Source organism: Hydra vulgaris, chromosome 14 (assembly GCF_038396675.1).
Source record: "Hydra vulgaris chromosome 14, alternate assembly HydraT2T_AEP".
Taxonomy (NCBI): domain Eukaryota; kingdom Metazoa; phylum Cnidaria; class Hydrozoa; order Anthoathecata; family Hydridae; genus Hydra; species Hydra vulgaris.
The window spans coordinates 655483-720000 of NC_088933.1; the positions used below are offsets into that span (position 1 = coordinate 655483).

The following is a 64518-nucleotide window of genomic DNA, read 5'->3' on the forward strand; positions in this document are numbered from 1 at the left end:
TATATATATATATATATATATATATATATATATATATATATATATATATGTGTGAGTGTGTATATATATATGTATATATATATATATATATATATTAAATTAGTAAAAACTTAAATTAGTAATTAAATTAGTAAAAACTTTAAATTAGTAAAAACACTTATCCAATTTTTGATTACTTCGACACTGTGTTTCACCATCAGTAGGTTCATCAGGTAGAATGTCTAAACATAAAAAAAATTTCAAATTATGGAAAAATTATTTCACAGGAAGTGGAAAATTGTTATAATTAATTATGTAATAACTGTAGTATTTTGCAACCAGGAAGTTGCATCAACTACATTGGATAATTAAAAAAAAATGAAAAGAATTCTTTAGAATTAGGATAAATTTGGACTAGTCATTTGTTTTTATAATTTTATAAAAGGAACTTATTTTCATGTATGCATTTAGAAATTAATTCTGATTTTTTATTCAGTAAATTTTCTTGATCTAAATGAGTAATAGTTTTAAATTTTTCTTGTAAACAAAGTATACATTTTTTGGAATTGTTATTATAGGTAGGCGCAGTTTTTTAGGATAGACCAGTTTAATTTAAAATAGTTATTTAAAATAATTATATATATATATATATATATATATATATATATATATATATATATTTCTATTTATATATATATTTATTTATATATATATATATATATATATATATATATATATATTATATATACTTATTTATATTTTATAAATATATATATATAATATATTGTATAATATATATTTATTTATATAAATGTAAAGCGTATATATATTTGTTTATATATATATATATATATATATTATATATATATATATATATATATATATATATATATATATATATATATATATATATATATATATATATATATATTTATATATATATGTATGTATGTATGTATATATACATATATATATATATATATATATATATATATATATATATATATATATATATATATATATATATATATATATATATATATATATATATATATATATATACGTAATTGAAAATACTCTTGATTATCTTAAAATTATTGCAATAAAATTTTCTATAAATATAATTATTTACATATATATCAATATGTAAATAATTGTACTTTTATATGAGTGTATTTATAAAGTATTTTATTGATATATTCTAAAATAATCAAGAACTTTTTTTAATATAACATTAAATCACAAAAACATGATAAAAACTTGGTAAAATTTGTATATTATTATATAAATAGTATTCAAACAATTTTAAAATTAGCGTTTAGTTAAGTATTTAATGACTATTTAGATATCTGCTTGAAGTTAGTGCACCATTTAATCATTATTAAACATTTTCATGCAAAGTACCAAATTTGATTTCTTAACTTTGTAAGCTATTAATACCAAAGTTATTTAATGATTTTGTAAATGTCATTTTAAAACTTAACAGATTGAATTACACATTAGAAGAAGTGCTCTTAAGAACTCAGGATGGTCAAATCACATTTAGAAGAGGCAATAAAGGAAAGCAAAAAATATTGAACCAAAAGACCAAATAGCTGTGAAAAGAAATCGCGCTAATTAATGTTTCAGTGCACCGGTATACAATACTCTACTTCCATTTTTGTGCTTATTTGAAACTAGTAGTTATACTCTAACTACTACTATTTTAATAATAATGATAAGAACTGTATGTATTAGACTTTTTTTCCTATGATTTTTAAATTAAATTTTAACAGTAGAGAGTGCCTCACATATAATGGAACTGGGTTCTTACACAAAATGAAATCATGAGTAAAATGGAATTATAATTAAAATAATTTTTTTAAGGTACAAAATACAACAAAAATGTATATTTTAGGTTTTTACGCAACATGTAAATAAGTTTATCTACATTATCTAAGAGTGTATAATATATCAAGAACTTAAGGGTAACACATTGTACATGGGAGTCTGGGGTAAATTTGTGCAGTGGCATCAATCATGATGTCCCCATCATGAAGCAGCATTGAATGCAAGAGAATCTACAAAATTGTGCTATAAGGCTTTTTATAAAGTTACCTTCTTGTATTGAGACTACATTTTATGCTCTATTACTTTTTAAAAGATATATTTTTTATATGCTCTATTAATTTTATTTAAAAGATATATTTTTTGAGGTCAAAATCATTAAACTTTATCATTATCACTTAATATTGTTTTCATTACAGCATCTAAGCTGATTTAAACCTCTATTGATTTGAATTTAAATTATTCTTAAAGAACTTTAAAAAATTTACTGTCTAAAGATTTGATGGTTTAAATTTGCTTTTTTTTTTTTTAAATATTATTGGTATTGAAATAAAATTAAGGAAGAATTAAATATATAGAATTAAATATTATTAACATCGAAAAATAATGTTAATTAAAACTAATAAATATAATATATATATTTTTAGCAACCATTCTATAGCGGAATTCCAGTGGACCTGCAAAGTCATTTTGAGCAGAAGACTGTAGTTTTGTTTAATAGTTAGTGGACCGTTAGTGGAAGCCAAAATAGTGTCAGGCTGATGACTAATAACATATCAAAAAGTCATTAGCTTGTTATTTAATGCGGATGCCACTTATGGTCCATTACGTAACCCACAAACAAAACTCCAACGAACTTCTATAAAATGCTTATATAGGTTCACTGCTAATCTGATAAAACAATTTTGCTGGGTTATTTTACAACTGATTCTAAGTTTTATTTCACTAATAATTAAGATGGCTGCTTCATATATAACAAATAGAAGAAGAGTTTGAAAGCAAGCTGATAGAAATATAAAACAAATTTATTTTTGAAAGTTTTTTTGTTTTTTTGTTTTTTTTTTTGTTTTCGATTACATTTAAACAACATATCGTTATAAAATAAAAAGTTTACAAGATAAGAATAATAAGAAAATGACAATAAAAAATTTAAAAAATTAGATCGATAAAAAAAATAAAAGAACGCGGGGACTCGTAGAAGACCGTTAGGTCTTGTCGTCGAGAACCGCTAACATAAACGTGAAAACTTCTTATATTCGTAGGAGATATTCAAGATAATTACAAATTTTTCTTTAAATAAAAATTCATGAACATTATTGATGAAATCTGATGTATATACTATATATCCAAATATGTTATCGGTGATCACGAATATGTTATTGGTAACTGATAAATTATAAAAAAAACTCTTTATTGTTTAAAAACATTGTTAAAAAGAGTTCACAAGATAAATAAGAAAAAATTTATTAACAGTTAAAAAAATAATCAAAAACCAACTGTGAAATTATAAGAAAATAAAGAAAAACTAATTTACGTTTTATGAAAAAAATATTTTTTTCAAAATAAAATTTAGTTCGTATTTGAAAAAAATAATAAAAATAATTTTTCAAATAGGAGCTTAGATTTTAATTGTAACTTTTGTTATAAAGAGAAAAAAAAAACGTTTGTATGATTTTTAACGCGTTAATAAAATAACTTTAATTACAATGCGGTACTTGAAAAGACGCTAATGACGCAATATAATTTCTAACAATAAAATAAATATAATTGCTGAGTTTGAGTTACTTAGAAATGCGTTACGCGTTTTCGTTACGCAGCGATAACTCGTTACAAGGCCTGACATATACACAGACATACATACATACAAATTAGTAAATTTAAATATAATATAAATTAGTACATTTTTTTAATACTATTTTGTTCCATAAAAATGGTTCGCGAAAAGCAATGCAAAACTTAATATGACTTGTTTGAAAATATGGCTACTTAATTAAACTATCATAGCGTAGAAGATAAATATTTTTATCTTTTGATAAATACAGATTATGAAAAGAAACCGGGGAAAAATTGATTTTACATAATAACATAAAACATAGTACATTAGAAATATTAAGTTGATATATATTTATTGCATTCATTTTTCTTTATAGGGGTTTTGCATGGGTAAAACTTTCACAAAAATTTATTAAACGTGCTATGTGCTTCTGATAAAGATAAAGAGGATCAAGTTTGCTTTCGTAGGTACTGTGAATAAAAGAGATATAATTGAGTTAGAATTTTCTTATTCAAAAAGCTTCTTACCTTATATAAAATTCCAATACTTTTTGAAGTTTTGCTGCATAAATTTTCAATGTGAATTTTCCAAGTAACCTTACTTGGAAAAGTAAGGTTACGATCATCAACATAAACATTTAAAAATTTTATAACATTTACTCTGTTTATTTCGACATTATTAATGAAAAGGGATGGCATTTTATTAGGAACTAAGTTGTTTTTAGAAAGTGGATGCAAGGAAATCCAATTAGTTTTTTAATTAATTGTGCAGGATCGGATAAAGTTAGCGTTAATATATTAAAATTAGTCTATGATATAATTGAACCATCTTTGTTTCATATATTCAATCAGTCACTTAAATCAGGTAAAGTTCCGGATAAATTAAAAATTGCTAGAGTAACTCCAGTATTTAAGTCTGGAGATGAGTCAGAACCCTCTAATTACAGGCCTATATCTGTTTTATCTTGTTTCTCGAAATTGCTTGAACGTATAGTGTACAATAGGCTGTATAATCATTTAACTGAAAACAACATGTTATACAGTAAGCAATTTGATTTCAAAAAGCAACACTCAACAGATCATGCATTAGTAGAGTTAGTTAACCACTTATCTAATGCTTTTAAAGAAGACTATTATACGTTAGGAGTTTTCATTGATCTGTCGATAGCTTTTGATACGGTGAATCATTCCATTCTAATAAAAAAACTGGAATATTACGGAATAAAGGAGACAAACTTACTCTGGTTTGAAAGTTACCTTTCAAACAGAAAACAATATGTACAATTTGAAAATTTAGAAACGACCAAAAAAACTGTAAATTGCGGAGTCCCACAGGGTTCTATACTTGGACCCTTACTTTTTTTACTATACATAAATGATTTGTCTTCAACATCAAACCTATTAAATTTTATTTTATTCGCAGATGACTCAAATCTTTTTTATTCTCACAAAAATATTGAAACACTTTTTACAGTAGTAAATGAAGAATTAAATAAAGTAAATGAATGGTTTATATGCAACAAATTGTCTTTGAATGTTCAAAAAACTAAGTTTTCTCTTTTCCACAAACCAAGCAAAACAAAGGAAATACCATTTATTCTTCCCAATCTTTTGATGAATAAAACTAACATCAAAAGGCAAATATCTGTAAATTTTTTAGGTGTGAACCTTGATGAAAAGCTATCTTGGAAAGTGCATATAAATTCCATAGAAAAAAAAATTTCAAAAAGCATTGGCATGATCTATAGAGTTAAGCCACTTTTAAATTTTAAGTCCTTAAAAAGTTTATATTTTTCCTTTATACATAGTTACTTAACTTACGGCAACATCATGTGGGCAAGTACTAATTACACTAAGCTAAAAAAACTTTATAGCAAGCAAAAACATGCTGTTAGAATCATATTTGGATCTGGTAGAGCGGTTCCTTGTGAACCTTTTTTACGTGTAATTGGTGCCCTGAATATTTTCAAACTTAATATCCATCTTGTTCTACTGTTCATGTATTAAACAAAATATGGACTGTCCCCCAAAATATTTGAAACTTATTTTAAAGTAATACACCATAAATATGCTTCAAGATTTTCCGCTAACAACTTTGTTATACCAAAATCTTATTCTAAACAAGTTTCTTATTCAATTCAGAATCGCGGACCACTTTTGTGGAAAAGATTTCCAAACATTGTTTCCGGAAAAAAAAAATCTCTTCATCAGTTTAAAACTGATTCAAAACAGTTTTTTTTAAACGCAGATTTTGATTTATATTATTATAAGTCTTTCTTTTAAAAATGGATCAGATATATAATTTAAAAATTAAAAAACAAGTTAATTATTCGTATTTTCGTAATTATTCGAAAGAAAAAATAAAAGAAAAAAAAAAAGAAAAAAGTTTAAAATTTTTTGACAATAATCATTATCAAAAATTACATTTTTTCGCTTTTTATTTTATTTTTTGTGCGTATTTATATATATAAAGTTATTATATATTCACTTTTACTTTTACCTAATCTAGTTATGATATTTTACTTTATCTTTTATATATTTTACTTAAAATATATATAAAGTTTTATAAATTAACTCTTACTTTTACTCAATCTATTTATGATATTATGTATTAAACGATATTTTACTTTATTTATTATATATCTTTTGTAAACATTCATTTAATTTTTCTTTTATGTTAAATATTCTTGAAGCAACTTTGTAAAAATTATAAATTGTAACACGGTGCTTGGCGATAAGGCAAATTATGCCTTCTTCTTGCTCCGGCCATTAACTTAATTGTAAATTTATGGAAACTGTCAAATTTGTTAAACGGCAAAATAAATAAAAAAAAAAAAAAAAAAATATTATTTTAAGCAATAATTTGTTTGATTTAAACCAATAAGAAATCTTGTTTAATTCTAGACTCATAAGTTGAGACTGTGTAAGGATGTTATCATGTGATAAAAGTAGGTTTGTATCATCGGCAAACATTATTGTTTTTAACCTGGATACTTTATGAAGCTTGTTATTATATATGAGTGAAAGTAGAGGTCCGAGAAATAATCTTTGTGGAAAACCAGAGGTAATCAATAGCAAATTCATTGGTGAAGGAGCGCCAACGGATACAAATTGTTTGCCATTATTTAAATAACTTTTTAACCATTTAAGAACATTTTCAGTTATTCCGTAAAGTTTGAGTTTTTTAAAAAGAATTTCAAGGTCTATAGTATCAAAGGCTTTGGATAAGTCAATGAAGATCCCTACTTAGATTTTTCAAACGATTCAGTGATACTACGTGTTAACTGGAGAATCGCGCGTCCTGTATAGTTATTTTTTTTAAATCCATACTCTTAGTTAGATAACAAGGGATTGTCAGTTAGATGTGTGTAAATTGTGATATACATAACTCTTTCTAGAATTTTTGAAAAAATTGGAAGAACGGATATATAGCAATAATTGTTTACATTTGTAAGACATCCTCCTTTGAATATCGGTGTAACTTTTGCTGTTTTAAACTGATCAGTAAAAACTCGTTGTCTTATTGAAGATAAAAAAATTTTAAAAAGAATGTCTCTAATAACTTCGTTCGGATTTTTAATTATTTTGCTATTTATATCATCAACACCACTCGCTTTGTTTGGTTTTAGCATACTAAAAGCAGTTTCAAATTCCTCAAGTGATAATACAAAAGAATCAAGATAAGTTGTTAATAAGGACGAGATATTAACTTTTTTCTTATATATTTGGGATTTTTTTTGCTAAATTAGATCCAACTGAAATAAAAAAAATGTTTAGTTCAATTGCTATTTCATGAGAATCATATATGATTTCATCATTAATTATCATGCCATTTTTTTAAAGCGCATGATTTAGATTTATTGTTACCAGTAATTTCTTTTAGAATTTGCCATGTGCGTTTGAATTGGTTTTTGTTTTGCTTAAGTAAATTAGAAAAGTATTTTTTTTTTAGATTCTTTTTAAGTCTTTCAAAAACTTTCACTTAATTCTTATAAATGGTTTTATTTTTAATTGCCTTAACTTTTGAATAGTTAACGTATAATTTTTGTTTGACTTATGAAAATTTTCTTGGACTGTTCGTAATCCATGGCGATTTTACAATTTTCGTTTTTAGACTTATTTTATGTTTTGGAAAGTTTGCATCATACATTTTATAAGAAGTTTTTAGGAATTGGTTGTAAGCTAAGTTAAAGTTAAGTAAAGTATTTTTCCAATGAAGCAATGACAGTTGCTCCCAAAACGATTATAAATCAGCATCGTTGTAATGCGTTTAAAAATGATTTGTTTGCCAATTGGTATTATTTGGTTCTAAATTTATAGAGAAAAAAATTGGGAAATGTTTGGAGATGTCACTTATAATAATACCCTTTTTTTAGAGATTTATTAAAAACATCGTCTGTTATGATGTTATCAATTAGCGAAGCTGTTTTTTCGGTGATTTTAGTTGATTTATCTATTAATGGAAACATTCCATTTTTAAATAAATGGTTATAAAATATTTTTATGGTGTACTTGATGATGTATTCAAAACAATTTAAGTTGAAATCACCAACTAAATAGTTTATTTGGTCGGTTTATTTTATAATTGTTCTAATAAAATAATTGTTTAAACATTCCATTACGCCAGAAGGCTGGCGATAGCAATAACGTATAAGTATGTTTTTAGTTTCTTTCGTTACGTTTTGATTGTATGAATCTCTTTATCATCATCAGAAATACACATGTGAAACCTTAAAAAAATTGAAAACTTTTTTTTATATAAATAAGCACACCGCCACCTCGCTTTTTTGCTTTATGCGCAAGTGATGTTATTTTATAATCAGGCAAGTGGATAGTTGAATTAGAACTTACTTCATCCGAATCGCACCATGTTTCGGTTATGCAAATTAAATAAAAATGTTTAGAATATCTTTCATACTTATAAAAAAACTTTCAAAATTTTTTTTTATACTTCTTATATTAATATGCAAAACATTTAAGCGGCCACGCTCTAAGAATTCTTTTATTTCATTTGCATAGAAATAAGTGCTATTACTTTGTAATGCACGCGCTTCGCTAAAATAATTTAGATCTGGGTCAAATCTTTCGTCAATAGAATAGTAATTTGTTTGAAAAAACTTAAATGAAGTTAATTCAAAATCATTAACTAGAACGGAATCCGTTTTAGAAATAAAAGAACTTTAAAATTCTAAAATTTTAGAAATAAAAGAATACTTATTCTAAACTATCACGCGTTATCAATTTATTGTAAACAACATTTGCATATTTACCTTTTGTTCGTTGTTCTTTAGCTTCTATAAACTATTTCTTTCTAATTTCCGTTGTTCTCTCGCTATAATCTTCGTTTATGTATATACGATCTATCCAGATTTTTAACTTTGAGTAATTTTCCATTAATAAATGTTTACTTTTATACTTTAGGAATTTTACAACTATAGTTCTGTTTTTTAATTTTTCACCATGTTCTTTTTTTCGATTCGATGTCCACTTTTGATTACAATACTTTTTTTAATACCAAGTTTTGAGCTTAACAAGTCTTGTATTTTTATCTCGCTCTCTTGCCAAGTTTTATTATTACTTTCTTTGATACCACTAAACTTTAAATTATTTTGCCTACGGCGATCCTCTAGTCCTGCTAATTTGTCTTTAATCGTATTATTACTCTGCTCAAGGTCAATGCTAGAACTATTTAAAAATGATGTTGCTACTTTCTTGTTAGATTCAATCAGTTTTGATATATTTTCTTATTTTTATTTTATAAAAATATATTTGGGACTAGTGGATATTAACTCTTTTGTTAAATGCATTTTTTATCTAACTATTTTTAATGTTTATTTTTGCACTATTAAATAATATAAAAAACATAAAAGTATTTTGATTAAAATGCTTTGATAAAAATCATAAGAATAATAAAAATACTAAATTGAGTGAAACTACATAAAAAATGGACTAACAATGACTGTAAACGTGGACCAACGTAATGAAGTTTTATTTCTTTGCTTTCAAAAGAAGATTCTTTGTATAAAAAATTTTTTTTTCGATGTATGACAAAATAGTATATATGACTTTAAAACATGATGGATGTTAAATTAAGGTATGGGGTTATTTTGGAATGGCAAAGGTGACATAGTAAAATAGAGGTAGTAGCGATTAAAGTAGTTTACTCTGACATTTGGAAAGTCATGCTATTCTTTTGAAAAATTAGGTTAATTAGAAGCCATTTAATTTTTTAGAAAAATGTGACTATGTGATACACATATATATAATATCGTTATATCAAAATAAGACTTTTTAGAAAGTTGTATAAGTTATTTAATCGAGTTTAAGAATGATTGCATATTGAATAGAATGATTTAGTCTCCCCGATCAAAAGATCTCTGTCCTAACGGATTTTTATGGGAGGAAATAAAAGTAATGTCAAAAACTAATACCTAATGAATCAAAGGTGTGGTAAAAACATACTAGTTAGCAGTAAAAACTTGATTTTGACAAATTGGATTAGTTGTTAAGTCTAATATTAAGAATATGTATGGCTGTTATTGTCTACTAATAATCTTTAAGGGTAATTAATTTGCGAGAAAATTATCAAGTAATATCATGCAATTTTATGATAATTTTTTTGTAAACCTGATCACTAGGAAGATAACATATAGTGCAGGTAGATATATTTATACAGTAACGGATACAAAAGGAGGGGGGCGGATAAGGGGGTAACTTTGGTCCAAACTTTGTATCTTCTTTAAAACATATCCCTTATATGGATATTATCGCCACAACAGAGTCGTTTGCTTTAAAGCTAGAATATAACAACAAAATTGAAAATGCGCAGCATTTGAGAAAAAATGTTTTAAAAGCACTTAAAATGGGTAAAAAATTTAGTCAAAACTTAACAAGAGAGCAAAGAAAAGCTCTAAAGGAAGTTAAGGAAAACAAACTTATCGATATATATCCGTTTGATAAGGGTAATGGGCTTGTGAGAATTGAATATGAAAAAGCTTTAGAAAGAGTTTGCGATCAAATTGGTCAAACAAAAGTTTTAAGTGAAGATCCTACTTCTATCACAACTTTCTAAAAAACAAAGATTTTCAAAAACAGAATTTGACGGTATATATCCAAGTGATCTAATCCCACCTCGTATCTATGGTCTAATTAAGGCTTATAAGCCTGAAAAAGCTTACCTATTAGAATAGTTATATCAACTATCGGCACACCTAACTATGGAATTTCTTACTACTTAAAAATTAAAGCAATACAACCTATCTTAATTAAAAATAAAACACGTTTGAAAAATTCTTTTGATTTTATTAACAAAGCAAACTCATGGAACAAAGCAAACTCATGTAGACGAAAACAAAGTTCAAGTTTCATTCGATGAAATAAACCTGTATCCATCAACTCCACTTAAAGAAGCTACGTTAATTCTTATAGATCAATTAAATAAAGATGATTCCTACAGATGTTCTACCAAGCTTACTATATCAGAAACAAAAACACTTATAGAGCTTTGTTTACATTGTTGCTACTTTTTGTGGAACAACGAGATCCATGAATTGGAGAATTCCGGTCCTATTGGTCTTTCATTCATGGTTGTATTGTACATTTTTTAGGGCAAATTAGAGTACTTTTAACACTTGGTAATATTAGAATGCTTAATGATTTTAATGAAGTGCGCAGTGAAGTGAAATATGCTTTGTAATTTTTTAATCGAACTTATGAAAGAAAACAGGGATCAGTATAATTAGCGTTAATATATATGCAGTAATATATATGTAAATCTTTTCTGAAACATCACAAAGAAAAAGCCTTCAAAATTGCAAAGACATTAAGTCCTCCGCTCGACTTAAAATCCTATTTAAGATACGTCGATGATAGCCACGCAAACATCCATGAAGCAGAGAAATTTAAAAAATCTTAAATAAACAACACCCTGCAATACAATACATAATTGAGACAGAAAACCATAACAAAACTCTGAATTTCCTAGATATAACAATAATTAATAACAGCAAAGGTAAGAATGAGTTTAAAGTCTACAGAAAAGAAGCCATTACAAATATTCAAATAAAACAGCACTCAAATCATGACCTAAAATTTTATGGGCAATATTCAAAGATTGTGTTCACAGGGCATACTCCATATGCAGTGTTACACATTTAAAAAATGAGATAAACTTTCTTATTCAAGTTTTTAATAAAAATGGGTACACCGAAAGCCAACTAAAAAGTCTTGCAAATCAAATTAGGAAAAAACGGTCCGTAAAGAACAATAGAATTCGATCCGAGAACAATGCTTTCCCAAAAGTATCATTACCGTGGATACCTTCACTATCACCAAAGTTAAAGAAAATATTTAGAAAAGTTGGCTATAGAGTAGTTTTCAAATCGAATCCTAATTTAAGAACAGTATTAACATGTAAAACAAATCAAGATTGCCACAAAATAGCCAGCCTGGTACATTTTTAGTTGAATGCCATTTCTCAAAGAAATATGTAGGAGAAACAAAATTAAAAATTAGAACAAGAATTCAAGAACAACAAAAAAGTTTAAATGATGGCAAACATTATCAGTCAACAATTGCAACACATAGCAAGTTTTGCTCTGAAAAAGTGAATTGGCAAAAAACTAAAACTCTTAAAGTTAAAATAAAAAAATTCGACCGTAAAGTACGAGAAGCACTCGAAACACAGAGGCGCCAATGTTTCCCATCGAATGGCAAAAATATATCTTGATAAAAGGCAATTTGTCAAAACTATATTTAAGACATTTTTTATATTTTGCGTAACGAAAAAAGAAGCCATTCAACTGCTGACGTCAGTTAAATTTTTTTTTTTTGTTTTGTTTTTATTAAGCTGTTTTTTAACGTTCAAAAAATTTTGTAATATTTTACGAGTTGATGATGCTGGTGTCCATAACTCAGTGAAAGTTTCTCAAAACAAATTATTATTTGTATTAAGAGATTTCGTATTGTTTGATATTTTCTTATTAATATATATATATATATATATATATATATATATATATATATATATATATATATATATATATATATATATATATATATATATATATATATATATATATATATATATATATATATATATATATATGTATATATTTATACATATATATATATATATATATATATATATATATATATATATATATATATATATAATATATATATATATATATATATATATATATATATATATATATATATATATATATATGAATATATATATATATATATACATATATATATATATATATATATATATATATATATATATATATATATATATATATATATATATATATATATATATATATATATATATATATATATATATATATATATATATATATATATATATATATATGTTTATATGTATATATATATATATATATATATATATATATATATATATATATATATATATATATATATGTATATATATACACACACATTTATATATATATATATTTATACATATACATATATATATATATATATATATATATATATATATATATATATATATATATATATATATATATATGTATATATACATATATATATATTCATATATATATATATATATATATATATATATGCATATATATATATATATATATATATATATGTATATATATATATATATATATATACAAATACTCAATTTGCGCTGTGTGTATATGTGTATCTTTATCCATAAAAGTTGGTATCTTGAACAATAATGAAGTATGTTAGGCATGGATCAATAATGAGTTTTTTTTTTTACAATGTGAAATAAAAAAATACTTTTAAAATATATGAATACTTTACTTTAGAGTTGTTTTTATTTAGATGCAGTTGCTCGATGTTTTAATATTAAAAAATGCAATGCACAAAGATATACCTCATACCATTTGAAGTTTGCACCATATTGGTTGGATCAGGGAAAGCATGCATCAAATTAAAATAAGGGTCTGATGACAGAAGGCGATAAAGATACAGATGAATTTGATATTCATGATAAAGATAACGATGACATGGATTTATTAGGATTTTTTTTAAAAAAATTTTAAATTATTTTTTTGATCTTGTTTGCTTGCATATATAATTCAGTTATCTGCTTTAAAAGAGTGGTAAAGGGGAAGATTATTTGTAAAACTATCATAACAGTTAATAATATGTAAAATTAGTTGTTTAAAATAATAATATGGGATAGGTGTAACAAATAAGAATTGTTAGAACTGCGTTCTCTTTTTGAATGTTTCTGAATTAAATCAAATATTTGAGCAACTTCAATGCATTTATAACCATCACTAGCAGGAACAAAACTCTTATTTTTATCATTTTAAAAATGAAAACTGTGTCTCAATGGAAATAAAATTGTATTTTTAAGTTTCAAAAACTCGTTTACAAGATCGCTGATTCAACGATTGAGTGGTTTGCTTAAGCGAATTGATTTTTTGTTTCTTTTTAACGTTTTTCTAGCATTTGGTTTCAAGGTAGATTTTCGTTTATATTTTAACTAAAAATTAACGATTATTCAATCTGAATTTTCAATGCTTTTTCAACGTTGTTTCAACGTTTATGTGTTTGCAGGGATATATTTTAAAGAAATCTTTTTTACCAAAGAAAAGGAAGACGAAATATTCAAAAAAGTACATCGTAAATAAAGTATTTCTTTAAAATTAAAATACACATAGCGTGCCTTTAATCTTTATAAAACAAGTTGTCTTAAAATTAAACAAAGTAAATAAAAGTTTCTAGCTAAATAAGTATTTTTCAATTGAGTGGATATTTTTTCGTCATTATATCGTTTTCTACTAATATGTTATAAATTTTTGAGCAATGAACATGTTTCATAATAAATTTGACAGTAAGTGCTGCTGCTTGAGTACCAATATTTAATCTCAGTTTCGCATTGGCCCAGAAATCATTAACAACGTTTTTTTAAAACTTAAATATTGTTTACGTTATTTTAAAAATAAAATATTGTATTAGAGAACTTTACTTTGATGAAACTTGTTTCATCAAAGTAAAGTTCTCTAATGCAATATTTAAATACAATTGATATATATGTATACATATATATATATATATATATATATATATATATATATATATATATATATATATATATACATATATATATATATATATATATATATATATATATATATATATATATATATATATATATATATATATATATATATATATACTCAAACTATATTTATATATATAAACAAAGTTTAGAAAACCTTTATTAAAATATTCATTTTCTATTTTGATTTCTGCAAATACTAATTCAAGTTTTAAGGACTAACAAATTTATATTAAGTTACTATCCACGCGTATTGACGTATTTTAAATAATTCAATATTTGAAATGGCTCAATGCAAGTTGTAATTGTTTTCCTATTACCTTTAGGTCTGCTTGCTAACATTTAATGATTACACGGCGTTAATTTTCGGCCAAAAATCTTTCAGCGCGAATTGTTCGCGAGATTATTAAAGCTAAATGTTGCGAAGGGAAGGATTATGGCTTAATTGATCAAAAGTTGAATGTTTTAATGTGTTATTATGTTGAAATAGGAGTTATATTTTTTGTTGATGGAAGAATATATGTATTTTTACATATTCTTCGTATTATTTTAATCATAGTAAATAAGTCTACAAAAAGATGCTCGATAAACCATTATGTTACCTCTTCTATACACACAGTTTTATATTTAAAAATGATACTTGCATTAATATCTTTCTTTTTAGCCAGAGATTTTGAAAGTTAATAAATATATCTTGAGATATCTTATTTTTTCTTGTAAAAATTGACATTTTTGATTTTCAAAAAGTCTTAAAACCTAAAATAATGAATTAACTTTAATATCTCTAACTAAATATGGACCTAACACACTAAGGACTATTTGCGAAATTTTTTCATAAATGAAGTAAAAGATAAGTATGAGTTTATCTCTGATGTTTCTATGTGACTTTTTGACTAATTTTCAGAAAACTGGCAGCCATTTTTAAAAAACATTTTTTTATTATTTGATTAAAAAACAAACAAACTATTTGTAAGATTTTATCTTGAATGTTAAAATGTGAATGTTATACAATTTTTTATTAATTTGTCACTTGACATTAATTTTTTTTTTTTTAATTTTATAGTTAATAAAACATATTTTATAAAAATAATATTTATTAGTAGGTATAAATATATTAAAACAGTATGAAAAATGTTTACAAATAGCTTCACTTGCAACGTGTGACTGGCTACACATCTGTGTTGTCTGTGTTTAACCGAGAAATGCATTCAGATCATTTTATGAAGTAAGTGTATATTTATGCTACATTATTGTGTTATTAGGATATTTAAACACACTAAATATTACTTTTTAATTTATTTGACTGAGATAAGTAGGGTTTGTGAAAAAAAAAATGCTTGAAAGTTTTTGAAGTTCCAAGTTTTATCTTTTTATTATTACATCTTCATAATTGTTTATATTAATTAATATTATTACTTTTATATTTTTGTTTTGTTTTCTGTTTTATTTCGTATCATGACTTTTAAAGTTATGTTCATTAAATCTTAAAATTGTCTAGATTTTATTCTACATTTTTGTATACTTTGTAAATAAATTGTAACTTTATTAAATATTTTTATGAAAGATAAATTTTTTACTTGGTTACATATTAATATTATTAGGTTCTTATTAAGTTGATAAAAATGTTTATTATTAATTCCAACAATTTTATTATTGAAGGAATGTAAAGACTGGTACTACTGTGAATATAATGTATAAACAGCTACAAAATTTTTAGGAATTATAATTAGTATATTCAAAGGACTTTTTGAATATGTTACATTAAATAAGTAATGAACTGAAGTGTTTACAAATTTTCTTTTTTTACATATATAAATGTTTTATAATAATAATTTTTCATACAAATGTTGGTGTATATCTTAAAAAAGTGTGTTTCTGTCATTTATATTTATTAATATCCATTTATATGTTGCAAGTTCAAAAACAAAAACAATTTGTAGTTTATTTTTCAGAGTTGATAAACATCTTATACAAGGTATCAGACATACTTTGTATGAGGTTATAGTAATCTGATGCAAGTTATCAGATTATTAAAAACCTTGATGTTTGTGTTAAGGTTATCTAAGTAAAGCCATGATCCAAGCAGGGATGTGGAGTCCCAAAAGGACTCCAGATTTGTATGCCACAAAAAGATTATTTCAAGTGTTGTGAATTTCAAAATAGGTATCACAGATGTAATGACTTGCAAGGCTGCTCAGTTTTATGGCTTTTTATTAAAAAATTTGTGCTGGCAAACATCAAAAAGGATTTACAAGCAACAAATTTTTTGGCTTCATTTTATTTCTGAAAATCTTTTTGCTTTTTAATTATATCTCAATTTAAATAATTTGAACAAATTATATTTGTTCAATTAATTAATATATTTTTTTAGAATTGGATTTTATTCATATCATTTCAAGATTTTTTCACATTTTGAATATCTTACCTTTTTAAAAAAGATAACATATTCAAAATATGAAAATAATTTGTTTTTATTAGTTTTTATAAGTATTACCTGTTATAAAAATATCAATAAGATGACACCTTTCTTAATGTTATGCTTTTGATTTTTTTTTAATAAATTAAATGTAGATGTGTATAGTAGTTCTATTGGTTTGAGGTTATTTTATTATAGTTTATAGTTTTATTGGTTTAAGGTGAAGTTATTATATTGGTTTAAGATTAACTTAAGGTTATCTATTTAAACCACATTATATCTAAAGCTAGGCTGTTCAACAAGCTATGCAAACTACAGTGTGTGTAGATTTATGAAATAGAATTTACAAGTTGAATGAAAATAGAGCATCTATGATAAATTGGTAGGGTAGTAGTAATTTTTTATTTTTGTTTTTTAGGTATTGGCGGGCTGCACTTGACAACTTACTTTTCTGCAACGAAATCAAAAGAACCTTTAACTACAAACCAATTTAAAAAATTTTCATAACAGCATTTTTTAAGAAGAATTTTCCCTTTATTTTATTTACTAATCAGATAACTTATATTTCATAATTTCTTTAAGTTATTTTTAGAGATGTTTAATTTTGTTTTACAAAATTTTAGTTTAAAAAATAATATTTACATATTGATTTTTAGTTTTTTAATAATTAATTTTTATTCAGAAATACAATTATAATTGTAGTGCCAATTTTTGTGATATTTTTTCTGTATATATCAATTTGATATTATGTTATCAATGTGAAAGTATAATCTCAAGATATAATTTAAAAAATGGTAGGATGAGGTACACAAACATACGCTTTGTTTTCTTATAAGTAAAATTCAAGTTTAGAGCAAAATATCTGTCCCGATAGAAACCACTCGCAAAAATTTTTAATTTTGATTGGTCTATTAAAATTTTACCGTTATTTTCACATGGTTTCTACTTACTATGACTGTAAGTGTGAAACACGCGCAAACTGGCAATAGGGATATTTTTGAATAAAAATTAACGCCGTGTTAACTTCAATTTTAAACGGGCAAGAGAACACAAAACCATGAAAAGACATACAATGCAAACTTATTTAAGTCTGTTTCAACTGATCTTAAACGAAATACTTTTTATATAACCACTTAGTACACAAAAGTCAGATTAAGATTATTCCATGCATCATTAAACTATTTAGTTTTCTTAATATTTTTTTACGATGCAAATAAGTGTTATAAGTTTTAAGTTAGAATTTAAAAAAGCTACGGCTTTGTAAAAATAACTTTTTTAATAAATAACGGAAATTTAACTTCGAAGTTTTAAAAGTTTCAAAACTTTTATTATTTATAAAACTTATATTACCTAACAAAAATAATTAGAATTGTTGTTAACCATATTTTTTTGTTAAGTTAAAAACAAAACCAACTTCTTTCTAAATTCGCGATTTTGGGAACTCTACGAAAACCTCAGTAAGTTGATAGTTTTTATTTACATGATTAATAAAAGTGTGATTTAAACATAAGACAAAAATTAATAATAACTTAATCAAGGCTTTAAGTTAAAATCTAACATAGAAAAACGAAATTATATCTCCCAACTTATATAATATAAGCATCAAAATATAATATAAACATCAAAGTAATCAAAAATTTAATTAGCTCAATAAATTTCTATGCAAGAATTTGTTTTATCTAAAAAAAATACGACTACAATATTTGTCTTTTACCGCACTGAGAGCAAACAGGAAAAGAGAAGGAATAAACCTTCTGCACCTATCACTGTGATTTTAATCTGATATTATTCCTGAGAATGAACAAAAAAGAAGTTACGTCTACCTGCTTCTTTTGCTACCTAATCCAACATTGTGCCTGTTACGTTAACGTTATTGTTAATATAGAAAGCAAAATAGTATAACATTTTTTAGGGCAAATTAGAGTAATTTTAACACTTGGTAATATAAGAATACTTAATGATTTTGATGAAGTGCGCAGTGAAGTGAAATATGCTTTGTAATTTTTTAATCGAACTTATGAAAGAAAACAGGAATCAGTATAATTAGCGTAAATATATATGCAGTAAATAGTGGCTCTCATCTAATCAATCGCCTAATGTAAGTTTTTTTTGTTGGTCAAGTATTATCACCACGCACAAATAATTCTTTTGCGCCAGAATTTGATGCTAAAATAATGGAATTTAAATTTACATAAAAAATATGCTAGCTCAAAACTCGTATCAATTTTGTTTGAAAAACATTTTATAGAAACATTTAGTTTTAACTTATAAAATATCACTTCTGTGTAATACGAACATGCTCAAGTTACCCCGTGTTATTAATCGAAAATACCTACTTTAATTTCGATGGCATACGGTTACTAATCTATTTTTTTTTTGAATTATAACATAACAGAAAAATTTACAATATATTTTCAATCTACCCAGGTGTATGAAAATTAAAAAAGGATGTAGTTTTTATAAATATACATCATCTTTTATTTTCCATTTCCAGCACCATATTTATATATATATATATATATATATATATATATATATATATATATATATATATATATATATATATATATATATATATATATATATATATATATATATATATATATAGATATATCTATATATATATATATATATATATATATATATATATATATATATATATATATATATATATATATATATATATATATATATATATATATATATATATATATATACAATGTTATTTGTTTTTATGGATAAGATGTTGAGAGGGGGACCCGTCAAGTGACGGAGTAAGCAAATAAAATAATGGTTTAGGTGTAAAAAAATTTATTCGTATAAATAATCACAATTCAAAAGGCGGAGCGTCACACAACCACTCTTTTTTTTTTTCTTCTTCTTTTGGTTCTTTTTTTTCTTTTACTGTATTTTTTATTTCTAGTTTTAACCATTGTTCAAAGTTTAAGCATCGGATAGGTCTTTTTAATTTTAAGTTTGCTTGTTTAAATTCGAACGGAGGACTGTCGAGTTCCATCTCCCAGTTGTTATTATTATTATTCATTTTTATTTTTATCTAAAAAAAATAAAATATTAGTATAAAGTTGTATAAAAATTTTATTAAAAAATAAAGTAAAAAATGGAATAAAAAAAGAAACAAAAATGGAATAAAAAAAATATTTCTAAAATAAAAAAATACAACAAGTTATTTTTTTGTAACTCGCAGCTTTGACATAATCCACATTTTTTTGCACAAAAATATCGTTTGTTAAATAATTGCGATTGTAACAACGCTTGTTTTTTCATTTTCAAAAAATAAGGGTACATGGCTGAAAAAAAGAAAAAATAGGTTAAATAAAAGTTTTTTTTAATTTAAAAAAATATAAAGAAATGAATACACCTTTCATTTGTTGACGTACTTTTTTGTTTTTTTAGCGTAACCATAGTTTTTCATTTTTTTATTATTCTAGCTATAAACATAAAGTAATATCGTTTACATGTATAAATGTTTGATTCATAATAAAATGTTATTATTATTATTATTTTTTTAATAAAATATAAAATTGATCAAATTGAGTATTGTTTAAAAAATCGTAATGATAATGCGAACTAAATATTTCAACTGAAAGATATAAAAAAGTATGTTGTGCGAAAAAAAAATCTAATTTAGATGAAAAATGAAATAAAAACCGATCACTATATCTTGGAAAATAAAACGAGTCTTTATACATAATGAATTCTTCATTGTAATAATGTATCGGTATTGCATTTTTAAGTTTTTCTTTAAATAATATAATTTCTTTTTTTATTCTGTAAAATCCTAATTGTCTTTTACATAAATCTTTCAAGGTAGGGATTTCGTTGAGTTTAAATGTTAATTTTGTTTTTGGACAAAACCATACCATTTTTTCATATTGAAGATCGTATTCTTTAAAACTTTTTCTTTGATGTTTCTTTTTTGCTTCCATTTTTTATTAGTTTAGCTATAAATATAAAACATAATCTATTATATGTGTAAAATTAATATTAGTAATAAAATAATATTGATCTTGTGCCCATTGTGCATATTTTATAATACAATTATAAAAATAATCAAGTTTTTCATCTTTAATACGAGGATTACGATAGTGTGTTCTAAACATTTGGTACAAATAAAATATAATTTTTCTTTGTATCCAAAAAAATCGATTGTGATTATAAAATTCATCACTAGTATAAAAAAAATCATTAGAAGTATTTTCTAAATCATGAAGAAATAAGATTTCAAGTTCGTCTTTTAACAATTCGAGTTTAATTAGTATTTTTCTGATGGCTAATTTTCTTTTCGTTAATTCTTTTAATGATTTCATATCGCGTTCAATGTTATTTTTTGATTCCTGCATAAACCAACGGACAATGTGGATGATGTCGTATGCATAAAAGTCTTTGCTTCTTTTGTAATTTTGCATTTTATTAGTTGTCTAAAAAAAATATTAAAAAAACTGTTTTACAATAGTAGTTTTTCGATTATGCATTCTTCATAAAAGATGTTTTTTTTATAAGTATAAAATAATAGTCTAATAAAAACTCCATTAGTTCATTTTGTGTTTCGCATTTTGGTTCTATCAAATATAGAGATGATTTTATTTTGTAATTTTTCAAATTCATAATTGATTCTTTGATGAGCCAAGGTTCTTTTACATAAATCTTTCAAGGTAAGTTGTGATTGAATTTCATTGGTAAATTTGTTCATGTTATCTAATGTTTCATCGTCATAATGAAATAGATAATAAGAAAATTGACGTTCACTAGTTTTCTACGTTTTATGCTGCAAGTAGTGCAATGAACTAATTTCTTTTTCAAGTATGTTACCAATATTGCCCCAGTTGCTTCCCATTTTTTTAGTTAGTAATCTAAAAAAAATTACAAATATAAAAATACAAAAAAAATCAGGTATATTATGTTTGGGAAACAAGTAATAGTTTTACTATACAAGTAAAAAACTATGAATTGTTTCCCAAAAAAAAAAGTTTTTTTAGAAGATATCAGGTTCTTGAGCACATTCAGGTGCTTCAGGTGGTTCAGGTAAAGGGTTGTAAAAATTGAAAAGTTCTTGTTGCTTGGCTTCAATGACAGCACTTGGATAAAATGTGTTTGGTGGTGAATAAACAGGTGGTAGATTTTTAACCATGCTTTCTTCATATGTTGGCAATCGTGGTATTTGATTTTTATATTTATTCACAATGTCTATTCGATGCATTACTTTAGACATGTTGAGTAAATATTCCAATTTGCTTTCAGTAGTTTCATAAATATGACCTTGGTCGTCTTCTATAACATTGTCTTTAATGTATTCTATGATATCGATAGCCTTTTTTAAATTTTCTTTGATTCCTTTTGGTATTTTTAACATGAATCTAATACTTCTCACTTTATCAGAAGTAAGTTCAAGGCTGATTTGTCTGAATATCTCTATTGAATTCATTTTTTTTTATTAGTTTATCTAAAAAAATATTTTAATGTATAAAAAAGTCATTACAGAAGAAAATCATTACATAAAAAATCATTAGATAAAAATAGAATTAAAAAAATGACAATTTTTTTACAAAAAAAAATAAATTATTGAATTGTAATAGAAATTAATAAGTTATTGTTAATAATAAATTGTTTTAGTTCTTGGTGCGAAATGAAATTAGGAAATCCAACTGCTACATTAAATTCTTCGGTACGTTTATCGAAAGAACTCGCGTTTAAACTTTGAATATAATTTTCTGGAGTGATAGTATGAGCGAAAAATTTTTCATTATTTCTCAGAGTAAAAATTATTTTTTGGGTAAAGGGCCATTTCAAAGCATCATCTAGATCTCCTCGAATAAGTTGAAAGAAAATGGCTACATTGTTTTCATTGGTGCTGCGAGTATAAATTTTTATTCGATAATAATATCCTTCGGGTGAGTTAACAGCTTCTGAATAATAAGCTTCGTCTGATAATAGTCTTAGATTCATTTGATCGAGTTTGATGAAATGTTTGTCTTTAAAGAGGTGTTGCATTACTTGTGGTTGTTGAGTTGTTTTTTTTAATGTTAAGAATTCTGTAGCGTTTTCTTCAACAATTTGATTGAGTTTTATGATTTCTTTATTGAGATTTTGTATTTCCTCTTGATTTGCTGAAGCTGTTATGTTCTCATATACAACATTTTTCAATTCTGTTATTTTTTTGCTTGTTTCTTCCAAGGTTTGTTGTAGTTTGGTAATTTCTTCATTTATTTTTTTAATTTCTTGTTTGTGTTCTTTTTGCTTGTTCAACATTTCTTTACTATCTGTAATTTGTTTTATTAAAATTTCGTGACAATTTTTTGCTCCAGCTAAGATATGGTTAACAGAAAGATTCAAATAATTTAAATTTTTCTTTTCATCTTGTACAATTTGATCAAAATATTTATTTTGTTGATCTTTATAATATTGAAAACATATTACAGAGTGCTCATCATAATCATCATTGTTTACAGCAGTATTGCAAAAAAAGCATGTTTTTTGAAATTCATATTCGCATTCATGGTTTAATAAATCCTGTACCTTTTTCTTACATGTAAAACGTTCGTAAGATAATTGATTTGTAGAGCATTCTATTTGGTGTTTCATGAGTTGTTCCATAGTAAATTCCATATAGCAATGGATGGTGTTCCATTCCAACAGCATGGATATGTGTTGTCTGCCATTTTTTTAATTAGTTGCTAAAAAAATAAAAAAAACATTTATTTATATAAAAATTATTAATAAAAAATACACTCGTTTTTTTGTAACAAAAAAAATTTATCAAATATAAAAAATTCATAAACAAAACAAGGACATTAAGTATAAGAAAAAAATCGTTTATTTCAATGTCTAGTAAAACATGTTCGTTTATATTTTCTACTTCAATGTTTTCCAACACTTCTTCAAACACGTTACCAAGACCAGGAAACATATCATCGTAATTTTCATTATTATTAGTTGTCATTATTATGTTTGCTAAAAAAAATTTATATTTAATTTATAAAAAATTTATAATTACAGTTCAAGTAACTCGTCCATTTTTTTAATAACTTCATTGATATACTGTTCAATGTCCATTTCATTAATCAACTCGTGTATGTCGTTTTGTATTTCTTCTAATTCTTTTTCCATTTCTTTTTCCAGCATTTGATTTTTTAATTCTTCAATATATTCATTTTCATCATGTTCAACTGTTTCATCTGTTTCAAGTAAATCTTCTAAATATTTTTTGTAATCTTCTTCTGTCATTTCTTCATTATCCATTATTTCTTTGATAAAGTTCTCTTCTTTTTCAGTTAAACATAAATCATGATAACAAAATTCTTCATGACATTTGCAAGTTTTGATATATTCTTTCATTTTTTATATTAGTTAGCTAAAAAATAAAAAAAATTTACAAAAAAATGTTATTGTAATATAAAATTTTGTAACATTTCCATACTCTCTTTTATGTTGTTTAAGAGTTCTTGATTTGTTTTGTTTTGAGTGGCCAAGTCCAATGTCCAATACCAAAATGCATCATATAAAGTTTTTAATGCGTCCATTTCTGATTTTCTTTGAAATAATAAAGTTAATACACGAAAGATTCTGTCTTCTGCTGATTGATAATCGTGACGAATTACTTCAATGTCTAGTTTTTTATATTCTATATATTCGGCCATTGTTTCCCATCGACTTTTTAAATTTTTGGCAATGTTGATTTTCATTCGTGATATATTTGTTCGTGATATATTCATTTTTTATTATTTTGCTTAAAAAAATTTTTTATTATAAAAAACATTAATTATAACTAATTTACATTGTAATAATTTAAATAAAAGTTCTTTATTATCTGTTTCGTTCTGCCACTTTGATATTATCGAATATATATGATTTATCGCTCTTTTTTTATTTACGTGTTGCAATATGTAGATAACTAAAAGTTTTTTTATTTTATCATAGTTTTTTTTGTAATTTTTATCGATTTTTTTAATATGACTTCTTGTGAAATTTAAATATATAGGTAATTGTTTCCAATGATAATGAAGTTCTTTTGCAATATTATTTATTATTTTATTCATTTTTCTATTATATATTAAAAAAAAGTAAAAAATATAAAAAGATAATATAAAATTCAAATAAACAAACAAAAAAAAGAAATATGTAAAAAGACTAAAAAATAATTTTTTCTTTAAAAAGATATATATACAAAAAAATTTTTTTAGGATTCTTGCGGTTCTGGGTCTGGACTCTCTAAAAAAGGGAGAGAAAAATATTTAAAAATGTTTTATATTACTTTATTAATAAAAAAAAGTAGTAAAGTTAAACTTACGTAGCGAGTAGTCCCAGTGAGAGGGACCGACTTCTCTAGTTGTGGCTACTGGATAAGGATTATCTAAAAAAAAGGAAATTATTAAAAATATGTATTTATTTTTTATTAATAAAAAGTAGTAAAGTTAAACTTACGACGGGCGTGGGAATGTCTTGCTTCTCTAATCTCACGTACGTAGTTTTCTACAAAATTTCTAAAATTTCGCAGTCTTAGTATTTCTTCATCTATAAGAAAAAAAATAGAATTATAAAAAATAATTTTTTTATTTTAGATGTAAACCATAAATTAATTACCTCTCTTTGGATTGTACGCAAACACTTGATTGATGAGGCGTTTTTTACCATCTTGAATAATATAAAGCTGGTCACTAAGACTATCATTGAAAAGTTCATATTGACTTTTATTTATGGTAATAAATCTCATTGTTATAACTAATAAAATAAATAGGTTTATTTAAATATAAAAACTATATTATTTTTGTAATAAACAAAACATATATAAATAAAAAATATCATTTTTTATAAAATGCCTAAAATAAGGTATAATCCTAGATCATTAAACACTGTAAACATGGCACGTACAAAAACAACAGTTCCTAGAACAAAAAAAGCAGTTCAAACACAAACGAGTACAAAACAAAGTTCAACATCGACACAGACTGAAAGTCAGTATTTACCGAGTAATTGTAAAAGAATATTATCTTGTTTACGAAGAACAAATAATAGATATAAAGATAATAAAACAAACCGTAAACTTGGAAGAGTTGGTAAAAGAATAAAACGTTGGGTTCATACTGCCAAATCATATGTCGATATTAAACATCAATTAAAACAAGCATATATAAGACGAAAAAATAAATAATGTATTTACATATAAAAAATTATATATTTTAAATTAAATGCTTTGTTAATATTGTATTTTAATTTTCTGACTTTCCTCCTCATTTTTCTATTGTTGTTGATTATTTTCTAAAAAAAAAAAAAAAGTCTTAAAAAAAATTTATTTCATTTGGAAACAAATATTTTTAAAAAAATTAACTTACTTTTTTTTAAAAAATATTGTTTTCTTGGTTTTCGTTTATTTCTGTGGTTGGTTTCGCTATTTTCTTTTAATTAAAAAAATTTAAAAACTTTCAAAAAAATAATATGTGTTTTTTATAAAAAAATATTGTTTCAAAAAACTTACTTTTTCTTGTGGATTATATCTTATTTTAAAATGAACTTCTCCATCCGTCTCTTCGTCGTAATTTTTACCACATTCCTCATAATCTTCTATTTCAATAACTTCTGGTTTTTTATTTTCCATAATATCATGATAAAAAAATTCTAATTCTTGTTTATCTTCTATTTCGATAACATCAGGTGATTCATCTTCTTCTGAAAATTCTATTTCTTCTTCTGAAAAATTAATTTTTTTTGAACAATTTCGTTGTCTTTATAATATTGACTCATTTTAGTTGTGCGTTTAGTAAAGCGTTTTTGCGATTTGGTTTTGTTAGTAAAAAACGCACTTTTTATGTATAAAATTTAATCTCTACAGATTAGTTTGCACAAAAGAGTAAATGATGCAACTTTATTCAGTGAAAAGAAAATGCTGTGTCATGTTATTTAAATTTAGAAAGTTTTAATAACGCTTTTATGACCAAGATTAAAACAGATTAAAAAACGAAGTAAACAACTTTTTAAAAACTCTACGAAGAAAAAACTCTGCGATAAGTGTTAAAACAACATGTTAAATAAATTCAAAACTTTATGAACCAATACGTCGACGTAGCATAGTGCATTCGCTCGCCGCACTATGTTTCAAACGCCATGTCATTAGACCGTTGTGGGTTCGACTCTCGGTGAAGGTAGTAGAAAGTTTAGAAAGTTTAGAAAGTTCAATGTTAAAACGGTGGGTAGAAATACTCGTCGAGTGTTGTCTAGAAAGTTATATGTAATCACGGTGGGTAAAAATACTCGTCGAGTAATGTCTAGGAAGTTATATGTAATCACGGTGGGTAGAAATACTCGTCGAGTGTTGTCTAGAAAGTTATTTGTAATCACGGTGGGTAGAAATACTCGTCGAGTAATGTCTAGGAAGTTATATGTAATCACGGTGGGTAGAAATACTCGTCAAGTAATGTCTAGGAAGTTATATGTAATCACGGTGGGTAGAAATATTCGTCGAGTAATGTCTAGGAAGTTATATGTAATCACGGTGGGTAGAAATACTCGTCGAGTAATGTCTGAGTGTGTAAGAACGAGTTAGCGTACGAGTGTGTGAGTAAGCAGATTAAGGAAATCAGGCAGAACTAAGTAAGTTAAGAAAGGACTAAGTAAGTAAGTAAGATAAAAAACGGCCAAAAAAATAAACACTATAAGAAAAATATAACTATGTAGGCCTACTAAGATAAAATAAAGACAGAATAAGTAAGGTAGTGTCAGGGTGACACAAAGTTTTTTATGTTGTAAAAAAAACATATAAAAAAAAACAAAGTCAAAAAAAAGTTGAAAAAAATACAAGTCCAAAAAAAAATGTCTGCAGACGATTTTGAATTTTCGGATGATTGTAAGACGAAATTTGTTTTCAAAACCGTCACTTCATAAAAGTAATTTAAGACCAAAATATTCAACTAAATTACCAAAATTTACAGTAGATGGGAAATATCCTTTTCATAGAGATGCTTTTTTTGAATTTTTTGATAGAACTTCTTTCGATGAAAATGAGTTAACAGATCCTAATAATACAGAAATAAGAACTCTAAGACGTAGAAGAAATAATAAAAACTTGAAAAAAATAGGGCGTCAAATTTGTAGAAAAGCACTGATGTGTTATCGAAAAAAAAAAACAAGTATATAAATAATAAACAAAATCGAGAAATGAATCGAGTAGGAAAACCGATATATCGTTTTGTTTTAACAAAAGTTGACCGAAATAAACAAAGAAACGAAATATATTAAAAAAATGAGACATAAAAGATCTTGGAGACAGAACTGCTAAAAGATATATTTTTATTCACCGAAAACATTTACTCCATCCTAGACCTTATCATTCTTTAGTTGGTAGAGGGCGAAAACGTGTATTGAGAAAACGTGGTAAAGGTCTCCTCGGTAACATATTAGGAGGTATACCCATACTTGGTGATGTTTTTAAAACTGTATTTTAAGCGGATTAAAAAATAACTATAAAAAAGCAAAAACTTTGTAAACGTTTATTTTCAAAAATGAATTCACTGCAAGCGTGCAAACATATTCATAGAAGAACGCATAATAAAAAGTATTGTAAAAGATGTTTTATGAAAACGTTTTATAAACACGTAAAAGAAAATTTGAAAGATTATCTTCTACTGTTAACAGAAGTAAAAAAGACGAAAAGAAACGTGGTTCAAAATTTAAGAACGGACACAAGTTATTATGATGATTACATTTTAACTTTACAATATAAAGATGGAACCGCTGAAATTATCAGCGGCAATAAGAAAAAAGGACATAGAAAAATATCTACTTTTTTAGGTGGTTTAGTTTTAGATTATGATGTTTTAAATAAATTATATACTATTTCACATGTAAAAAACGGTGTCTTTTATGTTGGTAAAGAAATACCAAAAATATATTGTTAAAAAATTTAATTTAACAGTGTTTTTTCTGTTGTTTTTTTTAAAAAAACTATAAATTAACTAAATGAATTTTTTATATTAAAAATTCATTTAGTTTTTTTATATTAATAAATTCATTTGAAATAAAAATGGATTTTAAAACTTGTTTACAAGAATTTTATAAATCAATTGTTAATCTAGAAACTTCTAGTTTAACAGGTAATGATAGTTTAAAACAAGTTCATGGAAACTTTAAATTATTTTTTCGTTTGGATGGTAATAAGCAAATCAAAATAACTCGTGTTGATAATAAAGCACATATTGATTTTATTTATGATGAAAAGAAACGCGAATTTGAAATGGTATATGAGGATGTTATCGAAGTCATCAAAGAGTCATTTGATATTTGGTTACTTGAAGAAGAAGGTCGTGTTTAAAAAATGGATTTTGAGACTTATGTGTCAGATTTTTATACTTAACCACAGTTAACTAAATTTTATGGTGTAGTGTTTAATGCTTGTAACACAAAAGAGGATTTTTCATTATTATGCGCTTCAAAACATGGTTATTTCATTAAAGTAACACGATCAAATAATAAACTCAATATAGTTTTTATATATGAAGACGGTCAAGAACATTATTTTGAAATAACCGAAAAAAAGTTTCTAAAATTTGTTATTAAATCTTCGGGAGGATGGCTTATCGACGAAGAAGGACAAGACGTTATAGACGTAAGATACGACGAAAAGTTCGACGAGGAAGAGGATTAGCTGATTTTATTACTCCTAAAAATGTGACCAACGCATTACAAGTGGGTTCACTGTTATACAGTATAAGAAAAGCGTGGAAAGGCAAAAAAACAAAAACTGTTGTTCCAAATCCTGTTGTTATAAAATCCGTTAACCCTTATATGGCGTCTGATAAAGTGTTTGAAGTATATTAAAAAAGACAAAAATATACCATTTAAAATCTTCTAAAGAATAAATATGTACAAATAAAAAATTGTCTTGTTTTTCTTCTGTTTTTTTCTTTTTATAGCGTTTTATGCTAATTGTCTTTTTTCCTTTGCAAGTTAAACAAGTTGTTTTATGTAAATAAATTTTTGCGCTTCTTTTTGTGATTGTGTTAAAAACCCATACTTGTTTATTTATAACATGTAAAGTGCAGTCTTTTAACATCACTGTGTTTTTTTTATTTCTGAAAATCATGAAATATAATTCTCTATAACCGTTACAAGTTAAACATTTTTCTTCCACGATTTCTTCCAGTAGTATGTGTGATGATCTCTTCATGTTAACGATATTAAATTCAGAGCTAGCTGTCTTTTTATTTTTTTTTTAGTCATGACATCATCGATAGGATTATCTAAAAATAGATTGGCAGTCCTTAATCGAGTATAATTGTTTACTTAAATTTTATCCATTTCATTTTGTATCATATAATAAATATTTTCCTCGTTCATTACAGATGGAATAGCTTTAATATCTAATATGGATAATTTATCCCATGCAGCTTCGTAATTTGTTCTCAAGAACCCAGCGTCTTTTAAAAATATTTTAATAGCATTTTGAGCTAATATTTGTTTTTCATAAATATCATGATTCAAAGGAATTTGTTTTGTTTTCATAGACAAAAGTTCTCGTTCCAGATTTTCCAGTTTTCTCATATATAAATGCAATTGCATGTCTTTTTCAAACAGTTGTTTAGCAGTAACATCAAGATATTGAAAGAGCTCTTTTTTAATAAATTGAAAAAATGGATGCAGATTTAGTTGAATTAGTTGGGATGCATGAAGAGTTGTTACATTGCAAAAATAATAATTTAACAGTCTGCACAGTGAAGGTAAATAAATTTGATCAGTTAATAAAACATTTTCATTGCGAAATACTAAAGCAACAAAATAAGCGGCAAACGCACCACATAAACTGCTATCATTCCATTGAAAAGGAAATTTGTTGTATGAAAAAAACACGTTTTGATTGTAAGTTATTTCGCTATATTTTAAAATAAATTTTGTAAACCAATAAAATTCATGATTGTCTACTGTCCATTCTGTAGGGAAATGATTTGTTTGTCGTATATAAGAACTGATATCCATTTCGTTATAGTTAATATTAATAGTGTTGATTTGTATATTGCTGCTTATTTCTTCTACTGCTTCAAATAAATGTGTATTAAATCTTAAATATTTTGGAATTTGTTGTAACACGCTTTCTTCTCCTAAACTATCAAAACAAAAAAAATGAGCTTTGTCTATTTTCATCAATACTCACCAATGTTGACCTGCTTCTTTTGTGGTTTTTTGTGGTTTTTTTCATTGTTGTAAATAATAAAAGAACCATTTTTTTTCATATTATTAATAACATGAATATGAGTGTGAGTTTGATTAAGTTAAGCATAAATTCCTATAAAATAATCTTTAAATTCAGAATTTTTAAAAAAACGAAATAAAGAATCATCAGTTGACATTTTTTTTATTCTTCGTTTTCTAAACTAAAAAAACTCGTAATAAATATGGTTACAATAGCGTGTAATATATTCATAAATAAAGTTTTTTTATCGCTGGTTCCTTCTTTTATAATTCCTTCAATGTTTCTTTTAACAGATTTTTTTTTTTAACGCTCCATCTAGTTTTTCTATCAAAGAAGAGACAGTAGGTAATATTTTTGTAGTAAACGTATCTACAAAACCGTCTGTTTGATCGCCATCTGTTTGATCTTAAGTAGGTTTGATATATCTTTGAAGCAACAAAATAGTGAGTTTAGCTCTATAGTATTCAGTTATTTTGTTATCGCCGAGATGTTGTTCTTTCAATTTGTCAAGGCGTTCGAGATGTTTTGAACAAAGTTGTGGATTTTCGAGCAAATGTTTAAATTCACTATTTTTAAAACATTTTTCAATACTGTAGGAATTTAATGTTATTCTTTTAGAATCGAGTACATTTTGTAAAAATTCAATTATTTTTTTATCTGTATAATGTTTTTCTTCTTGAAAATCAGACGATTTTCAAGTTATGTGAAGAATTTCCAGAATTATTTTCACGATATTCATATTTTTTAGATACTTCATCAAGCGCGCACACTGCGCAATTGTTATGAATTTTTTTAATAATGCTATCAACGCGATTCATTTTTTAATAATAAAAAATATGTAAAAAATTTTCAAAAACTGATTTTTTTATACTTTTTTATTCATTTTATTAAAAGAATCCGTTTCTTTTTTTTAAAAAAGAATTATTTTTTTAGTTGTGGTTGTTGGACTTGGAATTTTTTATAAACAATGAAATTCATCCATGGGGAAGAAATTGTATAAGGGATTTATGTCTGCGTTCAATTGGTGATAAACAATTTTTCCATACACAAGTGTTTCCTTGCGTGCATTTTGACACATTAGGAGAAAAGAGAAAAAAATATTTGTATATTTTGTTTAAATAACATTCATGGTTTAGAGTATTATCCTACTTTTAAATATACAGTCGAAATAATATTTTGTAGATCTGTTGTCGATTATTTAAAAGCTATATTTTCGAAATACAAATACAATCTTGTTTTTTATAAAGGTGGTAATTTGGAAAATGATGTATTGCGCTCAATAAAAGAACAAAAAATATATATGTTCGATTTAAATAGGTTATTATTTCCTAATATTTCTCGTTTACCATTATATGCCAAAAATGAAGATATATGTATGGAACATTTTTTAAATCAGCAAAATAAAGAACTCACGTTGCAACATTGTCCTAAATATGAAACGTGCATGTTTAGTTTGTATTAAGAAGATTTTGTCAATGGATTTATAAAAATTGGCAACGTGCGACAGTGTACAGAGTTTAGTGTTATCGAATATGCAAGTTTTATTAAATTTATAAAAGACAATACTAAATGTATTTACATATTCAAAAAAGACAAATGTGAATGTTTTGATAATATATTTCAAGTAAATAAATTTGTATATCAACTTTTTGAAATGGAAAAAAAAAATAAAAAATGTCTTGTTTATAATCCTTCTTTTGCAGTCACATAATATTTGGTGTAGTGAATGTTTGTATGAATAGGTTGTTTTGATACTATTTTGTTGTTTTCGTAATTATAAACTTCGTTTTCTTTTCTGTATAAAATCTTTGAAATGTTAAAATTTCTTTTAAAGAAAAAAAACCATTGAGCAGAAGGAAACATTTCTATCAATTTTTTATTGTGAAAATTGCAACGATCAAAAGCTTTATAAATATAAACTTTATCATCTTCTATATGAACTTTTTCGAGTATAAAATATTTATAAATAGGAACAGGTGTATAAATGCTGTAATATCCATTATAGAAAACTTTATCGTTGTATGAAAAATAAAGTGGTTGTTCTATGCAAGCAGGATACTCATTTTTTAATATTTTACAATTTTTCTTCAATTCATCATATTTCCATTTGTTAGATATATAAGGAAATAAAAAATAATATTTTAAAGTTTGTTTAAGTTTGCTTTTCCACGGTGTACATTTCTTTTCTGTATCTTTCGTTTTGTAATAAAGTTTATACACTTTAATAAAATCGTCCAATTTTTTTCTTTGTTCTTCGTGTTGCTTTTCTACGTTGTTTTTGTTATATTTAAAAAATCATCGTTAATCAGGCGACATACTTCAAACATGGTAGTTCTCCATGATGGTGATTGTTCTTCAAAAGTCATATCACAACGAGAAGCTTTTTCAAATAAATGAAGAGAGTTTTCATAGTCTTTTGCTATAAAAATATAATATAAATCAATCCATTTTTTTTCTTCCAAATTTAATTCCAAGTTAAATTTTTTTAAATATGATAATATAATATCCTGCCATTCTTCATAAGTGTTATTTAAATAATGAAATTCAAATAACTTAGGATGTAATTCATTATCTGGATAAAAAAGTAAAACAGCTTTGATTAGATTTTCGTCTAGTTGTTTGCTAGTCATTTTCTCTTTCAAAAATGAACTAGAATATTATTTTTTGAATTTTTTATATAGGAAAAAATGTTAAGAAAAAACAAGTTTTTTATGAATAAAACAGGTTTTTTTAATTCAATTAAAAAATTACGAAAAAAATAATTATTCTTCATCTTCTTCTGGTACTTCTGCTTCGACTTTTAGTTTTTTTGCAGGCGTTTCGTTTGTTTCTTTTTCAGCTAACTCAGCACAGACTTTTTTCAAATTTTGATTTAAACTTCTAGAAACACCATTTTTATTTATAGTGTTGTGAAAAGAAGGTTCTATGGCCATTAATCTTTCATATTCTGTAATATAAATTTCATCGTCTTCTTTTCCTAATCGTATCGGATAATTGTTAAACTCGACTGTTTTTAATACGTGAGTTTTAGGATAAGCCACTGACATATAAGCTCTGTTTTGAGCAGCTTGCATATCATCCATTAAACTTTCCAATACTTTTTTGGTCATTTTGTTGTGATTAAATTTAAAAACTACATTATTAGTAACTTCGCTTTTGGGCATTTTAAAATTGTTGTCGTCTTTTGATAATTGCAATTCGCATCTGAATAAATTATTTGTTTTGTTGAGATCGCACATATCGCAAATAAACTAATTAAAATGATTCAACATCCTTAGGATACTATTTTCGAACAAATTCGTAAAGAAAATGAAATCAATCAAGATTGGGAAAGTATTTTTAAACTCGATCATAAACAACATTCTCGTTTACAAAAAATACTTGGATATGTAGAAAATAAACCAATTATTTCATTTAATGACACACATGATAAACTCGATAATATGAAAATGATTTTTAAACAAACTATTGGTAATATTTCGTTGGATAATCTAAATGCATATTTGATTGTTTTTGTTTGTATTCGAGAACAATGTGAACGTTCAAAAAATTATGAAAAAAAATTTTTGACAATGAATATATGAATGATGACTTAAGTTTTTTTGAAGAAAAATTTTGAGAATTATTAAGTTTTGCTTAAAAGTTTATTGTAGAAAATCATTTAGAAGATCATTTTAAGAATTTATCTATCAATTTCTAATTTACTTTTTTCTAGTCTACTAATAAAAATGAATTGCTGGCTTTCAAAAGAAGCTTGGGATACTATTTTACGACATGATGAAGAACCCTTATTGTCGTTTATCAAGTATAATGGGCTATGTTAAAAACTTTGAAACAAACTCATATAGTAATGTGCTTAAAGATTTTAATGCTATGAAAAGCTCTTTTATGCAATCAATTCAAGTTATGTCGTTAAATAAATTGGAAAGGTATTTGGATATTTTTTCTCAAATTCAGCGTGTTTGTGGCGATAGAGAAAAATTATATATAGATTCAATAGAAATAATTATCATAGATGGCATGAATGAAATGGAAAAGAACAGTTTTATTTATAATTATATAATTAGTTTACAAGCAATTGCAGAAAACTTATCAGAATTGTTAACTTTTAGTTATAAACACATTGAACATACTCACGATTTAGAATATGTTTTTAATAATTTAACTGTTTAATTTGTAATTATTTCTTAGATCAACTAAAAAAACATGGAGACTGTTGTTAAAAAAAGTAGTTGGAGTAAATATGAAATCGAATGCATTAACAAATATGGGGCAATACATCATTCTGAAAAAGAATTATGGAATTCTTTGGAAAAATTATCTCAAGAATTTTATTTTCATTTTGTTATCCTGCAAGATTTTATAACTATGGATGAACATCAAGACGGAATATTGAAGGAGATTGAAAAAATAATAGAAGCGATAAATGAAAACATCACATTTATAAAAGAAAATGTAAATTTGCGAAATTTGATAACAGAAATGTTATGTCATATGATTGCAATTTCCAATGTTGGAATTGAAGAAGATAATTTTATTGTATCAAGAGAAAAAGAAGAATTTAACAGACGAGATCAAGCTATGTTATCGCATATAAAAACTAATATTGATATGAAAGATTTTAATTATTTATCTATTCACGAAGAAAGATTATTGTTAAAAAAAACAATTAAAAATTATTTTATCACTACTTTTCTATATATTATTAACGAGTAAAATTTTTTTTTGTATATTTAAACTTTGTGATTTTTTTAAAAATTTGTAATTTTTTAAACTTTTGTCTTTTTTAAACTTTGTATTTTAAATTTTTTGTATTTTTTAGGTAAACTAAAAACATGGATTTAATTGAAAAATTTAAATTCATATCTGGAAAATACATCACTCATAAATACAGAAAGATGGATAAACTGAACGCAGATGTTGCTGTTAAATATAAAATAGTAAAATATTTTGTTGATTTTGGTGAAGATTTTAAACATTTTGTTAATAATTTCCATGACGACATTTTAAATGAAGCTATAGAAGAAATGAATAAATTAATACGAGAGATGCTGAAAAAGATTGTTTTAAAAACAGATTGAAAACTTTACAGTGTATCTGCAAGCCATGTACAAATTATTTACGACAAATCAAGAACATATTGGATGGCTTAAAAGAGAAATAGAAGAAGATAAAGAAAAACAAGAAGAAAGAGAAATGGCTATGTTTGAGTATATTGAAAAAAATGTTCCTGAATTTCGCAAAGAAATAATGAATCATTTTTTTTTTGAACATAAGGTTGAAAAAACAATACGTATTCGCGAAGAATTACAACATTCATTTATAAAAACAATGGAATTTTTGAGCACTTTTTTTGAAGATTAAATAAGTTTTTTTTATTTTGTTAGATTAAATAAATTTTTTTATTGTTTTTTTAGATTGCATAATAGAAAATGGAAATTGAAACAGTTACAAAAGAAGAACTTTCAACTGGTGATTATTTAGAAGTTTGTAAATGTGAAGCTCTTTGTTCAGAATGTCAAAAACGTATTAAAGAAATAACCGTCGTGATATCTGATCTTAAAACATTAATAAATAATGTAAACAAAGTTCTTGATGGAACCAACTCATTTTAAATTTTTTTTTATTGTATTTTTTTAAGTTAGATTTTGTTTCAGATTACATAAAAAAATGGTAAAAATAATAGTACAAGAGTCAAATAGTTTTATAACACCACTGCCAACAATATGTCAACATATAGAATTGTGTCCAAATTGTCGAAAGACTAAATTTGTTTATGCAATGAATGAACATTCGAAGAAATTTTTCATAAATAAAATAATTTTTAATTAATTTTTATTGTATTTTTTTAGTTTTCATAATAAAATGTCTTTTGAATATCATGTTGAAAATTTAACTACAAAGCTTTTGTTAGACGTGGCTGTTTTTCACGATGATAGTCCAACGATAAAAGAAATGAGAAAAGGTGTGGGTTCTTGCTATGAAGAAAATTGTTCTGGTTTGCAACCTTGTGATTCTTGTAAAAGAAATTTGGATTTAATTCGACTATATATTAACGAAGAAAAAATTAAACAATGTGTACTTAAAATATTTAAAAAATATACTATATTATAAATTTTTTGTAATTACTTTTTTAGGTTACATAATAAAAAAAATGGAAGTGTTTTATGAAGGTGAAGTTGTTAAAAATGAAGATGGAAGTTTTGGTATTGTTATTGATAAAATTGAAACAATGATCTTGCAAAACTAATTTATTTGCATCCTAAAGATGAAGAAATACAAGTACTGGAATTTGATATTTACAATAAAGTTCGTAGAGATTTAGAAAAATGGGTGTATTTGGAAGATTTTTATCGTATAGAAATGTCCCAAGAAGAATTGGATGATTTTGTAAAACAAGTGCGACAAATAAAAGCAGAAAAACTCCGAGTAATAAAATAGGTGTGTTTGGAAGATTTACATCGTAAAAAAATGTCTTAAGAAGAATTGGATGATTTTTTAAAACAAGTGAGACAAATCAAACCGAAAAAACTACGAATTAAAAAATATTCAGAATATTTTTTAAGACTTTTATTACAAAGTTTTGCGGAATTGTTATTTTCAGGATGGTGTTTAAGTCTACACGGTTCGGAAATATGTAAAAAAGTTGCAAAAAAAATAAATTGTATGGAAGCATTGCTCCATGTTATTTGTAAAGAACGTGATTTTGTATACGAAGCTCTTTGTAAAATTGCACAATGTGATTGTTCTCCTATTTGTGTATTTTGTAATTGAATGCTTGTCATATTTATGTTAAATTAAGAAGTATTTTTGGATATAGTTTTTTGGTAGAATTTTTTCAATATGTATTTTTTTAGATTACATAATAAAAAAATGGAAATGGAAATGGAAGAGATGATATTGAAAGCTTTGAATAAAATCAATTTAACTAAAGATCAACTTTTGGAAATTGATAATAATCAAAAGAAAAAGATTGTTTATTTGACCGACTGTCAATGTCAAGAATACGAATATAAAATTCTTTGTTTAACTTGTGATTATTTAGTGGATACAGTGAAAGAATATTATCATATGATAATAAAAATTTCGATCAAAAGTGGTTTTTCAAAGTATTTTTTGAACATGGCTTTTCCTATTCATAAATATAAAATAAAAGAAATGTTTAAATGTATTTGTTTAGAGCAATTGTGTTTAGAATGTTCAAATAATAAGAATTTTATTTATGAAAATAAAGAAAGTTTTTTATGATGTCAATTACGAATATTATTATTGATTCATTTTGTATTATTTTTTTAGATTACATAATAAAAAATGCCTAAAACAAGTTTTACAGAGTTTGATTTATATAAGGAATTAATGGATGCAGATATTGATCTTGATGAATTTTTGGATTATGTTGCGAAATCGGATACAAGTGGAGAAATAGAAAAACTTATAATATCTATGGATTCATGTGAAAACAAGTGTAATGCTGAAAAACCATGTAAATTTTGTATTCATATTCATGATAAAGTAAAGAAATATATATATGAGAACGATCTCGAGAAAAAATTTCAAATGGAATGCGAGTCCTTAGATGAATCTTCAGACGAATCATCAAATTAAACTTAAATTTTTTTTGTATTTTTTTTAATTTTTTGAATAAATTTTTTTTAGATTACATAATAAAAAAATGAAAAATAAAATTATATTGAGTGCTAAAAAAATTGGTTTATGAGAAGATTTGCTACGGAATACTTATAAATATCATAAAGACGAAATTCTTTGTTTGGGTTCTTGTCCATGTTTAGTGAACAATATATGTTGTGATTGTAAAAAAAAACGAGTTAAAGATTCTAGAATATAATAATTCCGAAAAGAAAGACTATAATTTAGTGAATGGATTATATATAGAATAATAATTTTTTTACTTAATTGTAATTTTATATTGAAAAGAATTTTTTTTTAGATTATATAATAAAAAAAAATGCAACTAACAGAAAATGATTTGGATTTTTTGATGGAAAGCATATATAAATTCAATCAAGTTCACCCAGCTACTTTAGAAGAAATTTGAATGAATGCGATTACTTCAAGACAAATTTTATGTCGTCATTGTAAATGGTATTTGAAATACAAGTGGGATGGGTTTTTCAATGAAGAAATGAAAAGAGTACCCTATATATTGATTTTGATGGTGTTTCAATATATAAAAATTCATTATCATGTTTATTTGAATTTGGATTTTGAAAGTTTTTATAACTTTTATAAAATGATATCTAAAGAAGATTTATTAAATCATGTAAAAGAAAAATGTTTAGAAATTGAAAAATGTAAACATTATTTAAACGAATGTGAGGATTGTGATGAATATAGATATTCTGATGGGGAAAATTGTTCATTTATATATTGTGAAAAATGTTATGATCAAGTGTATTAAAATTTTTTTTAGATGAATAAAATAAATGAAAATGATAATAAAAAGTTGGAGTTATTAAACGAACAAAAAAATGTATTGAACGACGATGAAGTATTAGCTGTGAGATTTTTATCACGTGTTAATGGAAACAAAAACAATTTTTCAAATCAACTGGAAAAATTCATTGATAGGAACATTATATATATGATGATTTTTGTAAAATATGCTGTAATGTATTTATATTCAAAATAAATTTTTTTTTTCAGCAAAATAATAAAATGTTATCTTCACAACAACAAAAAGCGCTTCAATGGCTTGATGATGGAATCAATTTTTTTCTTACTGGTAGTGCTGGTTGTGGAAAAAGTTATATTGTCAAAGAAATTGATCAAAGTATACAAATTTATAAAACAATACATATTACTGCAAGTTCAGGAAAAGCAGCTCATTTATTAAATGGAGTCACTATACATGCTTTTGCTGGTATAGAAACAGGTGTTAAAAGTGTAGCTTATTATAAACGACATATGCATCCAGATATTAAAAAAACGTGGTTGGAAACTGATGTTTTAATTATTGATGAAATTTCAATGATTAATGCTCAAACATTTGATTTGTTGCATTTAATAGCTTGTGAAATTAAACAATGGTTTGATGAATTTTTTGGTGGTATACAAGTTATTGCTTGTGGTGATTTTTTTCAATTACCACCTATTAAAAGAGAATTTGTTTTTAAATCTAAAATATGGCAACAATACATGACAGAAGTTTTGATTTTAACCGAATGCTTTAAGCAAAAAAAAAGATGCACAATTTTTTGGAGCTTTAAACGAAATACGTTTTGGTCGAGTTTCAGATCAAACTATTGATTATTTTATGACACGTTGTTTTGAAAAAGATGAAAATTTGAATAATAAATATACAAGATTATTTTTTAGAAATGTGGAAGTTGATTTTTATAATAATGATAAAATGAAAAGTATAAAGAACGAAGGCTATTGGTTTTACGCTAAAGATGTTATTAAAAATCCAAACAAACAATGTTCGTTTCAAATTCCAGCAGCTGTTTATCTTAAAATTGGAGCTATTGTTATGCTGGTAAGAAATATCAATGTTGAAGAAGGGTTGTGCAATGGCACTGTTGGCACAGTCATTTTAATAGAAAATAATGCTGTTTGGGTCAATATGAATGGAAAAGAAGTCAAAATTGAATGTGTTAAAGAAGAAATTTTAGATTGTTGTCATGCTGTTGTATGCTCAAGATTGGGTTTACCTTTAAAATTGGCTTTTTCTTTTACTGTTCATAAAGCGCAAGGATGTACAATGAATAAAGCAGTTGTTAAATTTAATTCAAAGGCTTTTAATAATAGTCTTTATTATGTTTCTTTATCACGAGTTTGTAATATTAATGATATTTTTATAATTATTAATAATAAATTAGAATTACAAAAAATATTTAAAAGTATTACTGTTGATTCAGATGTTTTGGAATTTTATAAAAAATACATGTAATTTTTTTTAGATATAAAAAATGAAATTTGAATTTCAAACTGAAGAAAGTAAATTTAGTAACAACAGTATATACACTGAACAATTTTTTTACGTTAAAGATGATTATAAAGATGAAGATATTGTAGAAGAATCACAACTTTATTCAGAAACTCAAAGTCCAGATGAAATTGTTTATGATGTAGAACAAAAAACAATGGAAGGGTTTGAAACGCAAATGAAAAACAGTTCATTTGGCTGACTTGTTTCAAAATTTTTTAATTGGTTATAATATTGTTACTTTGTCTTGCAAATCTATTGAAAATGGTTATTGTAAAATAGCGAAACGTTGTTCCAATTCGCCTGTTTATTTTATAAAATCAGAAGGACCGACTAATTTACGTTTTATTCAAGATGTCAATGTACGAGCTGTTTTTAATATTTTAGAAAACGATAGCGGATGGAAATTGATACGATTATGTAATTTTAAAATTAAAACTCTATCCAATTTAACAGAAAGGTCAATGATAAAATTACGAGATTTTGAATTGTCAGGGTTTAAAATAAAAATGCTCACGACAGATGAACAAAATCAAAAAAAGAAAAAATACAACAAATTATATTACGAAAAAAATAAAAAAATACTTTTGACTAAAAAAAAAGAAGCAAAGAAAATAAGAGAGAGAGAGAAACACGACAAAATATATTACGAAAAAAACAAAAAAAGAATTTCATTTAAAAATCAACAAAAGAGAAGCAAAGAAATTGATGCAAACGAATGGTTTGGTGAATGGTATATACGTCATTCTATAACACAATGGCAAAGTCCGCTAAAAGCTCAAACTTATACAAAACTCTCTTATGAATAAAAAAGAAAAATGTTTTTAGATTATAGTATTTTATTTGAACCAGGTTTATGTTTTTATTCTGCTTTTCTAATCTCTTTATTAATTCCTCAATGGAATGTGTGCACAATTAAAGAATGGAATAAAAAAGTTTTGGAAAAAATGCAACTGATTTATATTCAGAAGAAAATATTTTTAAACTCCTTTTTGAAGATCAAGATGAACAAAATATTTTGGCTGGGAAAAACATTTTACAAAATTTAAAAAAAAAATCTAAAAATATGTCATTTCAAACTTTGATTGATTTATGTCACTGTTTTGCTTATGAAAATACTTTTGATCGTATTAACATTAAAATTTTCGCTGTTAACAAAAGTAATACCAAAATTCGTTTGTTGCATTCTAAATTAAAATCCCAATATAAAAGTACTCTTACAGAATTATTAAAAGTGGTCTACAAAAGCGCAAACATTACCAAAGACGATCAAGATTCTCAAAGAGTTTTTATTAATGACGAGAAAAAAAATAAAGCTAATCAACGGAAAAAAACAAAAAACACTATAAAAATTTGTATTTTTCAAAAAAACAATTCTTTTCATGCTTTTCATTCAAGTATGTTGAATAAAAATTTTCTACTGTACATTTTTCTTCTAACAAGTCACGTGTTCTTTTTCAATCTTCAGAATGTGGAAAAAAATTTACTACAGAGACACACGAATGTGAAGGTTATTATAAACCTGACAAATTTACATACAACGATTGCATTAGTAACTATCGCCCAATAAATTCATTCATGTGTACAAGTAGAAACTTATTTCCTTTTTTAATGACGTTTGATTGTGAAACAAATATTACAAAGTTTGAAGAAAATCCCACTTCAAAAGTTAAACCTTTATATGAGTTGAGTTATCATTGTCATTCCATCGTCATTGAATGCATTCATGAAACATTAGCAAGAGAATGTTTTGGTTTAGATGAACAAGGACACGTGATTACTCAATGGATTTTTTATTATGAAAATACTATTGAAAGTTTAGAAAGAAATCCTTTAACGTGTCTACATGCCTATTTTCAACCAGGAATTTCTTTACTTCACAAAACACGCAGACGTATATTGTGGGAAAAGTTAAATTCAACTTGTGAAAATAATGAAAATTTAAAAATGGAATTACAAGTTTATGATTTAATAGCTTTAGCTATTAAATCATAAACTCTATTATAATCATAAACTCTATTAAATATGTTTACCGCGTTTTCAAAATTTAAATATATCATCTGAAGAAAGAAATTTGATATGGCAAGAAGAAAATCCTTTATGTTCTATTTGTAGATATCCTGTAGATAAAATACATCAATCTGATATTTATAAAAATAAATTTTTTCACATGACTCCTCAAGAAATAGAAAGATTAAATCATAATGAATTTCGTATTTACAACGACAAACGAATTCAAGTTGTTAATATCATGTTTCAAAGAGTAGGACGTTTAGAATTGTTCATGTTGCCTTTGAATGTTCAAAATTATTTAATCAATAACGATGTGGAAAAAATAAAACAAGATTTATTTCAAGTATTGAGTTTGTTTTACATTTGTTGTAGATGGTGGGAAAAATTTCAATACCTACCTGCTACTAACGGTTTGTTAAGTGATTATGTGAGAATAACCAGTGGTGAACTTGTAGATTATATGAAACAATTGACTTCCCTCATCATGACAGATCATCAACTCGAAAACTACTTTGATCAAGAATATATGGAGTTGTTAGATGATCCCTACTTTTTAGTCAAAATCATTCGCAAATGTATCAACAAAGTAGGCAGTCAAAATACAGATAATCTCTTTTTTTTGTTTCTTATAAGAAAGTTGAAGCAACCCGTCTACGAATTATGGTATCATTGCATGTTGGTTTCTTTTAATAAATAATTTGAAAAAAAATTTAGTTTATCAGATTTTATTCAAGATGGAAAAAATAGAGAAAAAGTTTTAAATAAATGCAATTTTTTTCTCAACGCTTTTGAAGATTATCTAGTTGTTGATCACGATCATTTTTCATGACAAGTTTATGGATTGGCTCACGATTATTGCAACAAAAATTTAGGCAGATATAATCAACATTTATCTTGTCCTGTTTTTGCTCACAATGCTTCTTTTGATAATCGTATTATGATTGTAGAAGGTCCAAAAAAAAATATTGGATATTCCTTTATACGGTCATTTGGCTGAATCTGAAACAACACCTTTTAACGCTTTTATCAAATATAGCAGCATGGAAGATGTTTTTGTTATATCTAAAAATGTGAGCAAACTCAATATTATTTGCATTGGTAAACATATTAAAATTATAGATAGCTTAAAAATTTTAAATTGTTCCTTAGAATAAGCCTGTAGTATGTTATCTCAAAAAGCTCAAAATTAAATTATCAACAGCATGTTTCATTATTTACGACCTTTACATCCTGAAATTAATCATTTTACTGACAATATAGAGTTTAAAAACTGTTTTATTAAAAAAACATTATTTCCTTACTCACAAATAACGGATGAACTATTAAACATTGAATATAAAACAATACCACCAATTGAATTATTTGCTCAAAACGATTTGACAAAATCTAAAAATTTAGAAGAAGAAATTAAAAAAATCAAAGAGGCTTATAAAAGTGTTCAAAAAATATGAAATTTAAAAATATAATTTTTAAATAGTAAAACTTTAAAATCCTTATTACATATATGTACTATACTCGACACAGTAGTATTGGGTTCTGTTATGATTGACTTTGATGAAAGAACATTTGAATTTACAAAATTTCATATTCTCAATCATGTTAGCATTTTTAGTTATACAAGCAAATTAAATTCTACAATCAGTTTAATTCCTATTCAATTTCCTCCAACCAACGAACATCAAAAAATGATTGAAAAAAGTATTCGGGGTGGCATGTCAACCAACGGTACACAAAAATTCGCCATTGATACTGATCATTTTGAACCTAAAATAAAAGAACTCAAATTAAATAGCGTATTAAGAGGCTGTTTAATTTTTATGGACGAAAATGGTCAATACGGAGGAGCTCAATTAAAGCCCTTACCTTTTCACAAGAAATATTCTTTTGATTTGGAATGTGTTACTTTAGAGGATGTGATTCAAAAATATTATCGTATTAATTTGAACGGATTCTCAACTAGTGCTTTAGTCCATTGTCGAATTATTATGAAAGCAGAGTATCAAGATCAAGTAGGAGGTTTTTCACCCATAATAGAAAAAGAAATTGTATTATTACAGGATTATTCTCCAACTGAAATTGTATCTAAACGTTATCTCAAAAACAATGGAAAATATACTATAGAAAAAGACAAAACCATTAAATTGGTCATGAAATTAAGTTCACTTGAAATGTGTGAATTTTTAGGCACTTTAATATGGTTGACTACGTGTTGTGGATGTGTTGTTGAAAAATTTACAAAGTACTTCCTTTATGGCGTTATCCTTTAGCTCAAAAAATGGTAAAAAGAAATATGGAAAAAAGAAAAGAAGCCATTAAAAAGGGTGACAAAGTAGTCGATGCTTCTTGTAAATTGCAGATTAACGGACATTACGGCACATTAAGTCAACAAATTGCGCAAAAATGAAATACTACTTTTATCAATCACGAAGAAAAATCATTTTAAAATCTCATTGAAAATTTTCAAAACATTCGTCGCGTTTTAATTAGAGAAGGTCAAACGGATGAAAATATTAGGTTGTTATTGCCTTTTCATTTTCAAAATTTGTTATATAACGAATCAGTGTTTATTGCTGTTGAACCTGGAAGATATAAATTGGACGTTTTTGAAAAAAAAGTTTGTTTAGATTATTACGACACTGTTGATTTTAATTACGACGATTATTTAAAAAAAATTCTTCTCAATTTGATTAGTGATGTCAAAACAAAAAGTATTTTATTTCATGATGAAAATAATCATTACGAAATGGAAGATGTTTTTGAACTTTTAAAAATAAAAGATCATAAAAATGCTCTCATTTTAACAACCAGCGAAAAATGCAAACTCATTAATAAATCTTTACGTATTGTAGCTTCACAAATTTTATCTTATGCTAAACTCAACGTAGGACGTTTTAGTTGGGAATTGGGACAAGTATTAAGAAATCATGGAGCTGAAAAACATTTGGTAGTAACAGATACTGATTCTGGTTGTTTTTGCATTACGCAAAAGAAAAAGAAAAACAATATGCTTTCTTCAACGTTTCTCGAAAAAGTAGAAGAATGGATTTATTTTTCAAAATTTGGCGATCGTTGGACGGATTATTCCAGTTATAAAAAAACTCACCCTTTTTATTCCACTCTTTACGCCAAAGAAACGGATCATTTTCAAAATGAAATACCTCCTCCCTATTACATTGCTCAAGCTTTTGCTATGGGACCTAAATGTTATGGCGTTCACAGCATCAATGGAGACGAAGAAAAAGAAAACTATTTCAAAAATAGAGCTAAAGGACTACCTAATTCTAAACTCTTATTTTTAAGTTATGTTAACGGTTTTGATACTTTTGCCGCAAAAAGATTGAGTAGACAACTTCCTTTTGCAGTGGTAAAAGAAAAACAATCTATTCAACAAAATAGAATGAGTATTAATTACAAATAAGTTAAAATACAAACACACGTTATCGATTTTTCAAAAAGATTTACACAGAAAAAATATGTTTTTGATGACGGCGTCATGACTGAAATTCGAGATCATTATCTTTTAGAACCAATACGAGAAGCAAATTTAAAAGTTTTACCTGATATGGAAAAATTTTGTAGTGATGAACACATTCAAGATTTACTCGAAATTGAAAAAAATATAATAAAACAATCAGAACGTTATCAAACAATGACCATGTTTAATGGGAAAGTTTTGATCCCTTTATTATACGATCTTAAAAAAAAATAAATTTGTAAATTTTTATATAAAAAATAAAATAGAGTTTAATTTTTTTGATCAAAAATTAACAACGCAACAACTTGAAAATAAATTGAAAGAAGTTGGTTTTAATAACTTTTATTTAGTAGAAAATACAGAAAACGAAATTCATTATTTTAAAAATAAAAATAAAGTTTTTTATACTTCACGTTTGATTCTCATTACTCTCAACGGACGTGATTTATTTCCTGAAGAATTTTTAAGTTGTTGTACTGAATGTTTGATTGATTATTTGCGATTTACGTGTCATGTAGGATGTTATGAAGAAGATTGTATACATTGCAAAAATTTCAATAGAAAACATTATAATTGCACTTGTTTAGATAAAGAAAAATAATGGAATTTAATTTTTATAATCAAAAGTTAACAATCCAACAACATGAAAAAAGTTAAAAGAGATGGGTTTAAATGATTTTTATTTAGAGGAAAATACAAAAAACCTACTCGAATATATGCAACATACAGGAGAATTACGTAGTTCACGTATCATTTTAATTACACCTCTTAGTACTCAATTAATCCCCGAAGAAATTTTAAAGGGTTCTAGTGAACGTTTTGTTAAATATTTAAATAAAGTGTTAAAAAGAGAATTTACTTGTTGTTTAGGTAAAGAAAAAAATGATTGATAATATATTATTAACAGAAATTGCAAGACGATTAAACCGAGATTGGAAAACATGTGGAAGATATTTAAAAGTAAACGAATGCGAACTGGATCTTATTGATGCAGATTACAGATATATTGAAGAAAAAGCTTATCAAATGTTAAAAATATGGAGTCGTAATGGAACCAAAGAACAATTACTTTATGCGATGAACAACATACAAAGAATAGACATTAAAAAAATTATTTTAGACCGTTTTTTGTAAATTTTTTGTAAAAAATAGATATAAATTAAAAAATATGTTACTTTTTTATTAATAAAAAATGGAAAAAAAGAAGAAAAACCTATTGAACGAAAAGTAGAATCTGTAGAAAAACCTGTAGAGAAACCTATAGAAAAAAAAGATGATAGATCTATAACTGAAATATTAAACGAAAAAGGTTTTCATGATTTTTATTTAAAAGGAACATCAAAAGAAACTGAACTTAAAAATGAAGAAGATAATTCACGAGTTCAATTTAATATTTTTAAACCTACTCAAGATGTGTATTCTGAAAATACAATTATTACAGGACCTACAAACAGCGGAAAATTAACTATGGCGAGAGAATTATTGCATTGTGGAAAATTTCCTGATGCAGAAATGTTGTTTGTGATACAAATGAGAGAACCTAGTGAATCACAACACAAAACATGGAAAAATATTATTGATTCTTCTAAAAAAAATTTAGAAGCTTATCATATTATAACAGTAAATAGTCCAGAAAATTTAGATTCAGTAATACAGAGAGCTATTCGTTTTTCAAAAGATAAATATGGTATTTAAAATAGTGATCATCGATTATTAAAAACGATACTTTTATTTGATGATATTAGTGCTTTTTGTTTAAAAAGTCAACAATATACTAGTGCTTGTTCTTGCGGCTCTCATCACGGAGTAGGCACCATTACCGTCTTTCATTCAGTTCCTTCTAAAGCCAGTCAATGTTGGAATAATTTAGTTTCTCACTACAAATGTATTATTTCTTTTGATAACAATAGAGAAATTGAAAAAATATTTAAAAGTGATTTTCCTTCTACCGGCAAAACACATCATCACGTTAAAACTGATTTGTTAAATAAAGAAACTTCAAATCAACACGGGCATTTAGCTTTATTTAAAAGAAATAGCTCGGTTGCACGCTTGAGAACGCAGATTACGAGTAAAGAACAAAGAGTATTTATTCCTGTAGATGCTCAAGGTAAATTGGACTTTGATTATAAAGACATGACCGTAAACAAAAAAATTGTTAGTTTTCAATCCTTTCCAATGTCAAAGCACCAAATTTAAAAAATCACTATTATCTCAAATCACATCATAATAATTATAATCAAGAGAAGGAGAATAAACCCAACGAAGAAGATAAAAATGTTATAAATAAAGAAAAAGAAAATCCGATAAAAAAAAGAAAACGGAGCGAAAGTGAAAGAGCTACTCAATTACTCGAAGAAATTAAAAGACAAAAACGATGAGGATTGTGTGAATCTTCAGACGAATCTTCAGACGAATCTTCAGACAGTAGAGCCAGTTCTGATTCTGAATGATTGGAAAAGTGAAGAATTTTTAAAAAAAGCGATTACGATTTATGCAATAATATCAACAAAACAAGAAAACGACAAGCCATGAGACAAAAGTTGGCTGTTCGAGGACAAATTTTTATACCCAAAATGAACAGAAGGATATAGATGAAAACGAAATTAAGATATGGATGAAAGAAATTTTGACACGTTTTAACGCTGTAAAAATGTTAAAATGTGAACTTTTATCTGATCACGAAAGACTACAAATAAAGAATGCTTTTCAAGAATACGTTTGTATAGAAATTAAACTCTTTGTCAAAGAATATTTATATCCTTATCCAAAATTTAATGAAAACGGAAAAGTCATCATGAAAAAAGAAAAAATGAAAGATAAAAATCAAGCAATATCAGACTTTGTTTATCACAATTACAACGTTTTAAAAGAATATTTCAACTCTACTCGTTTTAAACTTTATCACGAAATTATAAATTATTATGCTAATAAATTAATTTCATTCGATACTATACAACCTACAAAAACTGTAATCGATTTATTAAGACAGCAGTTTGACGTTGATTATTGCCAAAAAGAACTTTATTTTCAAAATAATTTGTATTTTTATGAAACATGAATAGATATAAACCTTATAACGATTCTCCTTTAATAACTTTACGTAAAATTTTAGCCAAAAATGCGTACAACATTGATGTTTTTAATAAAAAAATTATTGCAAATGGATGAACAAGAAAATACAGAGGTAAACTTAGAATCTGAACCAACAAATAAAACAGATTTGTCTCAACTTATTAAAAGATATGATTTACCTAATTCGCTTAATTATGCAGATCCTATCAATCTTGAAAATCAAATTGCTGGTGAAGTTAGTTTTCAACAAAATTTAAATACTTTACTACCTCTAGATACCATGCTTAACAGTGATTTGGCACAAGTTTAATAAGTGATCAAGAAAAATGGAAAACTTATCTCAATGTAGGAGGAGATGCTTATGCTTTTAAAACTATTATAAATTTGAATAAACAAAGCGAATTCAACGATCAAATTGATCAAAGAAATATAAGCGAATCTTTAAGAACAATGAGAAATTTAAGAAAATTTCCTATTCAAGACGACACTCTGACTACTACACCTCCCACCTCTATTCAATCTACATTAAACACTCTACCGCGATCTACTACTTTAAACACTATTCCATCAACTCATAAAAAAATTTATACTTTGACACCTCTAAGTTAATTTTTAACTTTTCACGAAACGCCCAATTCAAATGAAATTTTACAAGAGCTTTATAAAAATGAATCTGTTAAAAAAATTCCCGACTTGTCTAGAAAACTCGTTGATATGTGTAAAAATCAAGTCAATTATCGATTTGGATCTCATCAAATATCTTTACGCGTTTATAAACCGAGAAACGAAAGTGCAACTTTGAACAATTTAAAAATTTATATTTTATATCTAGCTAATGTTGTAGATGTAGAAGAATCCATAGGGAGTATTATTAACAATGTTTCAAACAGTGCTTTTGAAAAAATAAACGATCCAAAACAATATTCCTTTTACGCAAACGAATTTTTAACTTTACTTACCTCTTCTCATTCTGTAGGCAACATGAGAATAGTAGCCGATTATTATCAAATACGTCAACTTACTTTTGCCAAATTGTGAAGTTTTATTAAAAAATACGATATACCCTTCCGAAATGAAACTAAATTAACATCCGAAGGCGTTTATGCTGGTACTTTATCTCGTGATCCTTACACTGTTATGACTTCTGGTTTTATAGAGAGCGAAACTATTAGCGATAAAAGTTTTGCTTGAACAAGAGCTTTCGAAATTTTAACAGAAACAAAAGATATTATTAATCAAAGATGTACACAATATGTTGAAATGTTTCGAGGTGATAAATATGAGATTTTGAGAGAATATATTTAAAATAACAGCTATTTACTATCTAATAAAGATATTTATGATCGAATGATAAATAATTATGATGAGAACGCGGTAGCCAATAGAGCTATCGGTGAAAATATGCTCTATTTAACATTTAAAACTTTTTTCAATTATGTGCCTTCGTTACCTTTTAGAGATGTTGCAGATGTAGTCCTATTAAAAGAAGATGTACAGCAAACTTGTGCTAAAGGAGGAATGATTGGTTTATTGGAACGTATTAAATCCAATTCAAATCAATTTTATAACACAGAAAATACAATCAAAGAAAAAAGTATACTTGAAATGTTGATGATAATGGGTTCATTGTATTATTCTCAACTTGGTCGTTTAAATTCACTTTACATATCTTATAAAAAATGTTTTGAAATGGATTCAAATAATATTAAAAATTTTGTCGAATCTTTAAAATTACTTAGCAATTTAAAAAAAAGAAATTTATACACTCATCCGTTAACAAGTGCTTCATTATTACATGTTCCTACACCCAAAAAAGAACCACGAACGCGAGCAACTGATCCCTTTTTACCACCGATAGAAACTAAAAAAGAAGAACCTATTTTAACAACTAAAGCTGAACCTACTGAAACACCTGAAACTTCTAGTGAATTATTAGGTGCTAGTGATTTATCTGAAACAACTACCACTTCTGATCCAACATGACCTAGTGCTTCAACTGACGATAGTGAACCTACCATAACTACAAAAGAACGAGTAACATTAAAAAGAAAACCAATAGAAACGAGATCAATGAGAAAAAGAGCAGAACAACAAAAGCCAATCTAACAAAAAATTTTTTTTTAAAAAAATGGACAACGATTTGAGAGACGCTATTGATAACCTTGTAGAAAATCAATTGACCAAATAATCAAGTCGTTTGTTTGCTTTGACAGACGTTCCTAAAATTAAAAAAGTTTTGCTTCAATTTGACACTTTAAAAAAAATCCAACCGATTTAAAATTTTATGAACAAATAAGAACTCTTTTAGAAAGTTTTCATACGATAGACCTAGACAATATTTTCAAGCTGATTTAACCAACATGAACAGTTTTAATTTAAATTTTGCTCCTCATCGTCCCGAATTTTGATATGTTGTCGTAGACAGAGTATCTAAAAAAGTGTATTTAAGAGTAACCAGTAAAAAAACTGCTGATAAAGTGCTTAGCAGTTTTAAACATATTTTTGAAGATATTAAAAGAGACGATAAAACTTTTATCTACCTACAAACAGATCAAGGTGGCGAATTTTTTAATAACAAAATGGAAGAATGGTGTTATGAACAAAACTTTTATTATTTTAGTCCTAAAAATTATGGAAAAGCTTACTTGGCTGAATCGACAATAGGGCGTTTAAAACAACTTTATCAAAAATTAAGAAAACAAGCAGAACTTCAAAAAAACAATTGGAGTTTTTATATCGAAGACATTGAACAAAAACTAAACGAAAAAGAAAGAGTAAAGAGTGGAATTGCTCCTGAAGATTTGGATGGTGACGACGCCAAAAGTAAAGCTCTTTGTTTAGTCGATCAATATTGCGATGGCAAAAGACGAGGTCTTCATTTTTCTTCCAACATGTTACATCGAGTAGAAAAAGAATACAAAAACAAAAACTTAAAAATATATAAACCTTTATCCGTTGGCACAGAATGTTATTTGAAAAAATATAAAATAGATCCCAATAACACCTTTAGCAAATCGACTACTCGTGATCAACCCTATTGGGACACTACAAAAAAAGTAATTATTATCAAAACTGCTAAGCGCGTCAACCCTTCAGTAGAAGGTTATTTTCCCGTTTATATTTATAAAGTGGGAGTAGTACGTGATTTAAATACAACATTTAAAGTAAAACGAGAAGATTTATTACCTATTAACGAAGAAGATAAAGACATTTATTATAAAAACTTTAGTGAATATGTTAATACTTTTTTAAAGCCTATGAAGAAAAGACTGCAAGAAAAAAAGAAAAAAAGAAAAAATGAACAATTTAACGTTTGACGATGTTTTAGATGTAAATAAATATGATTGTAGTACATATTATTTTAGCGAAATTAAAAATAAAAATGAAGCGAGCACACATTATAATATTTTGAATGATTTTACTTTACCCTTGACTCCAAACGATATCGACAAACCTACGTTTAAAAATAATACCATCTTACATTTAGCGAGCATGGATGTTCCTACTAATTTAACTAGAGTAGACGAAATATATTGTTTTTAGAAAGCAATTATGGTTTAAGAATGGAAACTAAACCAGCAATAAAACAAATGATGATTGATATTCAAAACGACATGATTACTAATCCAAATAGAAAAATTCCATTTTATCTCGTAACCAAAAATGTTGTTTTATATACAAACTTTGCAGTTTTACCTGAGACACATTTTCAAATTTTGATATATTAGACATGGAAAAAATAAGTTCATTTCATCAAGAAGCAATAGCGAGCGTATTAGCTTCAGGAAAATTATTTGGTAATTATTCTCCAAGTCCTTATCAAGACGATTTTTTAATCAGACGTTTAGAGCTTTTTAATAGTTCTTTCAATAGAATACTTTATTTTAGTGACTTTTTTTCAAGTTATCAAAATAAAGATAATACTATTTTTAACCAAAAATATTTAAACTTAAAATATTTATTTGATTCTAACACCTACCTACGTTATATAACTAACAACGAAAATACTATAATTTCAAAATTAAATATAGATGCAAAGAAAAACGTCAAACAATATATACAAGCTTATTCTTACATTAACGCTCCTAATTTTAACTTTTTATGGTATTTTAAACCAAAAACAAACGACAACATCAATAACCCTTCTTATCTTTACCCTATAAGATCGAGTATTGGTAATAAAACGAATGAAAGAGGGCTTATTATCTTATTTTGGATTTTTTTCAAACAGAACATCGGCAACACAATATAGTGTACAAGATTATACGCCATTGTTACAATATGATTACCTTTCTTATAAATCGAGATATGATAATTTATACGATTTTTCGTTGATGACTCGAAGTAGTAAAAATTTTTTCTTTACGTAAAACATCCAGAAGTAGCTCCGGGTGATATAGCAAATCTAACACCAGAAAGACAAATTATTTTAAACAATATAGAAGAAACTTTTGTGCGTCCTTTTATTCATGCCATGGTAACACCGAAATATGGCGGAGCACTTGTTCAAAATTCTCCCACAAGTCCTATGGTTCCAGACACACGCGATTCTAATATTTTAAACGTCCATTTAGATATTTATATTAACAATCTTTTACCTTTCACAGAAAGCGTTAAAACAGATAAAATGAAACACATTGTACCATGGCAAATTGCGTTTTTTATTAAAAATAATGACCAACTCAAACACAATAAAATATGAAGGTAACGTGTTTAATGTAGAAACAGAACTTGTCAATATTCCTATCAAAATTAACGCTTTATGGAAAGTTTGGAACGATCATGTCAATGTTAAAGAAGCTAACGGAAACTATACAGAAGAAAAAATGACCTTAAAAGGTTTTGTAAGTATTTTTAAAGCTGCCATTATAGGAGCATTTGGGGGTTTAAGTACAAGATGGGCCTACGTCGGTACATCATCTATAGGCGTAGAACCTACAGAAGTCTTGACAAGTTTTTATCAAATTTTTTTTCCAAAGACAAGTGAAAGAAATTATTATCGCTTTACTTTAAATAACATACAGTTATTATCTTTACCAATACCCTTTTTTAATGTTGAACAAATCATATGGCCTGAACGAGAATTAAAAATGTTAGTGATTTTTAGCGAAAGCATAAATTATCAATTACCCAACAATTTACTTAAATTAAATTTAAACAATATTACTTTTTCTGATTTTGTTTATGAAGGAAGTTATCGTAATACTTACAATAAATTAATTACAAGTCAGGAATATCAAATACCAACTTGTATTCCTCAAGACGGCTTAAATAATTATTACACCTTTTGGTGTTTGCCCTCGTTTGAAAGACAATTATCATCACCATTACAAATAAGTAAAGCATTAATTAATTCAAATAACTCTCTTTATTTTGAAATGAAAGCAAATGAAATTTCTCCATATCACCAACAATTTGGAACAACTTTTACTTTTTGGCAATTTGGAACAGCTGTTACTTTTCAAACTTTACCATCCACATTACCTTGCGATATTTATAGTATAATGACAGCAGATTTAAGTTTAATTGCTAAATACAACGCAGAAACATTTATTGAAATTTTGTTATATTGCGAACAAATCAAACCTATTTTTTCAAACGCTATCAAAGTACCTCTTGTCACAACAGCCAGTTTTGAAAGAGCTACTACACCGAGTCATAAAACATGATTAAACAATGTCAAAGCTATATTGCAAGGAAATAATCCAACAGAATTAATATTTTATTGTACTCCGCTCAATGGTCAATTGGTCAAGTTATTTATCAAAAAAAGAGCAACGGTACTATTGTACAAACTTGGACAGACAGTTTACCATTAAAAAATATCATTTTAAAAATGTATCAACCTGTTGGAAACAATCCTATACCTTATACTTTACTTTTACAAAGAGATCAGTATAGTTTAACTCAACAAATTAATCCTTTCATTATGCAAATCGATCAAAATATGACCAACACCATGACACAAGATTTTAAAATTCAAAAAAAAAGATTAGCTTTTTTAAGATGTACTCTCACTCAAATAAGTAACTTTAATAACACTGTTTCCAATTTTCCTACAACTACAGACGCTTACATTTTTATTAAATGCGATCAAGCTGTCAATTGTGGAATATATATGAACAAAGTTTATGTTCCTGGAATTGTTGCTTTTTTTAATATGTTAGACTATACCAATTCTACTCAAGTTACCACCAATATTGATTTTACAAAAAATCGAAACACTTCCATTCAAGGACAATTATCCACCTTTGATATCAACGATGTGGACGATTGGAAACAAACAAGATGGTCGTTTCTCAATTCAAAATCTGAACCGCTCAACTTGAGCAATCTTAGCTCTACTGTTTTTTTTAATCCTACGTTAAAGATTTAAATGGTTCCGTTTTACAATTAACTAGTTTGATTAGTATAAAATAATGTCTTTTATTTTTTATTTATTATTAAGAAAATATAAAAAGAAAAAAAAGTTGTTATTTTTTTCACCAACTCTATTTTTTTACAAAAATGAGTCTCTTTTGCGCCAAAGGAAGATATCATAAAAATTTAGTCAATTTAGAAGAAAAAATGATGGAAGATTCAAAAATTAATCCTAAAGATCAATTTAATCAAAGTAAAAATCATATGCAACAATTACAAAATCAACTAGCTCAATATTCGACTAAATCTGATTTGTTAAAGATGAAAACAGAATTGGACGAAATAAAAAAATTGACAAATAAAAAAGAAGAAATACAAGATGAAAAACCTCCCAAAAAAATGAAAAAAAATGTACAAATCAAACCCAAACCTAAAAAACGAAAATATTCAGAATCTGAAAGCGAAAGTTTAGAAGCAGAAGAAATTGTTGAAAAAAAACCTAAAAATAAATCATCACCTTTACACATATGTTCAAACTGCTTTCAAGAAGTAAATGCTGTTGACAAAATAAATGGTTTATGTAGAAATTGTATTATTCAACAAAGAGCCATTTTATTAAGTCCACTCATACACAATAACAACGAAAAAGAGAAAAAAAATTGAATAAAAAAAGTTTAATTGAACTTGGTTACACTCGAGCTTTAAAAGATGTTAAAAACAAAAAAATACCATTTAAAAAAAACACTTCAGAATCAGAAGATGAATAAATAAAAAAAAATTAATTTTCTTTATTTAAAAAAAATGGCTTCATTAGCTAAATATATGAGAGTAGACGATGGTAATCGCTACATACCTAATACAAACGGTCATGTTACTATTGAAGATGTTTTAGCGCAAGCAGATCACGAAAATCGTTTATTACAAGTAGCAACAAGTGGTAATACTAGTGCTGAATATAAAGCTATTTTAAATGAAAAATATTCTGGTTTTCAAACAGCTCAATCTCAAGATGAAATCATTGCTGTTAATACTCAGAAATTTTCTTATGATCTTACTTCTGATATGGCTAATTTAATTACTTTTACCACTATTCTTAACGAATGGACATATCCCCCAGATTTTTATTTGGATTTTGATTTATTTGTTTATAAAAATTTAGGCACGCAAACAAAATTTGCAGCAGACGATGCTTTATTTCAAAGATTTTGTCTAGTCACAAATTTTATTCACGCTTTAATTAAAACTGTCAAATTTTTATCCCAATTATCAAAAAAACAATACTACTTGTGCAAACAACGCTATAATTAACCGCTCTTATGATCGTTTGAGATCTTTACTGATTAAAAAAAGTTATATGAAAAATTTTAGAGAATGGATGATTAATCCTAATTTAGGTTTAATAGAAAGCTCTGATAACGGCACAAACGCTGTTACTTTTGCCGATACTAAAACACTAGTGTAATCTGCTGACCCTAACGGTCTCATACGTCCTCTTAATTCAACTTCAACACCTTCTTATCAAACAACGCTAAGAGATATATATAATGCTATGATGGCTGGTGGTAAAGGTTATAAATTTAGAGTACCTTTAAATTTATTGTGTGAAGTTTTTCAAATGAAAGAATATTTTGGAAAAAATAAACAATTTAGATTAGATTTTCTTATAAAAAATGATATGAATCAACTAATAGAATGGATACGACTATAGCAGACGCCGACGTAACAGCGCTTGCCAATATAGGAGTAGCTATCAAAAACCCAATGATTTATTGCAACACTTATAGACTCAAACCCAGCTTACCGTAAGAAAGATCATTATATATCAACAGTAAAAAAGACGAAATGTATACTTTACTACGTTTTGCCCACTACGAACACGTTGTAACCAATGTAGAAAATGTTGCAGAAGTCACTGTCAATTTAGGAAGTATAAAAACAGCAGATCTTGTACCCCACAGCATTTTATTTTTTGTTAATTCAAAAAAAGAAAGCAATCATTTAAGCAAAGGTTGTATGATGCCGGTGGAAATGGCTTGCAATATCATTAAAAAAGTCACTCAATATAATTTTAGAAGAACATTTGTTAATTCATCGGGAGATACTACCGAATACGATTTGACAAAGCAAGATGATCAACAAGCACTTTGGAGAAGTTATGTTTCTTGGTCTAAAGGAAATATACCCTCTACTTTTAATATTACCAATTTTGCAGATTACTATTATAGTGACGATGACAGTTTTTTAAGACATCCTACTATATATTTTAGTACTACTAACACTACAGAACCTTTAGTCATTGACACCACTAGCGACTTCAATTTCATCAACGATAAACCTCCAGCTGTTATTGCTGGAAATAATTCGTTTCAAATCAATGTTCAATTTACAGATCAATTTAGAGGAGTACTTACTATGTATTTGCAATATCCAACTGAACTTGTAGAAACCGGGGTAGGAGCCGAATATGAAGTAACCTATGTTCCTACGAAATTTAAATCGTCTTAAATTTATCATAAAACATTTTTACTTTTTATTAAACAAACCCTATTTGCATTGTATTTTTATAAATAAACGGCTATTTATTTCTGAAAAAATCTTAAAAAACCAAATCTTGTTATTTTTTTATTCTTGTCTTAATGGCTTGCAGGCGTACAAGAAGAAGCGGACACCGTCGTCGAACTCGTCATCATAGAGGCAAAGGAAAATTTTTTACCAAAGTTAAAAATTTTGCTAAACGTCTATTAAAATCAAGCGCAGGAGGTTACGCTTTAGATTATCTTCAAAAACAACGCAATGCGTAAAAAATTTTGTTGTAACGCTTGTAAAATAAAAAAAAGTTTTTGTAAAAAAAGAGGAAAAGGAAGAGTTTATTTACCTCCTTTAAAAGGCGCGGGTAAAAAACGATTCAGAAGACGAAGAAAAATACGAGGAGGAAATAAAGCAGACACTTTAAGAAAATTCAAAATTTATCCTTGGTATGAAGCTTAAATTAAACAAATGTAAAAAAATAAATTTGAACATGTTAAAAAAAACATGTCTTTACAATATAAGTTAGTTTAACAAAGCTCTAACATGTCGTAATGCATAGAAAAAGAGGAAGAGGAAGAGTTTATTTACCTCCTTAAAAAGACGCAGGTAGAAAACGTTTAAGAAGGCATTTAAGAAAACGCATGCGTGGTAAATTTCTTCCATTGTTAGCCGCAGTTTTAGCTTTATTATCATCTTTTATACCGCGATAAAAAATGTATAAAAGAAGACATAAAAGAAAAATTATAAAAGACATTATAAAAAACATAGAACAATTCGAATGCGTGAAAAATTTTTCGGATCTCTTTTAGGATTAGCATCTAAAGTTATTTTACCTTCTCTTACTAGTGCTATATTACCTACCATTGGTAAAGCTGTTTTGGGTGGCGCTATCTCAGGTGGAATTTCTTACGGAATTAATAGAATTGGAAAATATTATTTTATTATAATATATAATATAACCTTTACAATATTTTTATTTTATTACAAATATATAATCCCAACATTGTTCCAAATAATATGAAAGCAGCCAATAACGCTCCAAATAAATAACCTCCCACTAGAATAATAATAAACACGCTCGAAATTGCTAATATTGTTACTATTTTTTCTTTATTAACGCACTTCAAAAAATCGAATACGATTTCCATGCGAGTCGTGCGTGCCACCATTATCTATCGGAGGATTAGGTTTATAAGGTTTAACTACTGCAACTGTTGAACTCGGTTGAAATTGTTGTAAATGTTTGTTTTTTGTTTCCATTGATTATAACTATTTTTTTATTTTTTTCAATCTTTATATACATTCGGTCACGCTTCAATAAATAATTTTATTCATCGTCATTTTTAAAATTTTCAATAATAGAAACAATGCCATAAAATACAATAGAAAAATATAACTGTATTCCAAAACGTATTATATTACACAACGTGGCTAATCCTTCTACTATAATGACATAAAGAAAACATGCTAATGCAATAAAAGGAATATATATACAATTCAACACCAACGTAACATAATCAATAATACTCATAATTATTAAATACATTTTTTTTTACTATTTATATACTTTTTGTCATGCTTCATTAAACAATTTAAAATTCCTGACTAATTTTTTTATTTACTTTATTACCATAACGAACCGTCACCTGACGGGTCCCCCTCTCTACATCTTGTCCATAAAAAAAAGTCTGAACTCGTAACAAAAAAGTGCTAAACTCGTAACACACTTTTCCAACATTCATATATCATCATATATATATATATATATATATATATATATATATATATATATATATATATATATATATATATATATATATATATATATATATATATATATATATATATATATATATATATATATATATATTTATATATATATATATATATATATATATATATATATATATATGTATGTATATATATATATATATATATATTTATATATATATTTATATATATATTTATATATATATATATATATATATATATATATATATATATATATATATATATAAATATATATATATATATATATGTATGTATATATATATATATATATATATATATATATATATATATATGTATATATATATATATATATGTATATATATATATATATATATATATATTTATATATATATATATATATATATATATATATATATATACATACATACATAGGGCTGTACCGGATTTGAATTTTCCAAATCCGGCTGGAGCCGGGTTAGCCGGGTTTGCCGGATTTCTACTGACAAATCTGGCCTGCGCCGGATCTTGAAACAAAGTTACTGGAGCCGAAATCCTGAACATGTCCCTTTGATATTGGTAGAGGTCATCGTTGTTGACCATTTCCATACGAAGTGACAATTGATATCTGTTAAACTTATTGTTGTTATTAAAATAGAAGGACACAATTTCACATACATATCGTAACATTACAAATTCATTGATAAACAGTTAGAATTTTTACTTTGAAAGTGAAGTGAAGTAACTTAAGTTTCAGCTTTTTTTGAAATGTCTTAGGTCAGTTTAGAGTTGTACTTTAGAAAAATTGGCATAAATTTATGTTATCTTTACGTGTGGGTAGTGAACCACAATGATCAGTGAGTACTTCCCCTGCTACACTGAACAAATGTTCTGAGGGTGAATATGTTAGTGGGGCAGCAAGGCTTGCAATCGTTGCATGTTGTCAATCCAACACTGTTTTGGATCAGCGTGTCTATTAATTTCTGGTTCTGCAAAATACTGGCTTAGCTGAGTGTTAATGCCTGTTGGTAATTGTTGTTTATGAGCTGTGTCACCAGCGAACGTAGGCTAAACAATTTCAGACTCTATCATGTGAAGACACATGATAGAGTCTGAAATGACGACAAAACTCTTGTTAAATATACATTCAATAAAGTTACATTGCAGTGGTTATTGATGCAAGATGAAGTCTATCTGACCCTACTGAGCATCAGATTGAGAAATATTATTTAATTCTAGTAAAGCCCAGGTGAATAATTCTTCAACATCATCATCATTACTCTGACAATGTATTAATGAAATTGTGTAGCCTTTGTTTGGAGTCGGATTTGAGCCTGATTTGTAAAATTTGTCGGATTTTGGTCGGAGCTGGAGCCAAAACCGGTGCAGCTCTAATATATATATATATATATATATATATATATATATATATATATATATATATATATAATAGGGTGTCCCTAAAAACAATTTTTTTGAGAAAAATCTGCTCCCACCCTTTAAATGTGTTCTATATAATACAAAAACACTAGGTTTAAAATTTTGTTGAATAAAAAATATTTTTAGAGGTCCCCCAAAACCCTTTAATATTTAACGGGTCTCTAATATTTAAAAAAAAAAAGGTTTCTCGAAAATAGGTCAACCTGGTACTCAAATGAAGCGAAATTATATAAAAATTTCAAAAATAACATTCATTTTGAAATAATATAGTTATTTTAGGTTTTACTAGGTAAAAATCTTGTTTTTTAGCAAAAAATGAAATAAGTGAATTTTTTATGATAATTGTGGTAAATAAGTTTAAATCTCAAATTTATTTTTCAAAATGAATATTATTTTTGAAATTTTTATATAATTGCGCTTCATTTGAGTACCAGGTTGACCTATTTTTGGAAAACTTTTTTTTTGAAAATATTAGGGACCCGTTAAATATTAAAAGGTCTTGGGGGACCTCTATAAATAAGTTTTTTTCAAAAAAAATTTAAACCTAGTGTTTTCGTATTATATAGAACACATTTAAGGGGTGGGAGCAGATTTTTTTCAAAAAAGTTGTTTTTAGGGCCACCCTAATATATAAACATATATATATATATACTTACTTTATTTTTAAACATTTTTATCTTACTGTTATATTCTTATAACCAAAACTAAAGCTCAAATGCAGATTAACCATTTTTTTAAACACTTCGTTTCGGTTTAGGTTATATATAAAAGAAAGATTTGACTGAATGATTAAATTTCTGAAGAATGTCATGAATCACCATTTTTTTTACAACAATTTTTTTTAAAAAAAGATTAACATTTTTTTAATTGTCTTGACTATATGACTATAAACAACAAACGGACAGACTAAAACAAGTAACGACAAACAATGAACGGACGAATGAACAAATTACTCAGTTCCCGCTATGCACATATCATCACTACCTACCTTAATATGGACTCTCTTATGTACCGTGGTAGTAGTTTGCAACTTTTTGTTATTTATTTATGCATTAAATACAGTTCTTTACCATCTTTTTTTGTTAACCCATGAGTATTATATTATGGTATAATCGAAAATGGCTCATTTAAAAGATAGATCAACAATCCTCAAACGTTTGTTTGTTCAACTGTCAAGAGTGCACCGTTTGCGCCCTCATGACCTATCTGATGTTTTGCGATCGCGTGAATTACAAAGCCACGACTTCACATTTTCTTTTACTTCCATTTTTGTAGCATGTTTTGTCTATGGATTATTCTGTGCTGCACTTAAACATAAAAAAAGTTAAACATATAGTATAATGCACAGCAGCCCTAAAAGAATAGATAAAAATTTGATTTGAAAGTAATTACAAAGTCATTGGTTATGCAATCATTTTCAAAAAGAACCAAATTTTTATTTGGTTTAAGAAAAATTCTTTTTTTTCCATGGTAAGTTTTATGGTATTCTATTTTCTATCATCTATTATTCATAAAACAAACTCGTATTACCTACAAGTTAAAACCTTATGTAAGGTCTATTACGTTATGGTTTGAATCTTCGTAACCTAACAAATTTACTTGTCTCATTACAAGTACTGTACATTTGATGAAACATTTATAAGTAAAGTTTTTTAGTTTTAACTAAAGTGCCGTACATAATATAATTTACAACACTTATTGATCACCAGCTGTAAACTGCAGTTCATATTTTCATGGTTTTGATTTTTGCTTTTGCCTACCTCGACCTTTGTTTATTTATTATATCTAAGTTTATTTGTTGAGCGACTTATGTAGCCATCAATTCAGTGAGCACATTTCTCACTGTTTCTGGTACAGTTCGTCCACCAATCTAATCAAGATGCATAATCTGGAAAATCTTATGCTTTTTATAATAGACCCAAAATGTTTACTAATAAAAACCATATAGAAATCTGTAATAAAAATGTTACCTTAATTAATTATACCAATGCATCCAAAAGAAGATTTTTCTAGTAGAACCTGCTCAAGATGCTCTAATTGCGCAATGTAATGCAATGGCAATGATGTATTATCAGGTAATGAAACAGCAACCTCTGATGAGCCAACAACCTCCAGGGTCATTTTCTGCTGCTTAAGACATGTATCTAATTTTTGTTCAATCTTTGTGAGACGAGCTAACATTGATTGAAGAAAGACTGGAAAATTGCCTGAAAAAGATTACATTTGTCATAAACAATCGTTTAAGTTTTTAAATATCTTTACTAAATCTTATCCTACACAGTAAAAACTGAGTTCAGCAAGACAAACACTAACATTATCAATGCTTTTAAATGCTGAAAACATCTCACTGCGCAGTATAAATTAAAAACCTTGGTTAATTCCAGTTTCCGATTGCAATGATGTGTTTACTTTGATGAATGGTGCATGATCAGTTTCCTCTTCTTGAAATCACATAAAGAGTCCACAAAAACATTGCACAATAAGTGAAACATTTTGCATAATAATATTTGCAACTTAAAAGCATAAAAAAGTTTAATTTTTCTTCCAACATTAATGAACCAGGGGTCATTCTCAGCATAAGCATGTTTTCATGTTAGTCACTCACAGTACTAACTAAAACTACATTAAGCATTAAGAAATGCAAAGG

General features: G+C 25.9%; 2 protein-coding genes across 2 annotated transcripts; one reads left to right on the top strand and one right to left on the bottom strand.

Annotated features, from left to right (window-relative positions):
• Window positions 1-22667: 22667 nt before the first annotated feature.
• LOC136090501 (TNF receptor-associated factor 2-like) lies at window positions 22668-23690 on the bottom strand. Its single transcript, XM_065817207.1, has one exon. The coding sequence runs from the start codon at window positions 23688-23690 to the stop codon at window positions 22668-22670; it is 1023 nt and encodes a 340-aa protein (XP_065673279.1).
• Window positions 23691-38595: 14905 nt separating this feature from the next.
• On the top strand, window positions 38596-41194 carry LOC136090502 (ATP-dependent DNA helicase PIF1-like). Its single transcript, XM_065817208.1, has 4 exons — window positions 38596-38796; window positions 39716-39802; window positions 39949-40520; window positions 40621-41194. Exons 1-4 carry the CDS (start codon window positions 38596-38598, stop codon window positions 41192-41194), a joined length of 1434 nt encoding a protein of 477 aa, XP_065673280.1.
• Window positions 41195-64518: the final 23324 nt, after the last annotated feature.

Bases quoted from the DNA above. Each gene is read 5' to 3' on its own strand.
- LOC136090501 (XM_065817207.1), bottom strand. From the start codon at position 23,690: ATGAAACACCAAATAGAATGCTCTACAAATCAATTATCTTACGAACGT.
- LOC136090502 (XM_065817208.1), top strand. From the start codon at position 38,596: ATGCCTAAAACAAGTTTTACAGAGTTTGATTTATATAAGGAATTAATG. The intron at 39,803-39,948 runs GTGAGATTTTTA...TTTTTTTTTCAG, and splicing joins ACGACGATGAAGTATTAGCT to CAAAATAATAAAATGTTATC. The intron at 40,521-40,620 runs GTTTTGGTCGAG...ATTATTTTTTAG, and splicing joins TGGAGCTTTAAACGAAATAC to AAATGTGGAAGTTGATTTTT.